The sequence below is a fragment of the Cryptomeria japonica genome, chromosome 5 (assembly GCF_030272615.1).
Source record: "Cryptomeria japonica chromosome 5, Sugi_1.0, whole genome shotgun sequence".
NCBI lineage: Eukaryota > Viridiplantae > Streptophyta > Pinopsida > Cupressales > Cupressaceae > Cryptomeria > Cryptomeria japonica.
In genome coordinates, this window is record NC_081409.1 from 176,781,077 (window position 1) to 176,853,165 (window position 72,089).

Genomic DNA, 72,089 nt, shown 5'->3' on the forward strand with positions numbered 1-72,089 from the left:
GTTGTGAAAGCAAGTAGACAAGACGATAGCGCAAGAATACTAGAAGCGTGATTGATTCGACCAGCTCGATTCGAAAATGTAATTCATTGGGATCTTTGATTGAAGAAATTCATCCAATTTATAAAGAAATTGGAGAGACGACAAGATTATCATGAAATTGATATTAGAGGCAATTGATTTCAAAAATGGCAAAATTGAGTTGAAGAAAGAAGGTTATGACACCTTCTATGTCATGAATTATGACATATTGCCAATGCAAAGGTTAGAGGACTAAAAGCTTTATGACATCTTGCTATGCCAAAAGTATGACACATGAGAAATTCATGCTTCCACCGAAGCACAAAAATAGGGAGAGACTAGAGAGGAATTGATTAGGTGGAGATTGAATTTGACAAATTAGAAAATAGGTGGAAATTAGGAATTAGGAAAATTAGAAAATTAGGAAATTAGAAAATTAGAAATGATGTGGAAATTAGGAAATTAGAAATTGATGAAATTAGAAAATTAGGTGAATTAATTAATCATCAAAGCAATATAAACATTAGCCTAGTTCAATCACGAAAACTCAATTGCAATGATAACAATCCTAATTACATTCAATAAAGACATGAAAACAAGACATCAATTCAAACACAAACCATTGCAAACTTGAATGTCTCCTTCATGTGGCTCCATTGTCCTTCTTTCTCCTTCAAATAGCTTTGTTTGTGGATCTCACCTACTAGTGCATAAGCATGATGTGAAAGCAAGTAGACAAGACGATAGCGCAAGAATACTAGAAGCGTGATTGATTCGACCAGCTCGATTCGAAAATGTAATTCATTGGGATCTTTGATTGAAGAAATTCATCCAATTTATAAACAAATTGGAGAGAGGACAAGATTAGCATGAAATTGATATTAGAGGCAATTGATTTCAAAAATGGCAAAATTGAGTTGAAGAAAGAAGGTTATGACACCTTCTATGTCATGAATTATGACATATTGCCAATGCAAAGGTTAAAGGACTAAAAGTTTTATGACATCTTGCTATGCCAACAGTATGACGCATGAGAAATTCATGCTTCCACCGAAGCACAAAAATAGGGAGAGACTAGAGAGGAATTGATTAGGTGGAAATTGAATTTGACATATTAGAAAATCGGTGGAAATTAGGAATTAGGAAAATTAGAAAATTAGAAATGATGTGGAAATTAGGAAATTAGAAATTGATGAAATTAGAAAATTAGGTGAATTAATTAATAATTTTTCATTCATTAATTAAATCACAAAAAGAGGGGGAATTAATTAGCCAATTAAATAAATATTTAATTGTGACAAGAATACTTAGGATAAATTAATAAATTATTTAACCTAGAGGGAAAATGACAAACAAGATTAAATGAATAAATCATAAAACCTTAGAAGATTAGGTCTTGACAAAAGATAATTGATGTAGATTCAATTTAATCATGATTCTAACTTGATAAATGATTTGATTGATAAACAATTGAAATTGGTTGACAAATTGACCAATATTGATAAAGAGACCAAATTGATATGCGCCAATTGACATGATTGAAGAGGACAAGGATCGATGACAAATCAATCGCAAAATTAACGAGATTGACAAGGACGAGGATTGATGACAAATCGATCTCAAAACGACAAGATTGATAAGAGGACAAAACCCTAATTCAAAAGCAATAAAAATGAGGAATGCAGAAGAAGGACTCGATGCTCGCAAATGATAAAGACCAAGTACACAACATAGAAGAAATGTTAATGCGATGCAAAAACCTAAAATAAGGCAATGCGCCAATGTTAAAGTATGACTCCGCAAGCGTTGACCATTTTTAGGTGTCTACATTTTGCCCCTCTTTGAGACAATGCGATTTTAAGCGTTGTTTCAAAGAACAATAACGAAAATGCCCTAGACAATAATAATGACATATGCATGCCCCCTCGAGGAATTGGCTGGAAAAATCCAGAAAAGAGGCCAAGTGATCGATAAGAATGACAGAAGACGATAGGTTCGAATAGACTGCCAAGACTGACGGAAGAAATGTTAGTAAGAAGAAATTAGAAAAAGGACAGTTTAGAGATGAAGGAAAACTTGCTTTCACAAATACACATAAGTAGGTGAGAACCTTTATTTAATGTAGCAAAGTGGATGCAGAGCATCATGGCATTGAAGGCCAGAGCTAGAACGCAACCCCTTTTGCAAAAGATAGACACATCGCACACAAGGAATGAGTGAATCATCCTAGGGTGCATACATCAAGGGTCAAGGTATGTGCGGCGTTCACAAAGCGAACGTACTTATCACAGACACCCAATGATATAGTTGCCCCAGTTTGTGACAAACATTCCACAAACAACAAACACAACAAAAAAGGAAAGGGACCATGAACCATCCCAGTCACTCTAAATCACTCAGTGACATCATCGAGCAACATAGAAACATGATCGAAGCCAAAGATAAATCAATAAAAAGATAAGATGCACAAATTCAACCAAGTCAAACAAACAGTCTGATCGTCATTGTCAAAAGTGGAAAACAAGAATGATCATGCTATCTGGTTCCAGGGAATGCGGTACCCCGTCTAAGATAGGACACAGTCTGGTTTCGAGTATACCACACCCTGTATAAGACCCATGATAATATTGACAAGGACCAATGGTAATGTTGATGCTATTTTGATTGATGTGACAACTATGATCAGGTTGAATGCTTGCTTGGTCGAACAATTTATCTATTAATGCGTGATTTCATTAAACCACAATGTTTGATTGATTGTCGTTGGATGTATGCTCAGCGATCTGTCTATGCACAAAGGGGACCATTTATTGACAAAATGCAAAATGCCAAAGAAATTGTTTTTGGATTTTGATGTTTTGAAAAAAAAATTGTTCGTTTTTTCAGGACATTATTTGATTTTTTATTTTTTTTTCAGAACATTATTTGATTTTTTTGGATTTTTTCAGGACATTATTTGATTTTATTTTATTTTTGACGTTATTTGATTTTTAGGGATTTTGCCTCCAGTGTCTAGCAAGGCAAGGAATATGATAGGTGAATAAATAGGCTTTCTAAAATGATGGTGGATAGAGGGAAGACAAAGGCCTTTTATCATGGAGACAATGCAGATGCAATTTTCAAGGGCTATGGCGTGATGGGACAAGAGACTGGATATGACAATGTAAAGCAGTGACATGGCATGAGGGACATGTCAAGAGGTTTTTGAAACCATGTTTAAATTTTGCGTCCTTATGTCAAATCAAGATCAAGGAATGAAAAAGAGTGTATGGATAGTGATAAGATATGGATAGGATAAGCAAGACCAAGAATGGATAAGGGACATGGACTGAAGGTCGAGATAGGATACGGGATAGTGGCAGAAAGTTGCAATAAGACAGGAAATATTGATGAAAAGTTATAATAAGCAAATGGATAAATGACCAAAAGCTATGATGGACTAAAAGTTGCAAACAAGATGCGTGATGCTCATGAAGATCCTCAGCCTTGTCAAACACTATATGCAAAGGGACAATTATTATGCAAATGACCCTAATATGATATGATAATGACCTAAGCTTAATGAAGAGACCTAGGGTATGCAAATGTGACCTAATGTTATGAGAACAAGGATTCAAATCCAAATGTATGACAATGTCAACCTAAGGCAAAACCTAAGGTTGAATTATGAAATGGTATTGCTATAATGCAAGAGGACACATGCAAATGGATGACCCTTATTGATATGCAAAGGAGTATGACCTAAGTGAAACCTAACCTTGGTAGTTGACAATGAATTTGCAAAATGTAAACCTAGGATGAACCTAAATCTAAGTGACATGAATGTTGCGACAAGATTTTGAAAAATGTTTGACAACCATGTTTGAAGGTGTTTTGAACTTTGTTGAATGAAATACTCTTGTGTTTAACCTTGTTTTGAATCCATTTATCTTGTTTTTGAAATGAGACACAACTCAACTTTTGACAAGCAAACAAGACAAGATATTTTAACTTAGACTCAAGACAATCATGCTCATTCACACATTTCTTATGGTAGGTAAGGACAGTAGGTACTTGAGAGGTAGACTCGTTATGAGATTCAAGGAGAATACATAGATGCTTGACCCCACGGGCTCCCCTCCACGGCACTCACTTCTTAGGGCAGCCAAGCATCAGTCCCCATGGAAATCTCCCCATGGCGAACTTAGTATCTCTTCCAAGTATCCGAACTCCTCCTTCTCAAGCAACTAGAAGGATTTTTGGCCTCTAAATACAAGGTGTTTAATAAGGATTTTTGTTAAGCGTTACTCCTTGGTGTCACGCAAGCGTGATTGAGACATAAGTCCACCAAGATACCAAACAAATGTAGTCGCGCAAGCACGATTTAGACCGTGAGGCCCTACTTAGATGTTGATATGAGAAAGAGTCCAAGGGTCATCACTTCCCAAGTAACTACAATTCCCACGTAACCCTTCCTTCAAAGCTTTCGCCCATCAGGTATTTATTTATAGTGAGTTAGAATGCCAAGATACTCTGGCTATGCTCACTTTGGGTCGTTCCCTTCTCACGATTGTCACTTGCTTGCAAAAGAAAGCAAATGGTCAGGAAGGTAGGCCCTCTAAAGGTAACAAACAATTCGAGCCATGAGAATGGTATCGAAGATCTGGATTTCTGATCACCCTAAGAAGGATGAGAGCATACTCTCCTACTCCAATGTCAAACTCGAAAATCAAAGCAAACACACGTTCATTCCATCCTACTTAGCAATAATACTAGGTGCCTAATTATGAATCACAAACACAAAGTTTGGTTGGAATATAAGGCAACCTACAAAATCACTAAGTTAGGAGTTTGATTTGCTTGGTCTTTGACTAGCGAACCTGCATAAAATTTGTTAGTAGTTTCATTCTTCTTTTTTTTTTGTCTTCATCACACGTCACGCCAAGGTGTTTCACAGAGAATCAGTACCAAAGAAAACCAGAATACAAGAATAGAATGCAAAACACAAAGTAATTTGCAAGCAAAAACACTGGTTTTACCCTTGTTTCTGGCCTTACACAGGCGCAGAATGTCTCACACAGGCACAAAATGTAGTAACACAGGCGCAGATCCATTTGACACAGGCGCAAAATGTTTGACACAGGTGCAGATTGCTCCTACACAAGCGCAGAAGTGCCCAGAAAGGCCTGCATTACCCTGTTTCTTGGGTTTTTCACCTGCAAATCATCTCAAAAGCACTCAAAAGCATGGTTAGGGGGTTAGTTCATGTCGGGTTCACCAATTAATGTAGATAGGAATCTGGAAATCATCAAAGCAATATAAAGATTAGCCTAGTTCAATCACGAAAACTCAATTGCAATGATAACAATCCTAATTACACTCAATAAAGACATGAAAACAAGACATCAATTCAAACACAAACCATTGCAAACTTGAATGTCTCCTTCATGTGGCTCCATTGTCCTTCTTTCTCCTTCAAATAGCTTTGTTTGTGGATCTCACCTACTAGTGCATAAGCATGATGTGAAAGCAAGTAGACAAGACGATAGCGCAAGAATACTAGAAGCGTGATTGATTCGACCAGCTCGATTCAAAAATGTAATTCATTGGGATCTTTGATTGAAGAAAATCATCCAATTTATAAACAAATTGGAGAGAGGACAAGATTAGCATGAAATTGATATTAGAGGCACTTGATTTCAAAAATGGCAAAATTGAGTTGAAGAAAGAAGGTTATGACACCTTCTATGTCATGAATTATGACATATTGCCAATGCAAAGGTTAGAGGACTAAAAGCTTTATGACATCTTGCTATGCCAACAATATGACGCATGCGAAATTCATGCTTCCATCGAAACACAAAAATAGGGAGAGACTAGAGAGGAATTGATCAGGTGGAAATTGAATTTGACAAATTAGAAAATAGGTGGAAATTAGGAATTAGGAAAATTAGAAAATTAGGAAATTAGAAATGATGTGGAAATTAGGAAATTAGAAAATTAGGTGAATTAATTAATAATTTTTCATTCATTAATTAATTCACAAAAAGAGGGGGAGTTAATTAGCCAATTAAATAAATATTTAATTGTGACAAGAATACTTAGGATAAATAAATAAATTATTTAACCTAGAGGGAAAATGACAAACAAGATTAAATGAATAAATCATAAAACCTTAGAAGATTAGGTCTTGACAAAAGATAATTGATGTAGATTCAATTTAATCATGATTCTGACTTGATAAATGATTTGATTGATAAACAATTGAAATTGGTTGACAAATTGACCAATATTGATAAAGAGACCAAATTGATATGCGCCAATTGACATGATTGAAGAGGACAAGGATCGATGACAAATCGATCGCAAAATTGACGAGATTGACAAGGACAAGGATCGATGACAAATCGATCTCAAAACGACAAGATTGATAAGAGGACAAAACCCTAATTCAAAAGCGATAAAAATGAGGAATGCAAAAGAAGGACTCGATGCTCGCAAATGATAAAGACCAAGTATGCAACATAGAAGAAATTTTAATGCGACACAAAAACCTAAAATAAGGCAATGCGCCAATGTTAAAGTATGACTCCGCAAGCGTTGACCATTTTTAGGTGTCTACACTGCCTTTACTCTTTGACACTGCAAACATTTAGCCACATACTTGACAATGTCATTCTTCATCCCTTGCCAAAAGTATAACTTCTTTAGATCTGCATAAAGTTTGCTAACTCCTGGGTGCCCTGAATAAGGGGCATTGTGAGCCTCCGACAAGACTACTTCCCTTAAGTTCCCTGAATTAGGAATATAGATTCTATTATTGTATCTGAGCAACCCATCTTCATCTAATATATACCCTTCAATCTTAGGATTGGTTGGATCATATTCTAAAGTCAATTTGACTTGCTCATACCATGGGTCATGTCCTTGTTCATCCATTACTTTCCTTTTGAAAGAAGTTTTGAATGTTGCTATATTCATCAAGTGTCTCCTCCTACTTAAGGCATCTGCCACTCTATTTTCCTTCCCCTTAATATATTCAATTTCAAAATCATATTCACTTAGAAACTCTAACCACCTTCTTTGCCTGGCATTTAAGTGGGGTTGGGTAAAGATGTACTTTAGTCCTTGATTATCTGATTTTAACTCAAAGGGATTCCCTAGTAAGAAGTGTCTCCATTTTTATAGGGCATGCACAATCGCTGCCAACTCTAAGTCGTGGGGTGCATAATTGACTTCATGAGTCTTTATGTTTCTGGATTCGTAAGCTACCACCCCATCATCTTGGACAAGTACTCCTCCTAAACCTTCAATAGAAGCATCAATTACGACTGTGAAGTGTCCATTCAGATCTGGTACCTTTAGAATGGGTGCTGAAGTTAGTTTCCCCTTCAAAATTTGGAATGCCTTATCACTTTATTTTGTCCACACAAACCTTTTACCCTTCCTTTGTAATGAGGTGATGGGGTTTGCTATCTTAGAGAATCCTTCCACAACCTCCTATAGTAACTTGCTAGCCCCATAAATCTTCTTACCTCTAAAACGTTTTTAGGGATCAGCCATTCTACTATTGCCTTTATCTTATCTGGATCAACTGCTATTCCTTCCTTTGATATTATATGCCCAAGGTAGTGAATATTTTCCTCGAAGAAGGCACATTTTGACAACTTCCCATATAACTTATGTTTTCTCAACCTTTGCAAAACAGTTTGTAGGTGTACTAAATATTCCTCCTCATTCCTAGAGTAAATCAATATGTCATCCAGAAATACCAAAACAAATTTATCCAAGTAGTCGTGGAGTACATTGTTCACTAGGTTCATAAATGCAGCTGGGGCATTGGTTACACCAAAAGGAACTACTATGAATTCATAATGCCCATATGTAGTCCTAAAAGCTGTCTTCGGAATGTCTTCCTCCGTAATTCTGAGTTGATGGTACCCTAACCGGAGGTCTATCTTTGAGAAAACTGCTGCTCCTTTCATTTGGTCAAAAAGATCCTCTATTCGAGGTAAGGGATACCTATTCTTTATGGTGACTTTGTTCAACATCCTATAGTTGATGCATAACCTTAAGGTTCCATCCTTCTTCTTAACAAACAAAACTGGCGCTCCCCATGGTGATAAACTTGGCCTTATTAATCCCTTAGCTAACAGCTCCTCTAATTGCATTTTGAGCTCTTGTAATTCAATTGTGTTCATTCCGTAAGGTGCCCTTGATACTAGTTCAGCTCCTGGTAGTACTTCGATAGAAAAGTCAAACTTCCTTTTAGGGGGTAAGCCGGGTAATTCTTCTTGAAAAATATCCTTGAATTCTTTTAAGAAGGGGGTATTTTCAAAGGTTGGTGTATTTTCCTCTTTTCCTTCATCAATTTCAACCATATAGATTGAGCTTTCTCTTCTCCTTTCCTTCTTTAATTGCATGGCTGAGATGGTTTCTATATTAATGGGTTTAAACTTTCCTTGGATTTTGACCTTTTTCCCCCCATCATCCAAACATTCAACAATTTTGTTATAGTAATCTACATTAGCTTGATGGTCTGTTAACCAACTCATTCCAATAATTCTGTCATATAATCCTAGGGGTGCCACATAGAGATCTACCCTGGTTTCAAACTCAGGAAATTGTACCCTTGCCCTCGACAAACACTTAGTTGCTTCCCTAGTTGCCTTATCCCCATATTGAACCGTCCATGATGACTCCATTTGATTAAATTTTAATGCATATTTGTTTACTAATTCGGGTGAGATGAAACATTTAGATGATCCAGTGTTAATTAGAATTGAAATTGGTTGTTCAAATAGTGTACCTGTAGTTTCCACGGGAACATTCTGGTATCTTCCTCTTCGGTTCCTAACTGTTGCATGAATCCTTTGTTGGGGCCCTTGTTGGGTTTGATTTGCTCTAATCTGTCCTTGCATCCTGGGGCACTCTCTAGCAAAATGGTTTCCCCCACACATGAAGCATCCACCTGGAGGACCCCTCCTACCTTGATTCCTAGGGGGATCATTCCTTGTTTCATTGGCCCTAGGTGGGTAAGTTACCCTGTTCTGCTGGTCATTCATGTTATAGTTGCCTCCATTATTATTGCCCCTGTTATTATTATTATTATTTCCATTCCTCTGATATTGATTAGGAGGTGGCCTTCTTTCGAAAGAATTATTCCTTTGACCTTTGTTGAAATTAGTGTTCCCATTGAATTCCTACTTCCTTTTAAATGAGTGGTTCCCATTATAGTTCCGCCTTGCTAGTGTTTGAATCTTCCTCTCTTGCCTTAGGGACTTTTCAAGTACTTCATTCATGTTTTTGGGTCCATGCATGTCAACCTCTGCCCCTATGTTGGTATTTAGCCCCAAAATGAACTTCCTTGCTTGGCCTTCTTCATCTTTCTGGTACATAGGTACATATTTAAGCAACTTGGCGAACTTATCCCAATATTGTTGAACGGATAGGGGCCCTTGACGTAGATTATGGAATTCTGTCACCTTCTCATCAAAGAACAATTGAGGGAGCCACCTCTCTCGGAAGTGGTGAATAAATTGATCCCATGTGACCGTATCCCTGCTATACCAATTTTGTTCCTTGGTGTTGGTCCACCAACTAGCTGCCTCCCTTGTGAGTTGATAGGAACCCCATAAAGCCTTCGTTGTTTCGCTAAAATCTCTTAGTTCAAAATACTTTTCCATTTCATTTAACCAATTCTCAGCTCCTTCACCAATTTGCCTCCCATCGAACTTAGGCGGGGTGATTTTCTTTAAGGCCTTGGAGAGTTCCAATATGTTACTTTCTTTTCTATTACCCATCATATTCCCTTGATTGATACCAGGGTTTCCATTTTTGGTACCACTTCTATTTTCAAAGTCATTCTACCTTTCCCTAAGGTCCTGCATTGATTGTTCCAAGAAGTTGATTTTATCTCTTTGTTCAGTTAGAAGGTCGATTATAGCTTTGACCCCATCTTCGTTATTTCATGGGTTGTGTCGATCCTCTTCATGGTCTTCCTCATGGTTTTCTTCATGGTTTTCCTCATGGTTTTCTTCCCTTTGACTCCTAGTACATCTTCAATTACCCCTTCCTCTTCCTCTTCCTCTTCCTCTAACCATTCTAGGTTTTTACCTGGAAGTTAAATTATGTAGTTAGTTCTTGATTTAGGATTTTAAAATTTAATTTCTACCATTGCAAAACATTCCCTTAGTTGTATAAATTGAAGTGAGCACAAGGCCTAGATTTGAACCTTTGCTCTGATACCACATGTAATATCCCACAATAATTAACTCAACAAAATTGACCATTCTTTTTTTTTTGTTTAATTTAATCATTGTGTTTGATTCAATCGCATACTCTGGGCATCCATCCATTTGGATTAGGCATTCATCCATCCGAGATGAGCATCTAACCATATGGGTTAGGTATTTGTCCATACGGGACATAAGATTTCACCTATCTAATACAGGATAGGCATCTACCCATACGGGGTAGGCATCTATCCAATCGGGATAGGAGGTGCTCTGGCCAGAGACTTAGACTCATCGGGACCATTCGAGTCCTGAGCCACTCACTACGTACTACACTCTTCTAACATAAGTGCACCGAGGTCGACGTCCTTAGGAGTAATTAATAACATAATACAAGCTTGAATTCCGCCTCGGAATTTGGCTTAAAGCCTTGGGAAGTCAAGCGAATCCATACGGGATTCCTTCTAAGTATGCATTGAATTAATTTTTCCAAATTAATTATCTTATCTTTCAAAATAGGATTCTTACTCAACCTTTCTTTACCAAGCCTAGACCCCACCCACGAACGCCTGAGTACGAGGGACAACTCTGTCCCAAGACTGCCTACATACCCGCTTCGACATGGTATCAAGGCGTAAAGTATGTAGTTCTATTTTCTACTCTATGGTTTGATGAAAACTGATTAGTGGGTACACAACCCTTTCTAGGGTCAATGTCCCAGACAGTTTCTCTGCGGTTGCTACCCACGGTGGTAACACTTAAATAAAGGCTTAAGATAGCCTATTGTTTGTGGCCTAACAACTACATCCTAACACCTATCATGAGCGTCACCCTTGACCAAATTGTTAATCGACAACAATTCTTCGAGATTAAGTCAATTTTATAAAAGCATTTCACTCATTATCCCTATAGGGGTTTACTATAGTTTAACTCAGCGAATGAAAGATCATTTTAGAATTATCTTATTAAATTATCGATCCAAGGGGGATTACCCGCCCCTTGGATTTTAACTTCCAAGTGTCCCTTATTACTCCCCGACGATTTATAGGGATGATGCCATGGGTGTCATTGATGTAGCTTTATTAGGCATTAAGTGCAGTAGTTCAACACGACGACATTACCCGTAAGCATGACCCAAAGGCACTGTATATACCGGACGCTACTTGGTTTTGGTTTTCCAACTTCCTTTATTTAATTTTTTTCTAACGTATGATAAACATCATGTTTGGAAAATAATTATGAATTGAATGCGTATATTTAGACTTTGCAAAGCTCAATTAATTGAAATAACTACTTGATGAATGACATGGAATAAAAACCATAACTAGAATTATTTATTATTCAAAACTTGAATATAACTTGCATAATAATGACAGTTAGGTAACTTGCATACTAACAATTAAACGTATAATTTGCATGAAGATAGGAACACCAATAATTGAAATCAATGTAAAGACATTTGCATGAAGCAAAGGTAGGGTAAGTTACATGCGAGAATATTGCTCATAAAACCACTAATCCCAACATAGAATTTAGCTTCAAGTCATTTAATTGCCAAGTGGATCTTAAGAGGATCTAAGTATCATTTAATATAAATTTGTTAAAACTAGTTATAAATCTAAAATTTACCTAAGTTTAAAAATTTTATTAACTAAAATTTATATATATATAAAAGAAGGAATTTAAATAAACTAACATTTTAAACATATATCGAAAAAAAAGAATTAACATTGCCTTTGAATTAGGTTTGATTGGTATTGACAAAGGTCAATGGTAGTGGGACCCCACGGGTCCCCTCCACTACCCTGCGGCCATTGCCGCAGCAGTGATCGTGGGCTAGTGGGGGGTGCCGTTACGGTACCACTCCCCTGTGGAGTATTAACTCCGTTCTTCCATCTGTCACTTCGCATAAGTTATTAATACCATATATATATATATATATATATATATATATATATAAAAGAAGGAATTTAAATAAACTAACATTTTAAACATATATCGAAAAAAAAAAATTAACATTGCCTTCAAATTAGGTTTGATTGGTATTGACAAAGGTCAATGGTAGTGGGACCCCACGGTTCCCCTCCACTACCCTGCGGCCATTGCCACAGCAGTGACCGCAGGCTAGTGGGGGGTGCCGTTACGGTACCACTCCCCTGCAGAGTATTAACTCCGTTCTTCCATCTGTCACTTCGCATAAATTATTAATACCTTATATATATATATATATATATATATATATATATATATATATATATATATATATATATATATATATATATAGTTCATTCCAAAATATTAATTTGTATAAAAAGAGAATACATAAACAGGTATGTATACATAAGAAAATATTAATGTAAGAGAGAATATCATATTAAACCTAGGGACGAAATATAACAGAGAAATAAAAATAACCAGAGAAGTAATTTGCTCCAGTGATGCACAGATTATCAAGAAGTAGGTAGGTGTTTAAACTGAGAAATACAAGCTAACACTCTATTTCTCAATCAATGTCGAGAGAGGGGGATAGAGAGTTATTTACAGGTAGATTATTTATTTTCAGATTTCACAGGGAGAGAGTTTGTTCAACTGATATTCACAGAGATTCAACTGATATTCACAGAGAAATTTTATTCAACTCATTTAACTAATTGTATATGGTGAAAATGGATAACAATAACAATATTGAAAGGCTAAATGAATTCAACCACAAAATCCTAGCCTAACAACAACAAAGATCCACCATAACATATGAAGATTACCTAAGACAATGCAAATCAAATGAAATCACAAAGATTATACCATCACATGTCCAATAGGGTTTTGATCTCCATTCTTCCTATCTCCATTGATCTTGCTTGATATATTTGCTCTCAGATTTTATGTGCACAAGAGCTCAACAAAGAACGGAATGTGGTTGCTAGTAGGATCGTAGTGTAGTCAAAATGATCATTAGGGCATTAAGTCATTAGGATCATTAGCTCATTAGGGTTCGATAATGAAGGAAGCATCTCCTTAAATAGAAGACACTATATGAAATGGAGGGATAAGATTGAGAGGTGTAAAAGGAGGTCGGCTATGATTAGAGGGTAGGTAGAAGAAATAGTAAAATAATGAAAGAGGTAGGTAGTGTAGGAATTAAGAGATGCATGACATGTGTCATGTGTAGAAAAAGCTAATGAATTAATTAAATAAATAAAGATTTATTTAATTAATAGAAGAAGTGGGATAATTAAATAAATAAGATATTTATTTAATTTAGGAAAAGGATAATTTAAATAAATAAATGTATTTATTTAAATGAGAAATAAGGCTAGAAGAGGATAAATGAATTAATTAAATAAATAAAGATTTATTTAATTAATAGAAGAATTAGGCTTAGATAATTAAATAAATAAAATATTTATTTAATTAGACATGACAATTTTATGTGTCTACACTAATGTTTACAGAGATTCAGCTAATATTCACAAAGAAATTTTATTCAACTCATTTCACAGAGAGATTTATTTAACTAAAAATCACAGAGAGATTTTAAAATTAATCACACAGAGATTTAAAAATAATCACAGAGAGACTAAAGAATGAGATTCAGATTTCCATTCGAAGAACCAGAGAAATGAATTAGAGGGAGGAATAAAGATTCAAATCACACAGGAAAGAATTTTAGTTTCAGGAAAAGAGATTTTAAGCACATAAAGGAATATGATTTTCTTTTGCTAAAATCTTTGGAAAAGAACAAAAGCAAGATCATGTGCATATTTTCTTGAGGGAAATAAAATAAATAAATAACTATCTTTTACATGCACTATAGGAAAGCATCCTCATTATTATTTATCCCCAAATAAAAGATTTAAAATCTAATAAAAGAATTTCTTTATATAAAGGAAGATCTATAACTATTTTTTTTTATAATATGAATTCCTCATAAGTGAATGTGAAATAACAGGGAGAGAACCTTGTTTATTGAGCTTGATGTTGAATCCACTGGTTATCCTTTTGATCCTTCCTTGCAACTTGAGAGAAATCCTTTGACAACAACTTAAAATTCCTGCAACGAAAAATGAGACTACCAAAGAAAAGATCTACTTCTAAAACTTGGGAAATTTCCTTCAAAACATAATCAACTCCCTTCTTTGAAACTTGCATATAATTTTATAAGAAAATTCCCTCTATTCCACTATCTAGAAAATTTAATTAAAAAGGAGATTCTTTCCCAATTTTGGACTTCATGCAAATTGACTAGACTTAGTGGGGGAGTTACATGCAAGGTGGTGGAGAATCCTCTAGAAGCTTCTCATTCTTCCTACAACATGTGCCATAATTGGATGTGAAAAATAAACAAATAAAAATAATGTATATTTTCCATGTGTGTGGGTGTGTGTGTATTATTATTTTATCCTTTTATAATATTCATTCAATCATTTAAATAGCTTATCCAAAAATATAATAGAATTGTATTTAAATCAAAAGGTGATAAAGGAGGGTTGTGACATGATTGATAATGGGTGTTTGACTAATGACAAAGGTAATTTCATCAAGCTTAAAAAGTGGAATGGTGGATTAGTTAAGTTTGATGGTAAAGAGTCTACTCAAATTTGTGGAAAAGGAACAATATCAATCGATGGAAAGAACAAGACAGAATGTTATCTATGTTAAAAGATTGAAAAATAATCTTCCTAGTGTTAGTTAGATGTGCAGTAAAGGATGTAAATTCATATTTCATGAGAGAGGTTGTGAAATTAGAAAAGTTCATTCGGGGAGACTAATTGCACAAGGAACAAGGACGAATGGAAATATTTATCATCTAAAGGAGGCCAAAGGAAGCAACTATTTGTCATCTAGTGCATGTTGGTTATGAAACAAAAGGATGGGCCACATCAACTTTGACAACATGGTGAGGATCATCTCTATGCATGCAGTAATAGATATGCCAAAGATCATCAAACCCACAAATACTTTATGCAAGGGAAGTCAAATGAGAAAGCAAACAAAGACAAGGTTCAAGAACAAGGAAAATTATACCACAAAAACTTTGGAGTTGATATACACTCACCTATGCGAACTAACCAGGACAAAAGAAATCAATGGTGAAAGGTACTTTATGTTGCTTATTGATGATTATTCTAGAATGACATAGGTTACATTTTTTAGAGAAAAATCAGAAGCCCTAGATAAGTTTAGAGATTTTAAATCTATGGTTTAGAATGAGATAGATGCAAATATCAAATGTCTAAGATCTGATAAAGAAGGTGAATTTACTTCAAATGAGTTTGAAATTTTTTGTGAAGATCGTGGCATTAGGAGACATTTGTTTGCTCCTAGGACCACTCAGTAGAATGGGGTAGTTGAAAGGGAAAAAAGGATAGTTCAAGAGATGGCTAGAACAATGTTAAAAGATATTATTTTGTTTGATGTATATTTGAAAGAGGCGGTATAAACTTCTAGCTATATTCTTAATAGGGTGCAAGTGAGAGTCAATAACTCTAGGACCCCTTATGAACTGTGGCATGGGAGACCTGCAACAGTCAAGTATTTTAGAGTTTTTGGAGGCAAATTTTATATCTAAAGAGATGAAGACCATGGAAAGTTTGATTCAATAAGTGATGAACGAATCTTTGTTGGCTACTTAACAAGAAGCAAGGCCTGCAAATGTTACAACAAGAGAATCAAGAAGATGGTATTATGTGCATAATAATACAAGTGCTATAAATATTTCAAAGAATCTTGTGATGCATTCAAGGGCTAAACATATCTCTATCTAGTATCATTTCCTAAGAGAGAAGGTTGTAGAGAAAGAATTCAGATTGTAGTTTGTTCCTACAATGGATCAAATTGTAGACATTGGACCATAAAGATGCTCTCAAAGGATACATTTAAAGGCATCTTAGGAAGAAGCTAGGGTCATTGCCCCTCCTTCTAACTAAGTTCATAAGATGGTGCATCTATTCAAGGAGAGAAACTCAAGATATATGCTTTGCTCCTGGATTGATGTGGTCTACTCCTTAGAGGAAGTAGGTTGCAGTTGGTTGCTACTCTTAGGGGGGGAGTAGGAATTTGTTGGACATTGCTGACAATGAGAACATGTGACATGAGTGGGAGAGATTGATTGTTGATGAAAGGACAATGTAGAATCAAGTGAAGACCCTTTTTCCCTTCGTCCTTTATGTCAAAAGGATAGAGAAAAGCATAGAGAAGAGAATTTTTTGAAAGGGGGAGAGCAAGTGCAAGAAGTACAAATGATCAGTGTTGAGTGAATGTTGTCATCAATAACAATGGGGGAAATTATTGGCAGTTAGGTAGTTGTTGTCATTGATGTCAACCCTTAGTGTTGAGAAGGACATTAGATATTTTTGTTAGTAATGATACATGTATATGTTACTTGCATGGTGGAGATTGTTACAATTTGTGGTCATTGAATGTATTAGTTTAGTTGATTGATGATTGCAGATGTTTTGTGTTGTGGATCTCCACCTTCTTGGTGTTGATGTCCTATGTTGTATGCAAATACTTATGGCAGTGATGGTGTTGATGTTCATGATTGGATAGAAAATATGGTATCATGATGATATCGTATTAAGATGAGGATTATAAATATTAATATGAGGATTAGAAGCATGATGTTGGAGAGATGTTTTCTAGATGATCTTGTGCATACTACAAGTTGTTTAAGTATCTCTTGTGTTTCTCCTAAGTGAGTAGATGTTGTTTCAAGGTATCCCAGTCTCTAAAAATTCATGAAGTCTATGAATGTAGAAAAGAATGTTGAAGATAGTCTAGAAGAATGCTCCACATTCCTTCGCATTTGAAGATATGGTCTTGCAGTTTTGAATTTAATGTGTATCATTTGTGGATGTTGTACTAGTATATTTTCAAGTTCATGTTGTTGTAGCTGATGTTTCTAGTTAAGAAAGTATGTTGGCAATTTGATGACTAGTTAGGTATGGTTCGTAGAATGCTCTGCATTGATGTTTCTATTGTTGCAGCTTGGAGGACATATTCATAATGTTTGCGCGGTGAATTTATTTTTTACCTGATTAAGTGCACCACAAGTTTGTTTAAGATGTTATGTTTCATGGCTATGTTGGTTATGCCTCCGATTATGAAGAATTATATATTTGTTATGGTTGCGGCAACTTGTTTTAGTTTTCTGGAACTGAAAAAGTGTTTGGAAGTGTTGTTGGAAGGATAAGGGTTGTCTCCATATGGTCCACATGATGTTGGTTGATCTCTTTGGTGTCACATTGTGTCTAGAGTCAAATTTTCAAGACAATTTATAGTTATTTGGCCAATAGGGCTTGTTATCTTGCTTGCACTTTGCTCCTAGGGGTTTGCACCAATGTTAGAGATTTTTTGGGGTTGTGGGATCTACATTGAAATAATTCATTTGGAATATTTGTTTTGGGCTAACTGGTCTTGTGCTACATGTTTTACCTACACATTACCCTGTTGTTGACTTTGGAGGATGTGCACTAGTGTGTGTGATGGTTGGGACTATATTGGATGATGTGTTATGATTTTTTAGCTCCTCTCCATCTCTTAGATTGGACTACTTCCATCGCAATTATGTTTTGGTGGCTGACTTGTTTGGATCACTCCTTGTCCCTTGTTATGGCTAACCTAATTAATGTTTTGTGATGATGTGGATAGTTTATATAGAAGATAAATTAGCATGGATGAGTGTGGATTGTGAAAGATGCAAAATTGAGGTAATAGATGTGTGTGGTGAAAGTATTGGAGCTGAATTGTCAAAAGGTTGCTTGAGGTAGTGAGTCAAGAGAAACTACATTCAAGCAATGCTATTGGATGTTGTGATGTTGAAGGCATGTGATTTTTAATTCAAATCATCTTTGTATCTTTCCTTGAGGTAGTGAGTTTTAGCCTGCAAGTCCTTTGTATCTTGCCTTGAGGTAGTGAACCTTAGCCTACAAGTCCTTTTGGGAGTAATGAGCCCTAAAACAAATATTGTAACATATGTTTCACATAGTGTGAGTTAACTCTCACTGTGTTTTATTTCCTTCTTGGTTTTTTCACATAAATCTAGTGTTATATTGTGCATGTGTGTTGGTTGTTTTATCTTTCATTGTTGTTGATCACTTTAAGATGTTTTGGAATTAAAATTGTGCTGTAAAGTTTTAAGATTCGATCATGACTGATTCACCCCCCCTCTTATTCTTGAGGTGTGTTAAATAGAAACTCTCCATGAAAGGAAGAAATATTGAAGAATATTCTTCTCACATCAAAATTTGAGGGGTCTTATGTGAAAAAATAATCAATCTTATAGTTATAGAAAATAATACATAAAAAAAAATATAACATAATAAGATGATTTACATGGGGTAAATAATTTTAGGAGAAAAAACCACATTTCAAATCAAAACTACTTGTATTAATTAGTAGTTATGAGTTTATAATGCAGATATTAGACCAATCCTTTATAGAAATATCACCAACAGTTAGATTCTAGAGAAATTTTGATAGTATACCAATAGCTACAAATAAAAGAATAACCCACAATTGACTTCAATATATTAATCCAATAATATGGGAGATCCAACAAAATAAACCATAAGAGGTAAACGAAAAACCAAAGGGCCAATACCATGACCCAAATATGGCACCCAAATCTGAGACCTAAATTGCAATGCCTCCTCTATGGTGAGTCAACATGCTAATAATAGTAGATTCTCTTAGATCGTCATAATACTTAATAAATCTATCATAAGTCACTTACCAAGTTGATTGTTTCATTTTGACTTGATAATCTCCCTCAAAAAACACTCTATGATGCATCATAAATTTGTTAAAGATTCCTAGGCAACAATATAACTCTCCTATGATTGCTTTACACCATTGTCTTTTATCAAAGATGCTCTTATACACCCTTGATGAAAATATATTCTCTTAAAAACTATTACTTGCATCATAATTAAGTATATACATAAAATAATGGTCATCATAAGTGAGACACCCTTTTCCTTGTGGGTTCACAAATAATAAATAAAAATCAACTTAATAATTAGTTTTAAATGTTAGAACTAGAAGGTGTGGGACACACCCATCTTGACATTCTACAAGTGAATAACACGCTAAACTTCTAACAAAAACATCCAAAAAATGTAATATAGGCATTACTAGTCAATATGGACAATAGATTGTGACAAGTCATAGTGTGGGATGTGTCAATGAAGGATAATCTAAGGGTGGGTGGGATTTGTCAAGCAATACAAACCCAAACATAATAAAGATAAATCAATAATAAGCAAAAAATAAAACAACAGATCCAAACCCTAATCGAAAATCTCATATAAGATTAATGCAATTAGAAAATTATATTTGATAACTCTAAAAAAGAAGGATAAACCCTAAGGCCAAACCTAGGAGGTGTAAGATAATTCAAGTTGACCAACACTGGAGAGGGAAAAAGACCTCTACATAAAATTATATGGGCTTAGTAAATAAATGCAATCAATTAGTAACAAATTAAATTAGGCAAAATGAGTTGGGACTAATATTAGAAATTGGTGAAACTTAAATGTATACATAAATTAAATTAGATGTGATATTTAGCTTGAAATTTGATAATGGTGAAGTATTGTGATATATGTCAGATGATTTATTGATATTCTAGAATTTTAGGACTGATTCGTATGGAGATCTCAAATTTTGTAAAATGGCTTTTTTGTTTTAAATCAACTAAATGAATGCAGACCCAATCTCTGCAAGTGTGGATCTAAACTTGAGTGCAGATCTAAACCAAAAAAATATAGATCTAAATTGGCTATGGACTATTAGAATTTGTTCACCTTGATCTTGTAACATTTGAGTCTTGCAAATTAACTATTGGTGTTTATAAACACCTTTAACATATTTGTTAAATTGTAAGAGTCGTGTTCTTATCAAGTAGACATTGATTCAACAACGATGAACCAAGATTGTGGATAGCAAGCAATCATGCGATAAACCTACAACGATGTGGTGCTCTAATAGTGCTTCTCAGATGCTCTTATAAAATGCTCCATAATAAATCCTTTGGATAACCCTAACATGCTCCTAGATGATTTTAGTGAAAGAATGAATTTATCTTTAAATAAAACAACATCACATAAATCAACACAAATGTGCACTGGGTTGGCTTATAATTGCTAGTTTGTGATTGAAATGTTAAAATTTAATTTTTGAGTTTTAAAAGTTTAAGGCTTTGATCCACAAGTATAGAGGTGAACTTGATCAAGTCTACACTCGTGGATATAATCTAGGGGGGTCAAATGGTAGGTCTACGAATCAAAGATCAAATCTCTTAAGATCGATGATAAGGTGATTGAGATGTTGTGAACCTAATGAGCTAACTTCACACAATATTGTCACTTGTGAGCTAATTATTTCATTTACGATACTCTAATCAAAATAGTGCAAAACATAAGGAAAAACATCATGGATATGTAGTTTCCACCATTGTAATAATAAATTATAAATCTAATTAACTGTTTCTTCAATGCATCTATGTAAAAGATATCAAAATATATTAATTTTGAGACACTCCTATATCTTTACTTAAACTTATAATAACTAACTGTAGTCACATAAATCTGTCCACTTAATTAAATGAATACTTAGTATTTATTTGATTATTTAACCATCAATTAATAATTAATTAAATTAATATTTAATTAATTCATCTTAACCCTCTTCTCCTATTAATTAAATAAATTATTTCATTTATTTCATTTAATTCACTTAACCAAATTCATACCATTAATTAAATAAATAAATCATATTTGTTTAATTAAATCTTCTCTCACATTTAAATAAATTAATATTTATTTAAATCCCCCAAAATCCCACCTCTCACATTTAAATAAATTAATATTTATTTAAATCCCCCAAAATCCCACCTCTCACATTTAAATAAATAAATCATTTATTTAAATCACCTTTATCCTTCACCCACTTGTATTTTCCTACAAAAGCAAGTTGCACAATTATTTTAAATAAATAATTTATTTAAATCACCTTTATCCTCCACCCACTTGTATTTTCCTACAAAAGCAAGTTGCACAACTATTTTAAATAAATTATTTATTTAAAATCCTATTTATCCTCACCCACTTGAAACCTTTAATGGTTTCCCTTAAAGTATTCAAACTTGATGGCTTTAAAGTCTTCAAACTTGATGGCTTCCTTCTATAGTCTTCTTAAGACTTTAATGGTTTTCCTTAAAGTCTTCAAGCCTTTAATGGTTCCCCTCAAAGTCTTCAAGCATTTTAATGCTTTATCTTCCTTTTTCTCATTTAAATAAATTAATATTTATTTGAATATTTATCCAAATACAACTTGCACACATTTATTGAAATAAATGAATTTTTATTTTAATAAAATCCTATTTTCCCTCACCCACCAAATCCACTTGCAAAATCTAATCCCCTTCTAGATTCTTCTAACCTCTTCCTAATTAACTTAATCCATCCCCTAATTATTGTCACATTCCTAAGCAAAATGGAGTCACTTCTCAAAGCCTAAAAGTCTTTGATAACCTTTGAAAGCTTTCAACCTTCAACCACTAAATGTCTCAAAGTCTTGGATAACCTTTGAAAGCTTCCAACCTTCAACCACTAAATGGCTCAAAGTCTTTGATAACTATTGAAGGCTTTCAACCTTCAACCACTTAATCCCCAAAGTCTCCAATAACCATTAATGGTTACCTCAAACCCTCCCACATGGTTAAAACATTTGTTTTGACTCAACCTCTACCCAACCCAAGGGTCTCATCAAGCCTTTAATGCTTTGACCATGATTATCTCTTAATCATTTGCACAAAGGTTTATCCTTGCATTAACTCCTAATCTAGTGGGTAATCCTAATTTAGGCTTGACCCTTACCTTCTAGATAACCATGAGGTCTCCTCAGGCATTTAATGCCTCCAACCTCTTCTCTCAACCCAATCTTATGTTGACACTTGTCACCATTTCATTGGTGCAAATTGTGCACATGGATCCCCAACTTTCAAGCTTGACCCTTGATTAAACCTTTCAATCCTGGCCATCCATTGCTCCATTTTTCCTATAAATAGAGCCCATTCCTTCATAATCCAGATCCTGAAAACTTGTAAGCATTTAGACTATAGCCATTTTAGAGAGCATTTTAGCATAAACAATCTAATCTTTTGTCTTTTGGTTAAAATATATCATTTTAGCATTAAAAATAGCTTTTCATTTCATGTTTGGAGCTATTCTACAAATCTCAATCCTCCATAAGCATCCATAGTGCAAAAAGTTGCTGAGAGCTACACTATTTTGGAACTTGGAGAGGAGAGGAACAAGGGAGAAAGGAGCTAATATCATGTTAAGAGATAGTTGGAGATATCTCATTGTCTTACTTCTTTAGTTAGATTCATTAGCATGTTTTTAGTGTCTCCTTTGGAATGCCTTCATGTTTTAGTTTTTGATTGACTAACTCTAACGTCTTGTGTGTTTTGTGTTGTTTGATCATAAACTAACATTGTGTCATTTAGAAAGGCATCACTAACTATAACTCATAAAATCCTTAATTAAATTATCTATACATTTTTATATAATTATTATAATAAATAATCGTTAATAATTATATTAAAAAATTTATTCATTTTTTTTTTTAAATTTCCTTCAAACTAACTTAACATAATAAAATATTTACATCTTATATCTTATTATATTCATATCTTACACAAATAATTTCATTACATAAACCTATATTAAAATTGTAATATACATTAAATAAATCAATGTGAGATTGATAAATGTATATAAGATTTGTGAAAATTTTGAGCTCATGCATACAAATAAGTGGCTTTATCTCCCGTTACCTTTTTTTAAATAATAATAATAATAATAATAATATACCTATCTTTTTGCAGTGTACAGACCATTTGGAATCATGGGGATTTGGAATGTAGGAGATGAGCAACGTGTGGCCACATGAATTAAATAGAGGGAATGGCACTGACTTTCACCATACCCTCATCGCCCGGCCAACACCTAAATCGTTCTCCATTCGTACAGAGTCGCCACTCTACCAAGGTAGCCAACTCTTCCACTTTCATCATATTTTCTTCAAATTCTAAGAAAACCAGCCAAAAAATTCGATCACAGAAGGTAAAGGATAAGAACCCAAATGCCCAATCTGGCGGTATGGGCTTTGCGGCTCTAGATGCATTCAGAACAGATAAAACACCTCCCAAAAACATAATTGCAAAAACCAAAAAAAATGACCCACAATCAGTGCGGAAGAATGAAGAGAAAAAAAACAGCATTGCACATCAAGAGGAAAGAAATGAAAACACCAGAAATCCATCCTCTGAGGATTCAGATTTGGGAAAAAATGAAGATGTTTTGCATTTGAATACAAGGGCAACTGCAAAACCCTCTTTGAGAGGCGAGGATATTATTTTGGCATTGCAGAAGGTGTCTGCTCAGAAAGCAAATGAAGAAAGCCGGAGAAAGGTAAAGAAGAAAAATGCAAGTAGAGTGGATAGTACAAGAAGAAGGTCTTCAAAAATGATACCCAGGGTCGTGGGGAATGTGAGGCCTATTACTGTAAAGCCTGAATGGGGTGCTCGGATTGAGAGCCTTGAAAACCATTTGAAGGAATTGAAGGAAAGGGCAGAGCTAGCATGAAATTAACATGAATAGAGGCTTTTGCCATCCTTGAATCACTTTCAATTCTTTTGGGTATGTATATATGTGATTATGTCTTCATCCCTTTTAAAGGATTAATAAGATGAATGGATGCTATTCTTATTATTTGTTTTGAAGTGAAGCCACGTTTCTTTTCACTAAAAGAGGATTAAACCTATTTTTTTACAGTGGGTTTTGCTAAGAGCCAAATAGATAGATAGATATACAGGTTTTACATAATGTCTACCAAATCAAAGCAGTCAGTTGGGAACCCAGAAATGGAAAGAGGGGATTGGGGAGGTTAAGTCTGAATTGAAGTCCCAGTTTTTTTTTTTTGAAAAGTTGAACCTCCTACTGATACCTATTTTATCAATATTTGCCTCTTCGAAGACAGCAGACACAGAACCCCCCAATAGACTGTACAAGTAGCAAGTCCCTACCGCACCTGAAGGCTTAGGCACAACATAGATATATTCTCTCTTCCCAATTATCCTCTTCAGGTTCGTCAATCTACCTTTCTCGCACCTAAGTTGTAATGAGCTAATCTTCAACCGGACTAGTGAGTGTCTTCATTTTCCACCTGATTTTTGTGCCCATGTAAGCATTTTGATCATGTTCATATAATATTGCCACTTCCTCCTAAGTTGCTTTTTCCTCATTTTTAGTTTGAATTTTTCTTTTATGGTGTTTTATCTCCGTTCTTGCAGCTTATTGACCTAACTATTCATCCATCGCTTATTTTGGTTCTTCCAAGTTTTCTTTATTTTGTTCATGTCTTCTTACATTACTACCCTGGGTCACCTGTCAGATTTCATGATCTTTGTTCTCTGGAGATAGTCTAGAAGGTGAACTGTAGCTGGAATTGGGGAAGTACCCATTTTCTATAGTGGAATCTCGTATAAGATTGAAGTCTTAATCTTGAATCTGCTGATGATTATATGCTTCTGAATTCTTCTGGTTGTCTACATTTTAGATCTGGTGTGCTGCTTGTCCAAACATCCCATCCATAAAGCACCACTGGCATGACAAGTAACCAAAACAAGACCCTGGTGGTCGATTCCATATTCTTGGGTCGCTGCATGTGTTTTGAAGAGTATATGGAGCTTTCCAACATCCTTGAATTCTCTTCATCCTATATGATTCCTAACTAAGCTTATTGCTAAAAGACTAGTCCTACGCATAGGTATCTGTATTCTGTGACGATCTCCAAGGGGACTCCACACAATTGTGAAGATTTTATGGTACTACGTTCTGTTCTTTTTGGGTGAAAAGACCAAGATCTTGGTTTTGGTGATGTTTAATTGTATCCCTATTTCTTTGCAAAAGAGATGTATTGCTTTCAAATGGTCTCTTAAGATTTGGGAGGATATTGTAAAAGATATGAGATCACCACTATATAAAAGGACTTTTATCACATAGCTAGCCACGTGCAACCCCAAACCCTTAGCCTGTCTATGTGTTGCTCCAATTTGTCAATATAAATGCCAAATAGAGTCAGGGATAGGTGGAATCTATATTATACCTATGTCACTTCCAAAACATTTATATATAAAATTGAATCTTATTGCTGTCAAATGGTTCGGCAGATGTCACATTTCGGCTTTTCCAATAGGTAGCCTCTAGGTTGATTTGCAAGCTTAAGTTTATTCGTGAACCTGGTCAGAATGTCAAAATTTCAAGGTACAAAATTGAACAATATATAAAGTAAATGTAAAGAAATCCCTCCAAAAGGAGTTTCTCATATGTCAAAGTAGCATTTAGCTTGAATATGATCTATAGAACAGCCTGTTTTATTATTGGCTTGCATTTATTAATTTTCTTTCTTGGGGAAAGATTCTTAGTGTTGCAAATGCAGTAAAAGAACACTTAAGTTGTTTACTACTGTGAGATACATCTATAATGGTTATTGGGGTGGAAGAACTAGTTTTTGTGTTATAGCCCCCTCCATACAACCACTCTGCAAGAATGATCTATAGGAAGAGATACTTTCTTTGTTAGCTTGCACTTTTACTGTGGGTCGTTATATAACTGGATCCCTGTTGGATTACTGCAAGAGAAAATTCACAATAGACATGGATGATATGTAATAATAAGAATTTTTTTACTGCTAATCAAACACCTGTGAGTGAGGAAGAAGAGAATTTTTATTTTGCAAATTCCAATATCCATAATGCAATCAAATTTACGTCTTTTTGTCATATCAATCAGCCATTTAGATAATGAGTTAAGTCACAGAAAGCTAATGTTTGGTTATGCAAGGGAGATGAGTGTAGGTGTGGCAGGGTTTCCCGACTTTGGATTTGTGAATTTGGCAGTTTACATCCTTCGACAAATACATGGATGCATGTGTACATATATCTTACCAAAGTATGATTAGAAAATTGTCTGCAATTCACCTTCCTCAATAAGATGCCGGTGAGAATCTACAAATTTTGGTAAGGGAAGGTCTCTTATACACATTGCATGCATATTTTTCAAAAAAATTGATTTACTTGTTATTTTGATAATGAACATCATCTATGATTTTCTGTCCATGTGAAAAAAATTGCATGATCAGGAAGTTTAGAGAGCATATTGTGTTTTTATTTTTATATTATATAACACACTTGGGTCTTCATTCATTCATTTATGTTCAAATATGTAAGCATTTCCTCCAATTTAGCAAGTGTGGGTTTAGCTTTAGCCAAACTATTTGACAAATTTATGGCACTTTGCCAAACTTTATTTCAAACCAATAATTTAATTGTCTTTGGCAATGAGTTTCTGCTGCAATTTAGTTTTTTTTTCTCTGAAAACGCATCTATATGGCAGGGATTTATCAATTAATATGTTTACTGCTGCAGAGATGCTGTGTAGTTGACAAAGAAACTTTTCAGACTGTGTGTGATCTTGAGTGATATTGCCTTGAGGACTCTTGCATGGGTTCTCAATTGCAAGAACTAACATTAAGGCAGGGAGATTAAGAGCCTATGGGCTGGATAGCTTTAGTTTTGCTCTCTATTTCAGCACTACTTGATATGGTGATAATACAATCTTTTTCATAAGCTCACCCATGATATTAGGCATTTACAGATAACATCAAGGCAATCAGCAGGCAGATATTCCCTTCACACACCAAAAAAATGGACAACTAATAACCCATTGACTATCATCAAGCAACAATATGTGCATCTCTGGCCATAAGAGAATAAAACAAACATTAATGCATGGTGGTAAAGGGGGTCTACATTTTACGGAAAATGAGCAGGATCTAAACTTCAAATTTTGTGGTTCATTGATAATGTCAGTCCAGTTGTTGACTGTATTAGCAAAACTTAAGAGTAATCACGGTCCACAACCAGCAGGAAGCTGACAAGTTCAAGTTCGGCACGTTTCCTGAAGGTATGTTTATTCACTAATCACATATGGGAGTGATGACATGTTTCTAAGAATACAACAATGTTTCTCATTTAGCAGTTATGTGCCCACACTTCAGTTAATGATATATATTTTTGTGAATTTTTCAGGTGAACTATTGAGTACATGTAGCAGCAAGATAATCTTTGGCATAAAATAGATCATTTGTACCAGAGAAGTTAAGCATTGAAAGGTTTTAACTTTTTATTTGCCCACTTGATCATTTTAACTTCAAGTTCATATCACTTATGCTTTTAGTCTGGATTTGAAGTGGGTTGCTATACAGTGTAATCGATATTTCAATACACCAAAAAAATTATTTACCATTATTTAGCCGTTTTACAAACATCCTGTCTGATCTGAAATGGATCTGTTGAAATAATTCAATTCAATTGTAATTCGATTGGATGGTTTGCCTGACATATTAAGACATACGAACAAGACTAACACTATATACACCCAACACTCTTCCAAAGCCAAAAGCTTAGTACAAGAAAAAGTTTAATGGCAGAGGCATAAAAACCAATGCAAGTTATGGGAAGAGGTTCGGTTTGACTTTGTAAGTCAACTGTAATTAAGGGACATTTGACCCAGGCCATTAAGTGTCTTGCATTTGATACTGTTAAACACATCGGACTTCTGAGAAGTGGGGTGAATCAGTATTCAAGTATACAATTCAGCATAAAATTGAACCCTCATTTAAAACAGATCAGCAACAATGAAACAAAATATTACAATGGCACAAGTAGATACCAGATTTACGTGGAAAACTCAACGAGAGAAAAACCATGGTGAGCAAGTTGCTTGGAACTACTGTCCAAATCCAGCCTCACAAATTAAAACAAGATCATATTAGGTTTAATGGGCTACAATCCAAAGGAAGCTGCAACTCCCTCAAACACGGTTTTATGGCTACAACAAAAGGAAGTTCACTACACCTTGAGAATTACAATGTTTACAGAAGGAGGCTACAACCTTTGAATAACATGAATAGTTGATAAACTTTCTTCACAATACTTCTACTGAACAATATCAGCTATCTTTGGCCCATTGCCTCCAACACACTTCTTGGCTCATTCAAATGTAGTTACCTTCAGCTCACTATTTTCAATACATATAAGCTAAGTTGCCAGGCTCGCCTATTTGAGGCCCCTAACATGAACCGAGTTCGCATGGGTCCTGGTTCGGCCAGGGTTCACCCTAGGGGCCCTGAGTTCCTCATGGGTTCGTGGTCACGAACCCAAGCCGAACTCGGGTGCACCCAAGCCGAACCCAAGCGACCAACTTGGTTAAGTCACATCAAAGTGACTTTTAAACATTAAAAAAAAAAATTGCATTTTTAAATATTTCTTTAAATTTTTGCATATATATACGGACGAACCCAACACACTCACTTTATTAACAATGATTTGATTTTCCATTTATATCCTTTGCAAGCATCAACAAATTTTCTTCAGTTGGCCAAGATGAAATGTGCAAGTATGAAGTGTGTACTATCCAAAAGGTCGCCCCAAAAACATTCGCAAAGAAAGGAAAACAATTGTGGTCCAAACCAAGAGATAAACATGACTCAATTCATCTTAGCACACATTCCTTTGCTAGTTTAAACAACAAAATAATGGTACATTCTTAACAACCTGTGTGACACCTTTCTTGCCTTGGCCATAATCTAATATTGTCAAACTCCTTGTAAAGATAAGGTGCGGAGAGAGAACAAATGGTACAAATTCCTGTTGGCAAAATGGTGAGCGCTCCCCTCGGGATTCGTGACAAGGGATAACCGCCTACCGTGAGATCCATATCTCTATAGTTTGTATCGGGTGTTGACAGATCAGTGTTTTGACGCAACGACAAATTGGGCCAACTGGTGGCATGATTGGCATAACTGACGTGGATGAGGTGATGCAGTTAAAGATTGATGACTGAACTGGTAGAGGATAGAAGACTATTTGTGATGAAGAGATTGAGATTTTGTGATTAGATGACTTGATCAATTATTTGTGTTGTCATTGATGGCAATTGATGTTAAATAATGTTAATTGATGTTTCATGATGTTTGGTTTGTCATCTAAGTGATTTAGTCTACCGGAGACAAGGTTTATCGGCAATATACAGAAGACTGTGAAATAGGATGTTAACTGGTATATGCAGAGATGTTTTACTTGAAGCAGATGATTGGTGATGATTTGTGATTTGTGGTTCGAAATATAAGTTTTTATCATGGTAATGAGTATCTGACCGGAACTGCATCTTGTGATGACTATCAGAAGGCATGTTTCTAATTTCTGATGAAGTTTTGCCAGGGTTTTAGAACCGGTGAAGAAATCATAAAACCGATAATGATTTTTGGTATGGCGGCGATCGACATCAAGTCTACATGTTGATGATAATGTGGCACAAACCGCGTGAAATGTTTGAAAGATGTTTTGGCACATTTGGAGAGCGAATTTCTTGGGAATGTGCAAAGTGCTTAGCAGAATGAGCCAAGGGTTTGACTTTGTACCAGATCGACTTGTTGTGACGACTTATGATCATTCAACGGTTGATATTGATTTGTAATTGATTGTAATGATCCATATGATGATTTGTAATGAGTTGTAAAGATTTGTGATGATCTATGATGCAATTTAGGGTTTAGTGGCCGACTTAGTGGAAAGCATTATTTATGTTGGCTTAGTTGATGTTCATTGTGTCGGTGGTCTTAGAGAAGAGTGTGAAGCCGTACCAGAGAAGAGTGAGATCTACCTGAGAGTTGCAGATAGTGGAGTATAACTGGATCTGATTTAGCAAGTTGAGAAATGCAAGTAACAGATCACTTTTTCATTGTTGTTTCCTAATAGTTGCAGTAAATTAAATCCCTTAATCGGGTAAGTCTTGACAGGCCTTAATCTTGTAAATCCCCTAACATTAAATCCCTTAACCGAGTAAGTCTTGATAGGCCTTAATCTTGTAAATCCCCTAACAGGGTAGCTCTCAAAAAAAGTGGTAAATCCCCTCATGAGGTTGATCCTAACAAGTCGTTAAGCTCCTAACTGGGTTGCACATCCAAATCCCTTAACCGGGTGACTCCTAAAAGGGGTTGCTCCTAACATGGCGTATTGTAAGCTCCTAACAGGGCGTACTTCAAAAGAGTACAAATCTGTGTGAGTACTAACTCCCACCGTGGTTTTTCCCTATTTGGGTTTCCACATCAAAAATATGGTGTTCATGTGTGGAATGATTTTCTTGTGATGTTATTGATTATCTTTAGTTTATTCATTATTTTTTAATACACCGATTATAGCAGTTTATCAGAGATTTATCAGTGATTACCGGTACTGTTTAATGAATTGGCATATGTGGTAAATGAAGTTAGATTTGTTGTAAGTTTGATTTGGGTTTAAATTTTCAAGTTGGTATTAATACTGATTCACCCCCCCTCTTAGTATTAATCGGATCCTCATAGAATTAACACCAACAAGTGGTATCAGAGCGTTGGGTCACGGGTTTGAATCCCCTCGGGTAACGTTGAGGGGGAGATTGTTGGCAAAATGATCAGCGCTCCCCTTGAGATTTGTGACAAGGGACTAATTGCCTCCCGTGCGATCCATATCTCTATTGTTTGTATCGAGCATTGACAGATTGGTCTTTTGACGCAATGACAAACTGGGCCAACAATTCCTAAACTTCCTTTCCGGACTTTCATCTTGTCAATCAAGGCTCATTTGATATTCAACCATGAACTCTAGAACAACATATTAATCAAAGTGCATTTGACATCCAACCATGACATCTAACCATAAACTTTAGAAGCTAAGATACATCATAGTACTGCAACTCTGTAGCTCAACATACAAATATAGGTTGACATCAATGACAACGCATTATCACCACAACTGTAATAGTTACATGGCCCAAAATTCCACATACAAGCTATATGTTTACCCATAATAGAACATCTCACTTAAAAATATGTTACATGTTCACCCTGACTTGACACAATAACAATTCAATTTACATGGCATTTATAAAAGTGACAAAAATATAAATGAAATTCAATTACTTGAACTTTTAATATAGGAAAACACTACAAAATAAACTAAAAAACTATTAGCTTTAACATTAGAAAAAAATAAATTTATTAATTTTGTATGAAACTTAATTAATAAAATTTAAATTAGACATAATACCTTTTTAAAATGTTAATCATGAAAATTGCATAGGATTAAATAAATTGTTTTATTCACCTAAGAGAGATTGTGTAAATGAAAATAGTAGGATGTTCTATCATGGAATATGCATACTATTTTAGAAGTAATGTCATGTTTTATAATTAAATCTTTATTAAGATATAATTAAAAATACAACCCTCATGAGTTAACATTAAATTTGTATAAAAATAAATTTTAAAATATTTTAAAATTTAAAATATATTAATATTTAATGTTTTGGGAAGTCTACTTAGAAAAAAGATGAGCATGAATAAAAGAATACCATAAATATTTTTTGAACAATTTAAGAATAACATGACAAATATGGCAAATCTTGATTACATGGAAGTTTTCTTTGAGGGTTATGCTACCATACCTCAGCATGCCATAGAGGAAACTACATATTTACAAATGGTCAATCACATTAAATGAAATATATCATTAAGATAACAAGAAAAGTAAAAACCATAATATTAGAAATAACGAGACTTCAATGTATAGTTGTTGGCTTTCCAAGTGATCTCACAATATTGTGTCTCACTTTTTGACGTAGATGCATTGAAGGTGTAAGCAATCTTTTATTGGGGAACAATATTGTTTAATTTTTCAATAAGGGTTAAAAATGGTAGGGGTTGATTTTTTTAGTAAAATGATGTTTGTGCACATGAACTTGAAAATTTACCCCATGAAGCAAAATTGAAATATAAAGTGAAAGGTAAAAGAATCATCTCAATATCATATATTAAAGTTTTGTTTTGGAAAATTTCTATAATACAACTTTAAATGCAATTTTGATGGGTTTAGAAGTCTCATATGGGTTTAGATTTTGGACAAATTTGGACCAATAAATTTTAACTTTGTAGATTTCATCATGAGCTTTCCAATAACATATAATGATTGAATATCCAACAATCAAATTGAAAATTATGATTCCTAGAAATTGTACTGTTGAAATTAAAATTTTCAATTTCTAATAAAATATTTTGGACTATTAGACTTGTGGCACTCAAAATGGAGGTTACACTTTCCAAAACATTATAGGGCAATTATACATTCCAAGTGAACAGTGAAAGTTTAGCATTGTAGATTGTGGCTTTGGTTTGCAGATTTATGCAACTGTAGTTTATATTATTAAAGTATTGTAATTCATTTTCATGAAAGTAATAGAAATTGGTTGTTTTCTCATATATATATATATATATATATATATATATATATATATATATATATATATATATCTGTGTGTGTGTGTTAGATAAACTTAACTGTTATGTCCAAACTTTTGGGTACGAACAAAATAATTTCTTTTTTAAATAACAACCTAATGAAAGTAAGTTTATTAAAATAACGTAGTATCAAGTCTTGTCTTCACTACGTTTGAATTCTTCTTCAACTAAAGTTAATTTAAACAACTATATTAAGTGAGCGGAATAATCTAAAATTACATGTGGAAAATTAACTCCCCAAGAATTTATTATTATCTCACCAATTAATAAATAATAAATTCATTTAAGCAAAAGTCTCTAATTAAATTGACAAGAGATATTATCAATCTCAATTTATCTTTTACTCGTTGTAGGAATTAATTAAATTAACTCTAGCACTTAGATTTTTAAAACACTTATATTTCAATTTAACAATAATTATAATGTGTATTAAATTTGACTAAAGGGCTAAATAAATCCATAATAAAATTTGTCTTATAAAGTTTATTCTCGACAAGCCTAAATTTAGGTGGACTAAAGTTAATCCCCCTATGACAAAAATGACACAAAAGAGATCGTTATAATTTCCTAAAATATAAAGCTTCAAAAGAATTAAAATTTAAAACATCATATTTAAATGTTTATATAAACATATAAAATACGAACGTAAAATAATAATTCTAAAGTTAGAGTTATACGTTCATATATATAAACATATATATCTAATATATATATACTTCAAGGCGGGTTAGGGTTTTATGTTTTTGTGCAGGGAGGAGGCCGGATTTGCAATGCGGAAGAGGGTCACACGAGGATATATATATACACACACTTCAAGGCGAGTTAGGGTTTTATGTTTTTGTGCAGGGAGGAGGCTAGATTTGCATGAGAATCCTCGTAAGAGTAGCGAGGGAGGGGAAGGCAATACACAAGGGGGCGACGTAAGAGGCCGCGGCCGCCGCAACAGCGTCCTCGGCGCCACTCCGGGTCGCGGCCCACAGAGACGTCGCAGCGTACCTGCGAGACGCAGCCCACAGCGGCGACCACGGTCGCCTCTGCGAGGTGTGGCCCGCAGCGACTCGCAAAGAGCTTGTGCTGCCCGGGGGGGAGCCCGTGGGAGCCTCGGCTTCGGGTCCCCTTGGGGTAGGGTTTGGCACCCAAGGAGAATTATATATATATATTTTTATTTTATTTTATTTTATTGTAATAATATATATATATATATGGTTGGTTAACATGCATGTATAAATATATTATCTGATATATATATATATATATATATATATATATATATATATATATATATATATATATATATATATATATATATATATATATATATATAAAGTTAGGGGTAGATTTACTTTCAAATTTAACTAAATAGGAATCTATTTTCTTGCTTTCTAAAATTATGCAAAAACTAACTATGTATTGACAACATGGAAATAGAGGCAAAAATTACTTTTGTCTACTTTAAACAAACTGTTTATAAATTTATTTTTTTAAATATCTTAAAGCAGGTTTTCAAAACTAATAGATTTAAATAAAGCATTTCTTTTTCTATTGACAGTCCAGATGCTAACTTTAGAGATAGACTGCTAATTTTAGATTTATTTTCTGCAATAAATAAAAGGGAAAATGACAGAATTTAATAAACTATAATCAGCAACTACATTAATCTAGAATCATTTAAATTAACCTTAGAGGTAGGCATGTTAAATCTATTAAACCATGATTTGTATTTGGAAATAAATAATTAGGACTAAATGCTTAATATTCTCTTACTAACATGCAAGTTTATTACTTTACCCATTTCTATTATTTTACTATGCATAAGGAGACAAAATGAACTTTTATTTTTTAAATAACATGTATACAACCAATATTATTTCAAGAACAATACATAACTTAAAATCCAACATAAACATTTCATTTTGTGACAAAATAATATTTTTCTTTCAAAGAATACTTAGAATACAGGATAGTCAACATTACATAGGAGTGAGATACCCATCTAGTCTCTCATTTCTATTAAATGAGGACTTTAACAAAATGAATACATTCCTTTTTCAAATAAATACAACATATAACTTTCTTTTTACATTGCTGCAACTAAAATATACTATCCCATTCCCAAATCTTTTTCTACAAATCAAGTAAAACCAACAACTTTCAAACTTGTCTTTTTCTTTTCTTTCCAAGCAATCCCGCAAATAAATCATAAGGCTTTGACCATGGAGTGCTCACCTTCCAGCCTAGGCTTACTAGAAGCCACCCCCGAGCTTGAAGAACCAAGCCCCAGACAGGTTACACACATGCAAACACAACAAGCAAGGAAAAAACACACAATAACACTTTCCTAACCAAGGCTACACTTCATCACAAAATGTGATGTTTTTACATGGGTGGTAGTGGACCAAATACCTTGAGGAGACTGCAAGAATGGTAGATCACAAAGCCACCTCATGGCAAACAAAGATATATCATAAGTTCATTAACCTCACATCCTTATGCCCCCCCAAGGCATTCATGTCATACTATCTCTCCTTATGACCCCCAAATGCATAAATCAGACCATGCAGCAAGGGTCACATATACACCCCTTGAGATCACTCTCATAATGGGAGCCTCTCACTCGAGAGCTATCAAACTACTACCACCCGCAAGACCATCCTACTCTCCCAAGAGTAGAAGGGCCTTGGTTACTCCCAAATCACAGGAAATGCATAAAAGAATAAAAGATAGGTCACATAATAATTTTCACAAAAGAAAACACAAGAAAACAACTTTTATATACAAACAATCTTTCCAACATAAACATGCAATGTAAAAAGAAACAAAAGGAGAAGATGAACCAACCTTCAATCTGCCCAAAGGTTTGCTAGAACTAGTTTGAGGATGAGCAGCCCAATTCCACAAATCCTTTCTTCTACACTTAGCCAAAATTCTATCCCAAAACTATTCTTTTCAAAATTGCATGGTCTCCAAAAATGGAGAGTGGGTGATTACCCACAAAGTCTCTCATTCTTGCCTAAAAAGACCTCAGTGAGAGTTCTCACAGGTTTCTAAAACTAAAAAAAGGAAAAAGTAAGAGAAAGTGGGAAAAAGGATCTCACATCAAAAAAGGAAGGTTATCTAACCTAGATGACACCTTCTAAATTGAATTTTCGCTCACCTTAGGAAACCCACTTTTTGAGGTGACTAAATAATCACATGGGAGTAGTCACATGCCTAAAAATACTCCTAACCCATAGGTATACCTTATAGACTCTAGGAAACACCTTTAAACTACCCCTAGGAGTCTATTTGACCCCTTAGAAACCCATCTGAAGTTAACTTTCGGGTCAAACCTGAGTTGACCATTCCAAAGACTCTCTACCCAAGGAAAATTTAGAACCACATTCAAATGTTTGAAAAGGCTATGGTTGAAACAACTCCCTCCAAGAGACAAGTTCAAAAATCAAGACATAAATCAACACGTGTCAAGTGACACAATAAAATACATTACAAAATTGCACATGAAATTTGTCTCTTGCTGGATTTACACAAATTAATAATTCAATTTAACACACATGCAGCATTTACTTTTACAAATAAAATACGATACATATGGGGTGTTGTCTCTCCAAATAGACAACCCCTAGTTTTACAAACATACATAGGTCTAGGTTTGGTTCTCCATAGTATTTCCATGGTCACATGGATAATTTTCCTACGCAACTCAATTACACATCAGTACTTCCAAATAACCTCATAAAATATTAAACACATGAATAAGAATACACATCAAACACTCTGCCTACAATTGACATTAAACAAATCAATATCTCATATATCCAAATAAATCCACATAAGTAATTATCTTAATCCTTATAATTTGATCCAAACATAAGACATGCATTCTATTTCTAGCATCATAGTAAAGTCCTGCAAATCCAATAATGACATACATCATCCCAAATTTATCCTATTCTAGAATCATATAGAGTTCCATATCTATAATGCATAGAAATAAAGCATCAATATATATCAATGTTATCCAAGTCATGGAATCATATAAGTTCTAAATCCATAATGCATAAAAATAAAGCATCCATAATAGTCTCAACATGAAAAATCACTGAAATGCTAGGATGAGTCGAGGTAGGGCTTCACACCCTCCCCCTCTAGGCATGAACTTCCTCTTGGAGTTCATCAAAAAGATGGGGGTACTATGATCTCATATGTGCTACGTCCTCCCATGAAGTCGTAACCTCATCATAGCAATCCCACTCGACCCTAACCTAGTCCAGCTCTCGACCTCGAAGGACCAGCATCCGGCGTGCCAAAATGCGAATGGGCTCCAAAGCTAGCTATCTATCTGACTCCACCTACAAGGCATCACAATCCAAAATATGAGACTCATCATAGATATACTTCCTCAAAACTGATACATAAAACACATCGTGGATGCGTGATAGGCTAGGTGGCAATGCTAAACGATAGGCAACTGGTCCTATCCTTTCAATGATCTTGAATGGTTGTACAAAGCGAGGTGCAAGCTTAGAACCCTTTCCGTAACGGATTGGACTTTTATGCAGTCACACTCTCAAGAAGACTCTGTCTCCAACCAAGTAGCTACGATCTATCATCTTCGCATCTGCATACTTCTTCTTTCTATCATGTGCCTCTCTAAGATGCTGCCTAATCAAATCCACCTGTTGCTCCATATCCCGAACTATCTCAGGACCAATAGCAACTCTGTCCTCTATGCGGTCCCAACTCAACGGTGTCCTACAAGGCCTGTCCTATAATGTCTAATAGGGTGGCATTCCCAACGAAGTGTGATGCCCATTGTTATAGGCAAACTCCACTAAGGGAAGGTACTCTTCCCATCTGGTCTGATGATCCATGATGTACATGTGAAGCATATCCTCTAACACCTGGTTAACCCTCTCTGTCTGACCATCCATTTCCAAATGATAGGTTGTATTGAAATTGAGCTTGGTGCCCATAGCTACCTGTAATGCCTTCCAAAAGGAAGAAGTGAAGAGGGAATCCCTGTCAGAAATAATCTTGCGTGGAACGTCATGAAGCCTGACAATGTCTCGCAAGAACACCTGTGCTACTGCTGGTGTTGTGAAGGTAGTCCGAACTGGTGAAAAGTGGGCCACTTTGGTCAACTTGTCAACTGTCACCAAGATGGCATCATGGCAACGAGATGACATAGGGAGACCAATGATGAAATCCATGGATATAGTATCCCACTTCCACTCTGGTATAGCATGAGACTAGAGCAACCCACCTGGATGGCGGTGCTCCGCCTTGACTCTCTAACACTCGAGGCATCGGGCTACTAACTCAGCAATGAGCTGCCGCATTCCTGGCCAATGATATAACTGTCGCAAGTCTGTATACATCTTCTTAACTCCGGGATGTGCTGCATAAGGATCTCTATGAGCCTCGGTGACAATGAACTCTCGCAATCCCCCGGAAGAAGGTACATAGATGCGCCCTCTATGGTGTAATAGTCCATCGAACTCTAAGGAATAATCCACATATTTCCCTTCTAGAGTTTCCTGAGATCGTATCACCTGACAAACCTCTAAATACCATCCATCCTCTGGCAACTACTGCAATATATGATCTCTCAAATCCATGCCCATAGATATGGTGTATAACTCGTGACATCTCCTACTCAAAGCATCTGCAACTACGTTTTCTTTCCCTTTGATGTAGTGAACATCAAAATCATACTTGCACAAGAACTCCATCCATCTCCTCTGACGTGCATTAAGGTTCAGCTGAGTGAATATGTATTGAAGGCTCTGATGGTTTGAATGAAGCTCAAAATGATGACCCAAAAGGAAGTGCCTCCACCTTACAAGTGCATGCACTACTGTTGCAAGCTCAAGGTCATGAGTAGGATAGTTAAGCTCATGAGTCTTAAGTTTCCTAGACTCAAAAGCTATAGCCCTACCATCCTTCATAAGGATTGCTCCTAAACCTTCTAGGGAATCATCTATGCAAACCATGAAGTCTGCTGAAGGATCTGGCACTACAAGGATAGGTGCACTAGTAAGTGCCTTTTTAAGTTCCTGAAAGGCCCTCTCGCACTTCTCTGTCCACTCAAATTTCTTCCCTTTACATTGAAAAGAAGTAATAGGATGTGCGACTCTAGAGAATCCCTCAACAAAGTGTTGGTAATAACCTGCTAAGCCCATGAAGCTCTTGACCTCTGTCACACTCGTTGGCACTGGCCAATCCATAATAGCTCTGATCTTTGATGGGTCAACTGAGATCCCATCACCAGAAATAACGTGCCCAAGGTACTTGACCTTAGAACGAAAGAAAGCACACTTCGACAAACTGCCATACAACTGATTGTCCCTCAAACACTGCAAAACCTGTCTCAGGTGCTCTTCATGCTCCTCATTCCAAGAATATATCAATATGTCATTGAGGAACACAATCACAAAACGATCAAGAAATGTGCGGAATACCCCATTCATGAGGCTCATGAAAATAGTTGGAGGATTCGTAAGACCGAATGGAACCACGGTGAACTCATAGTGGCCATATCTAGTATGAAATGCGGTCTTGTGGATATCGCTTTCCACTATTCTCAACTGATGGTATTCTGACTTCAGATCAATTTTGAAAAATACTTTGGCCCCCTGAAGTTGGTCAAATAAATTATCGATCCTGGGCAAGGGATATCGGTTCTTGATGGTTACTTTGTTCAACTAACGATAATCCATGCATAACCGAAGAGACTCGTCCTTCTTCTTCACGAAGATGACTGGCGCACCCCAAGGGGATATGCTAGGACGAATGTGACCCTTCTCTAGGAGTTCCTCATGCTGCATCTTGAGCTCATTAAGCTCATTTGTGGTCATCCTATAAGGTGCTCTTGAAACTGGCTCAGCTCTTGGTACAAGGTCTATATGAAAGTCAATCTCTCTACGGGGTGGCATTCCAGGTAGCTCTGAAGGAAACATGTCTGAATATCCCTTAAGGATAGGATGGTCATCAATCGATGTTTCCTTTTCATCCTCTTCCCCTCTATCACTGATGGTGATGGCAAATAACTGACATCCCTTTCGCATGCTTCGCTTAAGCTGCATTGCAGAAATCATACGAAGAGACACGGGTTTCTGAATCCCGGTGATTACTATGGGCGAACCATGATCATCCTCACACTCGATCTCTTTCAAGCGGCAATCCATCTTGGCTCTGTGGGCATAAAGCCAATCCATACCAAGTACGATGCCATATGATCCAAGTGGTGTAACTCTAAGGTCTACTAAGGTGGTGGTATTGCCAATCTGAAGCTGACATGCCCTAGCCTCTGATTCCACTGACATTCTAGCCCCTGAAGCTAACTCCACTTCCCAACTAACACCTTGTCTAGTTGCCACTAGCCCGTAATGCTCCACAACCAATGGAGATATAAAGGAGTCAGTAGCTCCTGAATCAAATAATATAGATAGACTGCTACCTCTGATCTTACCTGCAGCCTCAATGACTGTGGTCTGGTGCTCTACCTGGCGGTTGTCAATTACTGTGAAGACCCTATGGGACCTGCTCATATCTCCAACTATAGGCTCTGATGTTGTCATCCTCTTATTTCCTTCCATCTGACCCTGAGGACACTCTCTCGCCATGTGCCCCATGGCTCCACATGTGAAACAAGCACCACATGCCTGAAACTGGACACCCTGAGGCCTAGAGAAAGGTTGTCCCCCTGTCCTGCTAGAACCATTGTACCCACCCCTGGAGGACTGTTGAGTCCTCGCTGGAGGTGTGTAAGGAACCTGGGATTGTTGATCTCGCCTCTGACCCTGAGGCTGCCACTACTTGCGCTTTGCGCCCTGCTGACTCTGTGGAGGCCTCTGCCTCTGGTTCTACTGTGATTGCTGCGGAGGAAAGGTTTTGGAGAACATCGATGTGTATCAGTTATTACCCTTCCAATGGAGTTTCTGAAACCCGTATGTCTGGGGTATAGTGTTTCAGTTTTGAAACCGATCCCTTGTGCCCTATGGCATAACCTGAATCTCCTCTGCTATCAAGGCCTTCTCCACGGCAACCTGAAGGCTCCCTGGAGCGGACATCCTCACTGGTCCTGCTATGCCGGCATTCAGCCCTCTGATAAAACAGTTGACGAGAAGCTTCTCATCTTTCAGGTAGTCCACGTATGGCAAGAGCTCAAAGAACTTACTCTCGTACTGGGTCACTAACAGACCCTTCTATTGGAGCTCATGGAACTCATCTATCCTACGTTGTCTGTAATGCTCTGAGAAGTACCTCTCCTTGAACCTCTCTGTAAAAATATCCTATGTGAGGGTATCTGCAACTAAACCACACTTGTATTCCTCCTGTCTCCACCATGTGGAGGTCATCCCTCTCAGTAGGTGGACTGTTACATGTGCCTTTAGATTGCTCTCGTAGGAGCGCAATGCAAAGCACCTATCTAGGCTCAAAATTCAAGCCTCAGCTTCTACCCCATCGGTAGATCCCCCAAAAGATGGTGGTTGGAGGCGCATAACCTCTCTAATTAGATCCCCTGGATCCCGATGTGATCTCTCATGATACACTGGCTCTACTACTGGAGGTGGTCCTGGTATGTGAACGGACTCGGGCTCGTGCCCAGCCTGACTCTCTGCAAGATTAGGAGGTGGACTCCTACTCCGTTCCCTATCTGTCAATCTATGGCTCCCTGAGTTTTGGTTTTCAACATGATGATCCCCTGCTGGAAGCCTATCCTGGACTATACCAATCGGTTCTGGAGTGCTAATAAGATGTCTCGGTTTGGGTCAACCGGTTGTTCGGGAGGAGCCTCTGGGTTCCTTTCCAGAACCGATTCCTCCCTATCGACTTCTTCGCGTGCCATGCGTACACGCGTATGATCTCTACCACGTTTGCGAGCTTGTCGCGTAGTTGGAGGCATCCTTATGAGAAAATAAAATAAAATAGAATAAATAAATAATTTTTTGGAGAAATATTTAATTAATTAATTAAAAATAAATATCATAAAAATTAATATAATATAATTAATTAAATAGTTAAAGCAAAATATAATGGAAAAAGGTTCCTAGTGTTGGAAACCTTGCTCTGATACCAAAATGCCACGCACAAACTTTTGGGCACGAACAGAATAATTTTTTTTTTAAATAACAACCTAATGAAGCTAGGTTTATTAAAATAACGTAGTATCAAGTCTTGTCTTAACTACGTTTGAATTCTTCAACTAAAATTAATTTAAACAACTATATTAAGTGAGCGGAATAATCTAAAATTACATGTAGAAAATTAACTCCCCAAGAATTTATTATTATCTTACCAATTAATAAATAATAAATTCATTTAAGCAAAAGTCTCTAATTAAATTGACAAGAGATATTATCAGTCTCAATTTATCTTTTAATCTTTGTAGGAATTAATTAAATTAACTCTAGCACTTGGATTTTTAAAACACCTATATTTCAATTTAACAATAATTATAATGTGTATTAAATTTGACTAAAAGGCTAAATAAATCCATAATAAAATTTGCCCTATAAAGTTTATTCTCGACAAGCCTAAATTTAAGTGGACTAAAGTTAATCCGCTATGGCCAAAAATCACACAAAAGAAATCCTTATAAATTCTTAAAATATAAAGCTTCAAAAGAATTAAAATTTAAAACATCATATTTAAATGTTTATATAAACATATAAAATACGAACGCAAAATAATAATTCTAAAGTTAGAGTTATATATATATATATATATAAAAGGATATAGGGTTCCTTAAAACTTAACCCTAATAATAATATAACCATGACAACCTAATTTTTTTTTCTTTTTTTATAAACTTAATCCATCATTCTAAATTTTATTTTATTTTTACAATTTCAAGGCTATCCTAATCCGAACCGGGTTAGGGTTTTATATTTTTGTGCAGGGAGGAGGCCGGATTTGCAATGCAGAGGAGGGTCGCATGAGAATCCGCGTGCGAGTAGTGGCAGAGGGGAAGGCAATACACAGGGGGGTGGCGTGAGAGGGCGCGGCCGCCACAGTAGCATCATCAGCGCCACTGCGGGTCGCGGCCCACAGAGACGCCGCAGCGTACCTGTGAGACGCGGCCCGCAGTGGCACGGTCGCCTCTACGAGGCGCGGCCCGCCGTAGCACCTCTATGGACCACGACCCACAGCGGCGCCTGCGACATCTCTGTGGGACGCGGCTCGCAGAGAGCCTGCGCCGCCCGGGGGAAGCCCGTGGGAGCCTCGGCTCCGAGTCCCCTTGGGGTAGGGTTTGGCACTCAAGAAGAATTTTATAATTTTTTTTTTTTTTTTGTAATAATAAATATATATATATAGTTAACATGCATGTATAAATATATTATCTGATATATATATATGATAAAGTTAGGGGTAGATTTAGTTTCAAATTTAACTAAATAGGAATCTATTTTCTTGCTTTCTAAAATTATGCAAAAACTAACCATGTATTGACAGCATGGAAATAGAGGCAAAATTTACTTTTGTCTACTTTAAACAAATTGTTTATAAATTTATTTTTTTAAATCTCTTAAAGCAACTTTTCAAAACTAACAGATTTAAATAAAGCATTTCTTTTACTATTGACAGTCCAGATGCTAACTTTAGAGATAGACTGTTGATTTTAGATTTATTTTCTGTGATAAATAAAAGGGAAAATGACAGAATTTAATAAACTATAATCAACAACTACATTAATCTAGAATTATTTAAATTAACCTTAGAGGTAGGCATGTTAAATCTATTAAACCATGATTTGTATTTGGAAATAAATAATTAGAGCTAAATGCTTAATATTCTCTTACTAACATGCAAGTTTATTACTTTACTCATTTCCATTATTTTACTATGCATAAAGAGATAAAATGAACTTTTATTTTCAAAATAACATGTATACAACCAATATTATTTCAAGAACAATACATAACTTAAAATCCAACATAAACATTTCATTTTATGACAAAATAATTATTTTCTTTCAAAGAATACTTAAAATACAGGATAGTCAACATTACATAGGGGTGAGATACCCATCTAGTCTCTCATTTCTATTAAATGAGGACTTTAACAAAATGAATACATTTCTTTTTCAAATAAATACAACATATAGCTTTCTTTTTACATTGCTGCAACTTAAATATACTATCCCATTTCCAATTTTTTTTTCTACAAATCAAGTAAAACCATCAACTTTCAAACTTGTCTTTTTCTTTTCTTTCCAAGCAATCCTGCAAATAAATCATAAGGCTTTGACCATGGAGCGCTCACTTCCTAGCCTAGGCTTACTAGAAGCCACCCCCGAGCTTAGAGAACCAAGCCCTAGACAGATTACACACATGCAAACACAACAAGCAAGGAAAAAACACATAATAACACTTTCCCAACCAAGGCTACACTTCATCACAAAATGTGATGTTTTTACATGGGTGGTAGTGGACCAAATACCTTGAGGAGACTGCAAGTATGGTAGATCACAAAGCCACCTCATGGCAAACAAAGATATATCATAAGTTCATTGACCCAACATCCTTATGCCCCCCCAAGGCATTCATGCCATACTATCTCTCCTTATGACCCTATGACCCCCAAATGCATAAACCAGACCATGCAGGAAGGGTCACATATACACCCCTTGAGATCACTCTCATAATGAGAGCCTCTCACTCGAGGGCTGTCAAACTCCTACCACCCGCAAGACCATCCTACTCTCCCAAGAGTAGAAGGCCTTGGTTACTCCCAAATCACAGGAAATGCATAAAAGAATAAAAGATAGGTCGCATAATAATTTTCACAAAAAAAAACACAAGAAAACAACTTTTACCTACAAACAATCTTTCCAACATAAACATGTAACGTAAAAAGAAACAAAAGGAGAAGATGAACCAACCTTCAATTTGCCCAAAGGTTTGCTAGAACTAGTTTGAGGATGAGCAACCCAATTCCACAAATCCTTTCTTCTACACTTAGCCAAAATTCTATCCCAAAACTATTCTTTTCAAAATTGCATGATCTCCAAAAATGGAGAGTGGGTGATTACCCACAAAGTCTCTCATTCTTGCCTAAAAAGACCTCAGTGAGAGTTCTCACAGGTTTCTAAAACTGAAAAAAGGAAAAAGTAAGAGAAAGTGGGAAAAAGGATCTCACATCAAAAAAGGAAGGTTATCTAACTTAGATGACACCTTCTAAATTGAATTTTCGCTCACCTTAGGAAACCCACTTTTTGAGGTGACTAAATAATCACATGGGAGTAGTCACGTGCCTAAAAATACTCCTAACCCATAGGTATACCTTATAGACTCTAGGAAACACCTTTAAACTACCCCTAGGAGTCTATTTGACCCCTTAGAAACCCATCTGAAGTTAACTTTCGGGTCAAACCTGAGTTGACCATTCCAAAGACTCTCTACCCAAGGAAAATTTAGAACCACATTCAAATGTTTGAAAAGGCTATGGTTGAAACAACTCCCTCCAAGAGACAAGTTCAAAAATCAAGACATAAATCAACACGTGTCAAGTGACACAATAAAATACATTACAAAATTGCACATGAAATTTGTCTCTTGCTGGATTTACACAAATTAATAATTCAATTTAACACACATGCAGCATTTACTTTTACAAATAAAATACGATACATATGGGGTGTTGTCTCTCCAAATAGACAACCCCTAGTTTTACAAACATACATAGGTCTAGGTTTGGTTCTCCATAGTATTTTCATGGTCACATGGATAATTTTCCTGCGCAACTCAGTTACACATCAGTACTTCCAAATAACCTCATAAAATATTAAACACATGAATAAAAATACACATCAAACACTCTGCATACAATTGACATTAAACAAATCAATATCTCATATATCCAAATAAATCCACATAAGTAATTATCATAATCCTCATAATTTGATCCAAACATAAGACATGCATTCTATTTCTATCATCATAGTAAAGTCCAGCAAATCCAATAATGACATACATCATCCCAAATTTATCCTATTCTAGAATCATATAAAGTTCTATATCTATAATGCATAGAAATGAAGCATCAATATATATCAATGTTATCCAAGTCATGAAATCATATAAATTCTAAATCCATAATGCATAAAAATAAAGCATCCATAATAGTCTCAACATGAAAAATCACTGAAATGCTAGGATGAGTCGGGGTAGGGCCTCACATTAACATGATTGGTCACACTAGCATGACATGCCCTCCAATACCACGTGAAATACTTTTGACCCAAAGCTATGAGCCAATAAGGTCACAAACAGGAGACCTCATCCCCAATCAACAAGCTAAGGGTTAAACCCACAAACACATTGGATCAGCAAAGGCACAAATCTGCAATCACAATGACCCGTCAAAGGTTTGAACCTTGGTAGTCACAACAACATCACCACCATTTAACCAACACCCATTTCAAACATGTATCGGGTGGACAAGTGCCAATTGATAAATATCAAATATGAAATTGAAATTGGTTTCAAAATACACAACTCACACTAGGTCAATCTTGTGAGTTGTAAGACAATTAAACACAACATATCACTTTTGTAGAGCTTAGGTTCAACTTGAGGGATTCAAATTCAATTTATGTAAGATTATAAAATTGTTTTATTATTGAAAATGTGTGCACCTCAAAAACGATCAATTTCTGGACATTTGCTAACAAATTCTATACAATCGTATAGGCCTAGAATTTGACAGGCTAAACGATCGTTTTCACTTTTGAACCGTATTTGACGGCTTAAAAAATTAGTAGAACATATGTATTGACATGCTATTTTTTTCTAAAACTGTATAGATGACACTTCAAATTATAAATAAACCATAAAAAAATATAATAATTAATATATATCATAGACTTTATAATTTATAATATTGATATATATTAGTTTAGAATGTATTATAAAAATATAAATTTATATTGATATATATTAGTTTAGAATGTATTATAAAAATATAAATTTATTTAGAATATTTTGAAATGGAAGGATGTACTTGTTTTCTAATTTTATAATATTTTAATATGATTTTTTAGAATAGTTCTATTTTTTCAAAAACTTGTTATAATTAAAATGATAGAATATTTTTTATATAGATAAATTTAGAAAGTCATTTCAATTTTTTAAATATATTTAATAAGATTGTTATAGAAACTTGTCATAATATATATAATTTTAAAATTTTAATATTTATTATTACTAAATTAGTAATTAGTAATTTATTATCATTTAATGTTAATATATAATATATATTAGTGTATTAATTTAGAAACTTATTTAGTAAATTTAAGATTTTTGCATATATTACTAATTTATCATTGACAATTATTTGTTTGTGCATTGCATTTTAGTGTGGCTTCAATCTTCTACTTATATATTTTTTGACAGTTAATATTTATGTTAAAAAGTCAAATGAAAGACATTGAAATGACTAAACCATCATCGAAAATTCATATGACAGATCGGGGTGACCGTCAAATTCCAGACCTGCATTGTATATTCCTGTCCATATATATTTAACTTCTATAAATAGAGTTCCCTATATTGCGTGTTGAGACACGATACGAGAAGTAAGGACCAGACACCGACTGATTCCTTTTTTATAGAAATTGCACCTTGGATTATGCATGTGTGTTTAGACAGGATCCCGGGACACGCGATTTGGCATTTAGAAAAAGGGAGGTGGAGGTGCCCCCCCACCCTTAAATTACTTTTCCATTTTCTTCGGAATCTGATATTTGATATCTACGTCCTGCAAGATGACTGAACAAACGTGACATTTGAAGGGAGCTAAAACAAACTGGCTGCAATGGCCGATACTCCGTTTCATCAGAGGTAAATAATCTATATACGATTCATCGCGGAAAATTTTTATAAGCAAGGCATGCTTGAATTGAAATCGAGATGAAAAGATCCCTCTTAAGATTTTTTTCATTTTCGAGATCATTTCTTCTTATAGAAACACAGATCTTAGACTGATTTTTTCTCCATTTCAGTACATGATCCTAGCATCATAAGACTAAAAGATTGTCCATTTCAGTACATGATCCTAGCATCATAAGACTAAAAGATTGTCCATTTCAGTACATGATCCTGCTTTGCAATCTCTAATGAACCCATTTAACTTCACCAAATGTCAAAAAAAACCCATTATTACTAAAGATTGTCCATTTCAGTACATGATCCTGCTTTGCAATCTCTAATGAACCCATTTAACTTCACCAAATGTGAAAAAAATCCATTATTGATTTACCAATTGCAAAGAATTAAATGAAAGAAATCTTAATCAAACAATATAGGCAATAGGCCAGAAATGCTACGAACTAGATTTAGAAGCATGTCTTGTGCTTGGACCATACAGGATTTGCATAGCTTTGTCTAGGAAATGGTTTAAATTTTGATTTCTCATTGCATCTTTCGACATCTGTGCTCTTCTAACTTCTGGGACCACGTATCATTTTGCACACAGGATTGTCTATCTCATAAAGAAAAACCAGCTGAAAAAGAAACCGACAAAGAAGGATCTTTATAAACAATGTAAAAATTATCTTACCTTTCAAGCAACCGAAATTGCTAGATAGATATAATTCTAACCTTGCAGTGAAAAAGATATTAGTTTCTTTTTATATGGGGTTGAGTCTACTGATGGACTATGTTAATATAGGACAACCTGATACTTTATGTAGGAGACACCTAACTGTGCTACAAATGAGACATACATACCCATACATACCCTACCCTGCAAGGTTTAAACTCGAAAACCTTAATTATAAAGAATCCACTGAATCCAAATGTCACCTGGTGCATCTATCTAAAACCAAATAAATCAGCTGAAAAAAGAAAATTAGCCTATCTACGTGACAACAAGAGCAAATAGAATTAAAAAATCTAGATTAATACCATATCTTTATAAACATTAACGATTATCTCAGATTTCAAGTGACTAACGTAACTGAAATTAAGAGTCCATAGAAACACAACTTTCCAGTTGGCATTTCCATTTACAACTTCCCTTACTGCCTGAGATCTCAGCTGTGCCTGTGGACCAGTGATACAGCCTGTAAACATATGCAGTCTTCCTGCATTAATAACAAAATTTTGCTGAATACAATTAAGCAGCTTTATCATCGTATCTTTTAATATGGATCCGAGAATACTAATACAGCCACCAGCACAGATGTCAATGATAGCAAAAGTTCCAGATTGATAATGATTGAAACTGCTCCACCCATGGTTGGTACGTATGGTGGTACAAAACCCACATTTGTCCCGGGTGTAGTAGTAGTAGCGTTGGTCAATGATAAACCTCCACTGCAAGAATCAAGAAATCATTCAGCAACAATATTAAGTCCAAACCAAGAAATCATTAAGCAACAATGTTAAGAACACCCAAACTTTTTAGGTGCTCACCTTAATGAATATTGGCAGGTGCCATAGCCTGTGATCACAAAATCCAGAGACGGGTGTCAGATGTCGAAAGATGCAATGAGAAATCAAAATTTAAACCATTTCCTAGACAAAGCTATGCAAATCCTGTATGGTCCAAGCACAAGACATGCTTCTAAATCTAGTTCATAGCATTTCTGGCCTATTGCCTATTTTTAAAGTGTGAAATGTACATCGAATATTTTCGTGCATAATCAGCAGATTCAGCACCATTCAATCATTATTAAGTAAAGCAATTTTGGCTAATACAATAATGACTTTAGAGACTGTCCTTTCCTGTAGAGGTTTTCTTAATCATGGTTGGACAGGATAAGAATGATTGGTTTGGCTCAGATTAGAATTGAGTACTAATTGAGATTTCGCCCTCATGAAACTAAAGCACATGCGAAAAGTGGCATGGGCATGCCTAACAGAGATCCTAGTTTTGACTTGTCGTCTCACCATATCTTATTAAGCTGGACTGGATCAAATGTTGAAAAACCAGCTTGATCCAATATTTACTTGAACTTGAAGAGATATGAGTAAATAAGGCTCTGATGAAACAAAAGTTTCCTCCATGATGAGGTGCTCTATTCATTTTCCACAAAACTTTTAGGGCTTGCCTTATGGAGCTCAACTTCCACCTAATTGTACCTAATGTGAGTATGACCTCCATCATATGGTTATCTGTATTTGTGTTGAAAACTGTGGGTGCACCTCTTGAGATGAGCAAATTATGAAAGGAACAAACCAAATAGCCAAAGGGTCTTGAGAGAAGCAAATTATGAAAGGAACAAACCAAATAGCCAAAGGGTGGTCCTAGGTTGAAATCCTACTTCTCCATGCTTTCTAGCCTGTTATCAAAATTTTGTTTGTTTCAAATGAGAACTAGGAGGGAAAGTGCTGGAAATAACAATTCAGTCTCAAGTTGAAAGGCATCCTAAAAGGAAAATCATTCAAAACAGATTTGTTCAGATGTCCTGTGTTATCACACAAGAGAAGCAACAGCCTCGACAAACACAAATTGCTTAATAATTTTTCATAAAACTATTCCAAACAGTTAATCGTCTCTTAATTCTCTTAAATGAATTTAGGCCCTGTATCGATTTCAAGATCGACATCAGCATAGAGAAACACCATTTGTCTAACCATATTTCACAAATCTAGATTATCATTTTATCATCTCCTAAATTTCTTAAGAAAAAATGATGTCAAGAACTCAAGTGTAACCTACTTGGATCTGTCGAGGTGGTCACTCCAGACCCACCAAAATCACAGGTTCCTTGAGCCATCCCATTCTTCTGATAGTAACTGTTAAACGCGAAGGAGGCATGGGAGGCTAAAGTATCAGGTTGAAAGCAACTGCCCCCTTGCTGGACTGGTGTACAGTCAGCACCCCCAACCCCACAGGCATAATCCAGGGCAACCTGCAAGTTCTGATCAGGAACACTGCTCAATGCTACACACCAACTTTGCCCTGGTATGGCACTTGCAAGGGGCTTGGCCTTGGTTCTGGTGCTGTTCCCTTTTGAAGCTGGGGAAGGGGCAATGCTACTACTCGTCTTGTTCGGGCTAGAAACAGGTGCTAAAGTCCTAGTAGAGCTCTCTCTTTCCTTCTCCAAAAGCCTCCTCAAGCTTGGCATCTCCCCATGACCACCATGTTTTGAGACTTCAGACAGAGCTCCTGTGAAAAGAAACCCACATTAACTTAACCTACACATAACTATTAAAACCCTCCAACAGCTCAAGAAATTGCACATACTGAACATAGCTAAGTGCACCAGGCATACCCATAATGTGCTTTCATTCCACGCTAATGCTTTCTTCACAGATTAACATACCCATAATGTCTTTTCATTCCACACTAATGCTTTCTTCACAGATTAACATACCCATAATGCCTTTTCACTTCAAATCAATGTTTCTTCCACAGAAATACACAACCCACTTTTTGTAATCACATCAAACAGTAGTTTCCCCAAAAAGAAATGCAAATGCATATAATGTCTTCGGACACTAATCAATGCTTTTAACTTTTTCATAGAGAAACATCCAAGACTTTTCTTTCACAGAATGGCATGAAAACCTAATAATGCTTTATCAACCAGACTTACCTGAACATGTCTGAGCACAAAAGAGGCAGCAGAAAACAGTGGTGAGGGAGAGGCAGAGGATGGACATATCTTGGAGGATGTGCCTTCTCTCCATTGAAGCCAAAGTGATCTTCTTACACTTGGAATGTTGTCTAAACTTACTAATAAGAAAATCTTCTTATTCTCCTCTTGAGAGCTAACACATGACATTACTCAGCATGATTGCACATGATAACCACATGAAATACCCAGATGCAGAAATAAACAAAGTATATAGATCACAGTGGTTGGCAGCTTCACTCTACTGTATTTAGCATGTTACAAGAGTGAGTTGTTAGGAGGACTGTGAAAACTTTCTTAAATACTTAAAATAGAATAGAAAATACCTGGGATATGGCACCATGCTCACAGGGCCGAACAACCTACTACAGCATTGTCGGTGGTTGTTATCTTTGGATTATGCACCATATTAAATTTTTAAAGGCTGTCAAACGGCTATATCAGAATGGCTTCACTGTAATCTATGGAAAATGTCAGATGACAACAGGAAGATAATAGTTTATACTTGAATTGTAATGCATTCATTTACTGAACTGTAAATGAGAGCGTGGGGCATAAGTGAAAGTAACTGCGGGTATTAACTAAAAAATAATTGATGATATTTATCAATAGCAATAATAATTGTAATCATAATTTAAAAAGTTGACCCTTTGTAAATTCAATATACTGTCTTTATTAAATACATTTAATACTATTTCCTTTTGATGTGATTTAATTTAATTTAGTTGTTGTCTCATTTGAAATTGGTGGAAATTTGGCATAAAGGGAGCTCCAAGTGTATTGTTTGCCAGAATTATAGATTTTTGTGCATATTTGATACCTATGATATGGAATAAGAATGTGCTATAGAGACAAAAATATGGATATACGAGTCACCTTTCTCTCTCAAAGTAGTCACACGCCTAACAAAGTGAACTGGTGGGGCCCTCATAGATATGGTTGGCACATTTTGTGCTAAAGCTTTAAAAGCTGGGTAACTTTTCTTAATGTTAGTTATTTTATTGGATAAAGAGAGAGATTACAAACATGTCTAACTTTTTTTTTAATGTTAAAAGGGTTGTAAGAGATTACAAATATGTCTAACTTTTCTTAATGTTAAAAAAGGGTTGTAATTTAGTTAGTTGATTACAATTGGTATGTGTGTTATTATGTTTTATTAGGTTTAAATAAGAATTGGTGTTAGAGTAATGTTAAAATTATATGGATTTGATATGAAAAATTAAAAAAATTATAATTGAAATTAATAAAAAATATTTTAAAGTTGACATGTTAATGGGTCTATTAGGGTTAATCCAATGTCAAAGGCAAATAGGAGTGTGAAATGGAGAAAGCCGAAGGTGGGTGGATAAAAGTGAATTTTGATGGTGCATCAAGAGGAAATATTAGCCCATAAGAAGCTTGTTATGTGGCAAGAAACTAAACTTGCGGAAGGAACGAATAATGAGGTGGAAGCTCAAGACTCTCAAATAATCGTTAATCCATTGAGAGAAATTGGAGTGTAGAGGCTCAAAAAATATTTTTAAAATATAAGGAATATTCTTGCAACATTCACAAAGTTTAAAATTTCCTATATAGTGAGAGAAGGAAATGCAGTCACTGACATGCTTTCCAAGTTGGCAATGACCTTTAATGAGGAGAGCGAGAAAGAGGTTTGGGAAGATCTCCATGGGGTGGAGTTGGAGTTTTTAGGCCTCCCTGATCGTTGTCATTTATTGAATACTCATTTCAAGGGGTGGCATTAAAAGTGATTTGAAAGGTGGCATGATGATTTGATAAGGGTGGCTTGCTATTAATGCCACCACAGGCTTTAGCCAAAAGGCAGCGAGGTTGGTGGTGGCGGGTGAGGAATGTCGACAACATGGAGGCCGACTTCACCCTCATCACAATGAAACAACAGTTAACATTTCTGGGTAGGGTGACAGAGAAGCATTTAAAGAGTTTGTTCAAGTATGATGATCCAATCATTTTGCAAATTGTGCAAGTCATGTTGGGAGAAGAATTAATGCAAACAGAGCATCACTATCGGATGAATATTTAATTCATCTTGATTGTGATGGCGTGGGGGCTTGAATTGGGGAAGGAGGAGGTGTCATTGGAGATGAAGGGGTGTGTAGATGAAGAATGGCTCTATGGCATGGAGTCTGTCTTGGCGAAGGGTCATTATGGCTCAGGCCTCCTAATGGATGGAGACACTATGAATTCAGAGGAGGATAAGCCACTAGTTCTCCTTCCCTTCATTCGATGGAGCCTCAATTCCAACAAGGAGGAGTGCAAAGCGGTGGTGTTGATTAGGTGGGATAAACTGAAGGCTTTTGTAGAGGAAGGAAAAAGAACGAGGAGGAAAGAGTGGAAAACAACATCAAGGAGAAATCAAACTAGGACCTCATGGACTACTGGGTGAATGGCCTAATTGTGCATGGTGTGAAGGAAACTTTAATCTCATGTGAAAATGCTTGAAATTTTGTGAAATTTTTGTATATTCCATGGACGGTTTTAATGTTTGTATGTATTAGGTGGGGGTTAGCTTCTCAGGTTTCAAATACAATAAATTATATGATGGACTATAAATTTTGTACGGAAATGGAGGTGGGGTAGTTTTAGGGCAAAATTTTGGGTGGTTTTGTTCAGCAATGGGGTGTTAAAGGGTTTGTATTTTGTTCAGATGGCAAGGTAGGGTTTCCATATGCTAATCTCAAACTTATCGATGTAAAACCTTTTTGTTTATATTAATAAAAATAAATCTTTATTACCAACCAAAAAAAAGTTAAAACTGTTAAGTAAATAAAATATATAAAAATTGAAAGGAAGTTAAGGTGTGGGAAATGCTTCCTAACACTAATCTAGAGGGTGAGATAATGCAAATTTTCTTACAAAACATAACATGACTAATACTCTCCAAGACTACTAGAGAAATACTCTATAAAACATATATGTATGTATATATATACATATATATACATATATATATATATACATATATATACATACATACATACATATATATATATATATATACACACACACACATATATACACACACACACACATACACATGTATGTGTGTGTATACATGCATACATACATACATACATACATACATACATATATATATATACACATATATGTATATATATACATACATACATGTATATATATATATATATATATATATATATATATATATATATATATATACATGTATGTATGTATATATATATATACATGTATGTATGTATATATATATATACATGTATGTATATATATATATGTATGTATGTATGTATGTATGTATATGTATATGTATATGTATATGTGTGTGTCTGTATATGTATACATATGTATGTGTATACACACACACACACACACATATATATATGTGTGTGTGTGTGTATGTATGTATACATACATATACATACATACATACATACATACATGTATATATATCTCTATATATATGTATGTATATATGTATATCTCTATATGTATGTATGTATATGTGTGTGTGTGTGTATGTATATATATACACATACATAGATATATATACACACACATATGTGTGTGTGTATGTACACACACACACATGTGTGTGTGTGTGTATACATACATAGATATATACTAGTAGTTCTAGTGGTGCAACATGAAAGACATTAAATAACATAAATTATAATTGCATAATATTGTATTGATTTGTTAAATTTAAAATATTATTAATATATTATAGTATTCTATATGTAATATTATATTATATGTAATATTATATTATAATTCATTAGAAATAATATATAATAATACATATAATGATTATAATATTATAATATATTATTGTCATATTGATAATAATAATTTATTGCTATGTATTTAAACTTATATATTTAATAAGTTTATATTAAATTTAAGATTAGTTTTAGAGTTGGGGTTAGCAGTGTGATTAAGGTTAGGGTGAGGATTAGAGATAGAATTAGGATTAGGGGTACGATTAGGATTAGATTTAGGGTCTAGATTATTGTAAATGTTAGTAATAGGAATAGGGTTAGGGTTAGGGTTAGGGTTAGAGCTAGAGATTGAATTAGGATTAGAGTTGGATTATATTTAGGATTCTGGTTAAGATTTTAGTATTAGTGGTAGGCTAAGGGTTAGAGGTAGGATTAGAGTTAGGGTTATGGTTATAGTTTATGTTAGGGATATTGGGTTAAGGCTTAGGGACCAAGGTTAGAGATAAAATTATGATTAAGGATGGGGTTAGAATTAGGATTAGTGTTAGAGTTAGGGTTAGGAATAGAGTAGGGTTAAAATTATGATTATGATTAGAGTTAAAGATAGAATTAGGATTAACATTAGTATAGCGTTAGGGTTAGGGTAGAGCTAGAGTTATAGTTAGGATTAGCATTATGGATAGAGATATAATAACCATGCTCTAACCCTAATCTTAAATTTAATTAAACCTCAAGATTTTAACCCTTGCTAAACCCTAGCCCAAATTTAAAACTAACCCTAATCAAACACTCGTCCTAACACAAACTCTATAATTTCCCCCAATTGAGCCCTAACCTAATTGAACCCTAACCATAACCCTGAAACTAATTGAACCCTAACCCTAACCCTAATTTAGTCCTAATAAAAAACTAACCATAACTAAACCCTTTCCCTAACTCTTATCGAACCCTAACCTTAACTAAACCCTTGCCCTAGTCTACTTAGACCCTAAATGTAATCTTAATTTAACTTTAATTCTAACACTAGCTCTAATTGAATCCTAACCCTAATTAGACCCTAACCATAGTTGAATTGCAATTAAAGATTAATCTTTAATTTATTTGAAAGCTAAACTTCATTGTAACCTAGAAATGTAATTTAACCCTAATTAATTTTATTTCTAAACATAACCCTAATTATACCTATAACCCAAACCCTAATTATACCCTAATCTTAAATTTAATTAAAACCCAGTATTTAACCCCTTACTAAACCCTAACCCAGATAGAAAACTAGTCTTAAACCTAACCCTAATACTAACACTAACTATAATTTTCCCTAATTGAACCCTAACCTAACCTTAACCATAACCCTTATTAAACTTGAAACCTAAATTTAAATGAACCATAACCCTAACCCTAACTATAACCATGTTTGAATAGTAATCATAATTTAATCCTAACTTAAAAGATTTCTCTTATAACTCTAATTGAACCCTAACCTTAATCGAACCCTACTCCTAATTAAATCCTTAATAATAAATAAAATGAATGTATAATATTGATTAAACCCTAACTTTAACCAAATTGATTGTATAATTAAAATGAATGTATAATAGTGTTTGGATTTTTTATGTTAGATCATTCAACCTTAATAATAATATATGTAAATATTTGTCCATGCTTCTATCTTATTTGAATATTAGAGAATATATTTTAAATTATTGAAGAATGGAATGTCAACAATGCTAGTTCAAATTGTGTAATGTCTCTATTTCTTCAGGGTTCTCTCATAATGCAGTTGGTGTTGTCTTTCTGGGTTTTCTGATGCACTAGTGAGTTTAGATGGACTAATGGAGATGAACGACACCTTCTGGAGTGATTTTAGACAACTTGCCCAAGACTTTCTATTTTTAGCAATGGCCATTTTTAACACTTACTATTTATAGTAATTTTTAGTGTATCCCTGATTGGGTTAGTTTGGTGTTTGGACACATTACTAGTTTTAGTAGTTGTTATTTTTATTAAGTGTCTATTTTTAGCAGTGAGGTGGCCTCTATTTTCCCAGTAGTGAAATATGTCATTCTTGGATGTTGGGTGAAGTTTAATTGTGTTGAAAGAAATATATTTTGATTTTTAGTTACTAAGTCTATTATATTGTCACTTTACGACTTAAGTGAATTGTACCCCTTGGCCTACTTGCACAATGTTTTTTTAAAAGGGGGCCCTTTTATGTCCTTATGTGAGGCTTATTTATGAAGAAATGTTTTATCCCACATGGATGGGTAAAGAGAGTGGAGCCTCTAGAGAATGTTATAAAAGAAAACTAGTGAAGTTCATTTAGCATGCTTGGTTTGTTATTTTCTCTTGGAGAATGTGGGAGCTTCTTTCTTTCCGTTTCGTGCCCTAGGATGAAAACCCTTGGGTTTTTTGGATTGGACGAAAACCCAATTCCATCTAATGGTGGATTCATTTCAAAATTCACATTGTGCTTTAGTTTGGTTGGTTCATTATTAGTATATGTATATAGCCCAAGAGGTTCAATTTGAAGCATTGAAAGAGTGGTGGTTGTGAACACATCTATTGTTGGATCATATTACTTACTTTGTTGGATCGTATTTCTTTCTTACCAGGTTGCAACACTTCTTTGTTGGGTCATTTTTCTCCTTTGATGGGCATGTTCCCTTGGTTGGTTGTTTATCTGATTTGGAGACTATATCACCTTGCTTGGGGCTAATCTTACTATAGGCTAATCCTCGTTTGTTGTGTTTAGTTACTCTTACATTGGTTGGGTTGGAGATTGAGACTACAAAGGGTTACGTGGTGTCTTGGAGCTGTTATTAGCAATTAATGGCAGTCCTTGAAGTCTTGTATTAATAGCAATATTATTAGCATCTATTGAAGCTACATCAACTCATGCATAATCAGCTCATCAGTAATAGATGTTGTAAGCATTGAGGCAAGGTGTTGTTATTTCTGAAACTAGTTATGGTCTGAGATTTTAATAAAGAAAGAGCTTATTTTACCCTGGCAAAAGTAACATTAATTTTTGTTATGCTTCATCTTGATGTAATATGCTATATGTCTTCTCTTTATTAATAAATCAAGTGATATCTATCATTTGCAATATCGAGCCACTTTACATTGAAGCAAGCAATAGTTTGACCGAATGTCTTAATAATAAAATTTGTGGGAAGATTAAAAATTCGAACATAATATGTGTGGTTATTAAAGTGGTGTCTGAGTGCAAATCATCCTACCAACCTATGGAGTTTAGTTGAAGTGTGCATCAGATTTTGTGAAATTCACAAAGTTTAACTCTAAAAAAACAAAATGAAGCCAAGAGCAGATCAGAAAAGTGATCTTTTCTCTAAAGAATTCAATGATACGTTTGATGGTGATTAGCCAAGGGATTTGCATAAAGAAAAGGAAGTGGGAAGTTGGCTCTATACAATTGGATTAGATATGGATTCTTTAAGACTTTTAGATGATGTTCTCTCTAAGTTGGAGGAATTAGACTCATATTCGTCCAAGGTAGACCAATCCGATTTGAGGATTTTAAATTGGGCATTGAAGCCATCAATACTTGCTTTGGTCCAACACAAGTTCTTGGAACATCCTTGTGAAGAAGTGAGACTTGCGGTTGCTTCTTATCATAGTGAGATCATAAGAATAATAGTCCTTGTAGCACCCTATAATGATGGTGTACTAAGAAAGGTTCTACAACTAATTGTGGAGAGTCTTCATGGGTTACATGATATCAAAGCCCCTACTTTTGGTAAGAGGGCTAAGATCTTAGAAATTATGGAAAGAGCTAGATCATTTGTCATTATGTTGGATCTCAATTGTGATAAATTGATTCTTCAAATGTTTTAAGGTTTTTTAACCCAAGTCAAAAAGCAACATTCAGATAGTGTTAAAGCAAGTATGCAAACTATTTTGTCTTTAATTATGGATGAAGATGATGATATCTGCAGGAAGTTGCAATCAAATTTGTTAGCCATTTGGAGAAAGGAGTTGATTGTCTCACCTAGTACTCATGAGTTCTCTAAAAGGTTGATTGAGCAGAAAATTGAAAGGTTCAAGAAACGGTTGGCTGAAAATGAACTAATCTCAATGGGTTTACAAGTTACATGATCTCCTAAAAAGAGTAAGAACCAAATGAGGACAAAGCAGATTTGTTTCTCATGTCAAGAGGCTTCGACACCTAATCATAATTATGGATTTAATAAGGAGAAAGATTTATTGCCAAGTAGTGATGGGGACAAAGATAGAAATGTGAATGGTGCCTTGACTAATGAGGAGCAAGCTACAACAACTTTGTATACATCTGAAATTGGGCCTGTTGAAAGCAAAAAGATAATGGCTTCCAATCAGCTAAGGATGATATTATAGAGGCAGAATCAATTACCATAGGTGAGGGGTATACAAAACTCTTAATTGGTGACCTGTAGATTATTATTAAAACTAGTGAAGAGAATAAATCCTTTGATGAATCCATATATGACCATAGTGATGTTTTTCTATTACTACATGGATAGTGTATGACATCATCAAGAGATACAATTAAGTGTGTTGGTGAAAATGTTCATACAGTTGAGAACGAATCAAAAAATTCAATGTGTGACAACCTTTTTTCTTTATTTGAACAAAACCCTTTAGCATTGAAAGATTTGAAGGATAGATTATTGGTCACAGAGGAGAAGATTGTGCAAGTATTAAGAAGGGCAAATGATTCTCACAAATACATTGAAGATATTATTTGGAAAACTCAAACTAAGGAGAGACAAAAAGGAGTTGCAAGTGGAGTCACTAGTTCTCAATTACACTCAGTCAAAGAATCATTTGAAAAGATGCAATCAGATTATTTGCAACTATTACTGGATAGGGCTCTTGCTATCAAGTTTGCAAGAGACAAGGAAAAAGAGGCTGATGATCTTTGCTACCAACTGAGTATGACTCATTTCTCTCTATACAAAGTAGAAAATCAAATATCTACTACAACTATAACCATGGAACAAGAATTTGGTACAAGATAGATGAAGATCAAAACAATAGTAGAAGGGATTGATGAGTTCCTTAAGAGGGAAATGGGGTACCATGATTCCAAAGAGATCCATTATGTTGATGAAAGGATTGAAGTGCTTCACAAGGAAGTACCTTGTAGCTTTGTGACATCAGTTGAAGAAGATTTATTTGAGGCACCACCACCTCTAATCAATCAGGAAGGACATTTGACAAGTCAAAGTTTGGTAATGTTTGATGCGTCCAAAGAAAGAATAGAGAAGCATGGAACTTTGGTTTGGGACAGCAGTAGATTACCTTCCCATTCTCATGAGTTTTCAGCCTTTACACATGGAATAACTGATGAAGAAGAGTCTACAAGTGTTGGTACTCAAAATGCAAGCGTTGGTCATAACATTTTCAGTGAAGAGGTGCTTGTAAAGGTTGAAGTCATGACACAAATTTATGACAATAATTGTGATTTTTACAACAACAGTAGTATCTCTTCACACCAATGCGAGGTAGCAGATCTTTCACATGAGGATGATGGTACTATTCAGTCTTCCCATGTGGGCACTCAAGTTGTGGGTGATCAACGTGACGTATATATTGTTAATCCAAGTCCCAAAGGTTTTGATTTGGTTCAACAAACCACAGAAGATTTCGAAGGCAAGGACAAACAGAATGAGAGCAACCCCAATTTTCTGATCACAGACAACAGTGATATATCTCTTCTTACTCAAGATATTGCAACCTATAATTATGAAGAAATTAATGATATAAATTCTACCATTGGTAGTATACAAGGTGAAAGCATGGGACATGATAAATTTGATGATGCATCTTATCATAGGACTAGTTTTTTGCGCTTTGGAACAAGCAATATAGGTCAATGCCAAAAGTTGAACGAAGGATGGCAAGAAAGAGAAAGGCAAACTAAGTTGGTGACTCAACAAGCCTAGATTCATCGTCAACAAATTCATGATTCTCACTACTTCATGGATGATGGTAAGCAAATGTTTTCTTGTCCTGAAATTTCACTTGATGTTGATCATTTCATTTGTGGAGGTGTTGATTTATTTGACGACTCTCGTAGTGAATTAACCACTCAAGAATTGTCTTTGATGGGTGATGATGGCATATATAATTAATTTTTAGAATTGTCATCGATTACATATAATATAGTAGTTGTTTATTTACTAGTTGGTGATTTAATATTTATAAATTCTTTAGTGGTTAGTGGCTTTACTACTTGGGTTTTCGTTGCACTTTAAGATTTGGCAAGGTCTACAACACCTATTGAGTTGTTTGGGAGCGTGTGGAGGCATGTCTACTTATTGGATTTTTCATATGAGATAGATACATTTCCTATACAAGGGTTTGGTGACACCTTTGAAATTATTCTTATTGTTGGCTTGAGTTACAACACCAACAATTGGTGGCCTAATGAGTTGATCTATGTGCATATGGGAATTGCTTTTTGTATCTTTTTGATGGTCTATTACTATGCCTATAGCCAGAGGGATAGATTGGTTTGGGACCTGGGTATTGACAAGATTGGTGCATTGTCCCTTATGAATCACGATGAGTTACTTCACAACTCAAGGTATAGTGATGTTTATATCAGAGCAGCGTAGCGGATTGGTGGAGAAACATTTTTTAGGTTGACTTGGAACCCTAGGATCATTCTTGATTTTAGTTTGGATCAATCATTTGATTATGGATTGCATTGGCATTGATTGAGGACAAGAAATCTTTGGGAAGGGCAGACTATAATGTCCCCATTTCTTCAAGGTTCTCTCGTAGTGTAGTTGGTGTTAGCTTTATGGGTATTTTGATGCACCAGTGAGTTCAGATGGAATAATGGAGATGAACGACACCTTCTAGAGTGATTTCGAACAACTTGTCTGAGACTTTCTACTTTTAGCAGTGGCCATTTTTAGCACTTACTATTTATAATAATTTTTAGTGCATCCCAGATTGGGCTAGTTTGGTGTTTGGACACACTTACTATTTTTAGTAGTTGTTATTTTTAGTAAGTGTCTATTTTTAGTAGTGAGGTGGCCTCTATTTTCCCAGCAATGAAATATGTCATTCTTAGATGTTGGGTAAAGTTTAATTGTGTTAAAAGAAATACATTTTAGTAGTGAGGTGGCCTCTATTTTCCCAGAAATGAAATATGCCATTCTTGGATGTTGGGTGAAATTTAATTGTGTTAAAGGAAATATATTTTGATTTTTAGTTACTTGAGTCTATTATATTGTCACTTTATGACAAGTGAATTGTACCTCTTAGCCTAGTTGCACAACATTGTTTTGAAAGGGGGCCCTTTTATGTCCTTATGTGAAGCTTATTTATGAAGGAATGTTTTATCGCACATGGATGGGTAAAGAGAGTGGAGCCTCTTGAGAATTTTATTAAATCAAAGTAGTGACTTGTTCATTTGACATGCTTGGTTTATTATTTTCTCTTAGAGAATTTCAGAGCTTCTAGCTTTTAGTTTCGTTCCCTAGGACGGAAACCCTCGGGTTCTTTGGATTGGACGAAAATCGAAATCCATTTAATGGTGGATTCATTTCAAAATTCACATTGTTTTTCAGTTTGGTTGGTTCATTATCAACATATGCATATAGCCAAGGAGGTTCGATTTGAAGCATTGAAGGAGTGGTGGTTGTGAACACATCTATTGTTGGGTCATATTAATTACTTTGTTGGATCGTATTTCTTTCTTAATGGGTTGTAACACTTCTTTGTTGGGTTGTTTTTATCCTTTGTTGGGTGTGTTACCTTGGCTAGTTGTTTTATCTGATTTGGAGACCATATCACCTTGCTTGGGGTTGATCTTACTTAGGTCGATCTTTGTTTGTTGTGTTTAGTTACTCTTACATCAACTGGGTTGGAGATCGAGACTACAGAGAGTTTCATGGTATCTTGGAGTTGTTACCAGCAGTTAACAACAATCCTTGAAGTCTTGTAATGATAGCAATATTCTTAGCATCTATTAAAGCTACATCAACTCATGCATAATCAACTCATCAACAATAAATGTTGTAAGCATTAAGGTCAAGTGTTTTTATTTCTGAAACTAGTTATGCAATGAGATTTTAATAAAGAAAGAGCTTATTTTATCCTGGCAAAAGTAACTTTAATTTTTGTTATGCTTTCTCTTGTTGCAATATGTTATATGTCTGCCCTTTATTAATAAATCAAGTAATATCTATCATTTGCAAGACTGAACCACTTTACATTGAAGCAAGCAATTGTTTGACAGAATGTCTTAATAGTAGAATTTGTGGCAAGATTAAAAATTGGGATAGAACAGGGGTGGTTATTAATAACTGTTGTAGTGTACAGATCCTAAGTTTGAAGTGAACTTTATATGGCTCTAAAAAAATACATTTATAATGTGATAGATTTTGTACATATACAACAAAGGTTATGTAAGAATTAATTATGCAACTAGTAATTGACTAACTTGTTTTAGGCAATACATGCCTTGAGAAGTGTGTGTGTGTGTGTGTGTGTGTGTGTGTGTGTGTGTGTGTGTGTGTGCACATGCATGCGCTAAAGTAAATTTAATTAATGTGTAAAAAATGATTTAATTTAAAGTTTTGTATAATTTGAGGTTTTTTATTTAAGTCCATAGGTAGACTAATTAATATGCAAGTGTTATTAACTATTACGTGGTAAATGTTTTGAGGTAAATTGAGAGCTAAAGAAGACCATATATTTATTTCTTCAACTTCTTTATCCTCTTTATCTAACTTCTACTTTTGACGATATTCTTTGTCCACCAACACAATTAACCATTACATCTAGCTAATTTCCAAGATGTAGTAAAACTCTTTTAGTGAATCATAACATCATAATATTTTTCATAAACTTTTGTTTGTACTTCTTCAGAAGGGAAACGAACAAATAAAGAGTAGTTTGCAATAAGATTTTCTTAGGATGGAAATACCGTCCAACTCTTTTTAGCATAATTATTTAATTCAATAATTTCACTATTGTTTGTATTTTTTTAACCAATAAAATCATTCTTGACAATAAAAACCTCTTCCCATGGAAAATAGGAATGTTCAACAAATAATTAATTCCATAAATTAGATTTTGAGTCATAAAATTCTCAAAAATACTTTGACTATTTGTGTGTCACTAGTACTACCTAAGAAAGACTAATGAAATCAAAAACTAAAGTGGTTGTGATTTGTGAAGGACAAGGAACTTATGTCCAAGTTGTAGTACTTGCATTAGATTTATTATATATGTAGAAATTGGAAGGACCATTTGTTACTGTAGACACCTAAAATTGTCCTAGCCTAATTAAATAAATATTTTACTTATTTAATTATTTTATCCCAAGCCTTCTATTAATTAAATAGATCTGTATTTAATTAATTAATTAATTAATCCTCTTCTAACCTTTCCCTATTTAAGTAAATATTCTTATTTATTTAAATTATTCTTTTCCCTGAATTAAACAAATATTTTATTTATTTAATTGGCCCCACTTCTTCTATTAATTAAATATATCTTTATTTATGTAATTAATTCATTAGTTTTTTCCCTCCATGACACTTGCCATTCATCTCTTAATTTGCCTTTAACTGCCCTCTTCATATTTTTTTATTTTCTATACCTACCCTTTAATCCTAGTTGATCATTTATCCTTTCACCTCTTAATCATATCCCTCTATTTCTAAAGTGTTCTCTATATAAGAGGATCTTTTCATCCTTGTCAACCCTAACTAACTAATGTGTCTATCAACTTTCATGTGATCAAGCAATCGAACATCTGCACAACCACAATCCATCTTTGTTAAGCTCTTGTGCACAATACAAAATATGAGAGCAAACATATCAAGCAAGATCAATTGAGATAAGCAACAATGAAAATCAAACCCTACTAAGCATGTGAATGGTATAATCTTTCATGTTTTGATGTTTTGCATGTTTTAGGTTCTTCATTTGTGTATGGTGGATTTCTTAATTGTAGAACTAGGGTTTTATGTGGTTGGATCTTTGTTGGTTTTACAATAGTTTGGCATTCCATTTTCACTGTATATAGTTACCTATTTTGAGCCACAAAATATATCATTGCAAACCACCTCTATGCACTTACAATACTTTAAAAAATTTAGTGAAGGAACCCTATAAAAATCTACATCACCTTCGATTATCCATGAATGTATCCCCTCAGACCCAAATGGAGGGAAGTGGAATAAGAAACACATGTCAAATGAGAATGATCTAGAAATATCATTTTGACAATCAAGTGAAGAAAGCATCTCCTTCCACCTCTTAGAGATCAACCTCATTCTTGAAAAAGGTTTGCTACACTCAACACCAATTATTCTGGCAGCTCTTTCCACACCTCTTTTGTTCTTTTTTTCCCCATGAAACCTGCAACATATCAACATATTCAACTCTTGAGAGAAACTTGCTTTTCAAAATATAATACAATATAGAATGATAGACATTCATTTTGAATCCTAAGAATTTTAGGAAGTTAGGAACCCAATTCATACATTAATTATAATATGATATAATCATTTACTAAATTATAATATAATATAATTATAATCTTTTAAAAAGTAAAATATATTATAATGGTTTATACTATTTATTATAAATTATTTTATTATAATTTTTATTTTTAATATTTTTTTATCAGTAATGCACAGTCATGGTTGCGGAAAGAATATATATTAATTTGAACAAAGATTCAACTTCCCAAAATAGGGGTGCAATAAGATGGTCCCCGACTAGGAACCATTATAGAAATGTCATATTTCTCAAAGTAAAAAGGTTATTGTAGCAACTTACAGTAACATAACCTATGCTAATATAAAGACAAACACAAGTGCATACACACAATTGTAGGCGCAAAGCTTGCAAAACACTTGTCTTCAAGCCGAAAACTAATTAAGTTGTCGGCATACCCCCTTTCTTGGATTACCTAAAATTCATTTGATGTTGAGGAAGTTGCTTCCTCCTCTTTACTTATGTCCATTTTGAATATTTTAGATGGCAACTTTGAATTTCTGCACCAACTTAGTTGCCCATCACCAAAAAAGTATCCAACGGTTTTGGAGAGAAATTTAAGGTACAATCTGTTAGCGAGGGTGTCTTTTGTGAAATTTGAGATTCCACAATGGACCCCTTATCATGGTGGATAATAGAAGGAGGAGGAGGGTGGTCTCCAGAGGGGGAAGAAGGAACAACCTTTGAATCCTCCATAAGAGGTTGAGCTTGATTTGAGTCTTTAGAGGCAGGAGGAGTGACATAGTGTTGAGGCTTAGCCCCAACCCACCAAGAAGATTTACTAGGAGATGTCAAATTCCCTACAACAATTTATTTTTGACATTGGGATGTGAGGTGCTCCGTTGAGAAGCACCTTTTGAATCTGAAGGCAATTTTCTCATAGTCCACTAGTTGCAACCAACCTCTACAACCCATCTTCAATAGCATTTCAATCAAAATCCCTTTGGACAAATCCATTTCAACACAAATCTAAGCATAGGTGGTATTCTAGAAATCAATAGTTTCCTTGGAGGTGCAATGATATTTCCCAAGGCTATTCCCAATGGCTCGAAGGTAGTCAGGTCCCTAAAATCGAAGTGATAGATACGTTAGCCACACCCAAAGATAAGTTGTGGTAAAGATTTATGCACGTGGATCAAAGACGAGGAACCATGGTTTCATACACAAAAAATTGCATTGGAAGATCCAAGGACCATTCAATCCTTCTAATAATCAAAATCCATAATAAAGAATCCTTGGGCACAAGGGTAAATCCAAATTTCACCCTCCACGTATTATATTCACTACTAAGAAATCCATGAATGTGGATCACTTCATTTTGGCCATACCTTTGTGAATCTACAAATTAAAGCATAATCTTGCCAAAAATCTTTCTGTTCCTTGGCCAAATCCTCCAAGAAAACCTCAAGAATTGAGGACGAAGGGCAGATAGGAAGAGAAGGCACAGTTTGGAGGAAGCCAACCCATCGATGGATCTATGAAAACCATTGCCCCCAGAACGCAACATTTCCTTGAAGTTCTCAGGGGATAAGACCGAATGATAAGAGGGAAATGTGGAATGCATAAACACACCAATGTGAGAAGAAGGGAAATCTAGTTTAGGTGCTTCACAACGCAACGTAGCTTTGTAATTGGAGGCACAAGGGAGATCAGGTATTCCATCATCCCCAACTCCGTGAGAGGGGATAGAAGAAGCCCTAAAGTGTAAACAACTCGTGTTAGGGCACACAAGATTTATTGTCACAAAACCCTTGTTGAATTCCCTCACAGGAACCACTAATGAACCCACACTAAGATTTGACCTATGAGAACATCCATTAGATGTTGTACTATTGCGATGAGAAGTCGAGTAGAGAGAAAACAGGCGTGTGAGAACAAATGGAGCAGACGAATCCATTTTCACCGTAATTATAATTTTTAATATTGTTTATGTCATTTTATTAGATTAAATTATTGTTAAAATGTTATATTATATTTCAATATAATATTTATATTATATATTATAATTAAATATTTATAATATTCTATGTATTATTGGGGTTCATCTTGTAATATGATGGTTAGGTGGTTGCATTGTTAATGGTGCAACCAAGGTTCAAATCCTTGCTTGGATCACACGACGCTCATATCGTTTATGGGCTATTAATGTGCATGTGTTGTTGGTGGAAAGAGAAGTAAGGTGGATGACTAGGAGGAAAACCTATTGTAGGAAGAAGACAAGATGGAGGACGTGGAGGAGAACCAGTTAGGCGTTAATGCCAAAGGTGGAGGTGTAGGAGGAGGATAAGGTGTTGGTGGCGGGGGAGAGAGAAGAGGAGAAATGGATGGCCAAGCATTAATGCAAGGGTGAAGGAGGATGGCCAAGTGTTAACATCGGGGATGAAGCCCCCTATTTATGGCCTCCCTTGGAGCTAGGGCTAGGCTAAAAATCCTTGTGCTTTCACTGATCACAAGAAAAATATTTTATGTATTATTATCAAAACTAGTATTATTAAATAATATTTTAAATATATATTTAGTGTTGCAAATGTGAAGTTGACTAATGTATCAGTATGGTTGTCATTGATGTCAATATACTGATTTTGTTTCACTGTTTGGTTTTGCTCCGGATGTTCTAACTTATTGCGGATATTTTCATGATGTGTTGGCATGTTGTTGGATATTGCTTTGAGATGCTACCCTCATGTTTTGGTGATCTAGAAGTTGTGCTCCGGAATTCTATGCATTGATGATGATGATTCTCTGGCAGAGTTTGCAGAGCTCCGCATTTTCAAATCTTCTTTTGTGTTTCTAGATTTATGCTTCTCATGCATGTATCTTTGTTGTTCTATTTCTATGCGAGTTGATATGCTCCGGAATTGTGTTTTTGGCCATGTTCTTTCCTAGTCCAGTTAACCCTAGATGCTCTATCTTTTGGTTTGGTGATTGTGGTGTTTGGATAATGTATTGTTGCATTGTGGTGTGGTCCACTTCTAATTCATTTCCTCCATGGGAATGCTTAGTGAAGACCTATTTTGAAATATGTTTTAATCTTTCTTTGGTCGACTTGGAAAATCTACTCTACAGATCAGTATATATATAGAATGGTTGTAATGAAATATCATAAGAAGGATTCATAGAAGGAAGTTGATTGTAAAAGGAAGAAATATCTTTGGTTATGTGAAGAACTGTTGATCAATATGGTTGTTTGTTGATTCTATTTGGCAATGGTGGCAATGAGCCTAAGGTTTCTTTTAGCATTGCAGTTGTTTGGTAGTCGTGCCTTTCTGGTGGACTCTTTCTTTCTTCCTTTGGGTAGTGAGCCCTCCTTTTTCTAGCGGTTTTAGCCAAGCAATGAGCTCACCTGCAGTGAGCATTTTGGTAGTGAGCCATCTTTGTAAAAATGACCTTAACTGGTGTCACCCTAACAGGTGTTTTCATATTGAGAATTAACATTCTCCATGGTTTTTTCCTTCTTGGGTTTTCCACATCATATCTAGTGTTTCATGTGTGTGATCTTTCAAGTTCTTATCTATTCATGGTTAAGTAATTTGTGTTTTAAGTTGTCAGATCTATTTTCTATGGGAAAAGTAATATATTTTTAATATACAACTAATTCACACCCCCCCCCCCCCTCCTCTCAGTTGTTCAAAATTTTCAACATTTAGCTGATAGGCTATATTATGTGGGGAAACCCCACCAAGATTTCCTTATATCTAACACTAAGAAATTCATCCTCACATTTTTACCATTGGTTTTTTGTTTCTTGTTGTGTTTTTCCTATTAGTGGAAAATTTCTCAATCGTTCATACTTGCTTTTCATTAGTTTTTGTTTGTCCTTTTTCACATGTCATCAATTTTTATTGTTCACATTTTCACTCTTTTTTAGGTGTCTTCACTAGTGGAGGTATATTAGTGTTTTGCTTGGCACATGGCCAGGGATCTCTAACACTAGACATGATATGAGAGGCAAAGTTTTATATCCCAATGATTCTTCATTTCTAGGAGGACAAGCATTTGAGACCCACAAAGCTTGACCACCGTACTCAGTATGCCACTCGCCACCTAGAACAAAAGAGAAGGTTACACACCATGCAGATCCCATGAGAGCCAAAATACTGTCTACAAATAGCAAAAGATTTCTCCTATTATCTTTAGAATCACATAATTGAAGAGAGATTAAAGAGCTCTCCCTCATGTCAAGTCTCAAAAGAGTGCAAAGCCATTTCCAAATATCTAGACAAGTATCATTGTTGCCAGATTTTTAGTCCTCTCCATGTCGTTCACACTTGCATTTAGTACCCAATGAAAATCAATAACTAATAAATCTTTCTTTGAATCCTGACTATAAAATAGGTAAGGGTACAACTAGATATCGTTAAAATATTTACCTTGGGAATATGCGTTCAAATTCACTTGTCAAACAAGATAAGGCTAGAAGATATTCAAATAATAAAAAAATATCTACACTTTGTCTTTAATCTTTTAAATATATTGTATATTTTTTTTCCTTTTTTATTTTTTTTATTTAATGATATTTTTCTATTTATTTAATTTTATATTTAATGAGTTCAACAATTTTATTATATATAAATATTTTTTATGCTTCAAAATGTTAATATAATGAAAATTTCATCGTATATCAAAGAGAAGAATATTATTGTTTTTAAAATAAATATTTTGATCTTTATATAATTAATATTAGCTATAATTATCCCCCATTAATGTGGCTAAGAAGGTTGATCTTCCCAAAAATCCATAAGATAGTGTGAGTTAGAGTGCTCCAGAAGTGGATTTTAATGGGACTTCGAGAGGCAAGCCTGGGCCTAGTGGGGCTGGATGCATTGCTCGTGATCAGAATGGGAATATCCTGGCATAGAGATTAGTCTACCTAGAGGAAGCCACTAATAATCTCGCAAAAGTCAAGGCTACAATACTAAGAAGGAATTGAAGGGAATTGAAGGCAAGTCATCTACATGTGGAAGGAGATTCATTAATCACCATCAATGGCATTACACATCATTCAACACTGATTGGAAACTAAATAGATGGCTAAAACCCATTCAAGAATTAATTAGCACATTTCTTAATTTTAAATTTGACTCATCTGTACTGGGAGGGAAATGGAGTTGCACATGAACTGGCCAAGTTGGCCATGGAAGGAGACCACAGGTGACAAGGTTGCCATTTGACAACACCAAGTGACAATTTTTTAATTGATCTACAATTATAGCAATAGGAGGAAGCCCCTCGTATGGATATCAAAGCCATTAAAGGTGATGACAAAATCTGCACGATATACAAGGATGGCACGTTACTTAATGTACCTAGAATGCTCGAGAATTATGGAATTACCAATGACAGCTCAAAGATGGATATTACATGTAGGGAAGTGGCACGTGGCAATCACCCACGGTGTCTTTGAATGGACACTTTCCTTGGTGAATTGGAATTAGCCTTCGGCAATATGGACAAGGAATTGAGGGTTCCATTCCCACAAGACATGTCTACCAATGTCGTTTTCGTACTTTTAAATTACCAAAAAGAAAAATAGTTATAATTATATTAAAAATATCTAATACATTGAAATATTAAATATAAATTTAATATTACATTAAAGATTAAATAAATAAATATTAAAGTTATAAATAGAATATTAAATTAACTTTAATATTATATATTAAGTGCATGTAAATATAAAAACTATATATAAATATTAAATTTTTAAATATATATAAAAATATCAAATATGCATTAAGGGTAGAATCAGGGATCATTAAAAAATTCAACTTGGGAATATGTGTCCGAAGTTGCTTAACAAACAAGATAAGATGAGAAGATATTCAAATAGTGATAATGTGTGTACATTTTGTAAAAAAATTCTATTTTGTGATTTGAATTACACTCTTTAATCTAATGTAAATATTAAATCATATATACCAAAAATTAAATAATATGTACCATCTTTTAATTGTAGTTAGGGTTTAAGTTTAAGGTTAGCTTAAGGTTTGTTAAAATTAAGGTTTCCATTCAAATATAAAGCTTGGGTTAAACTTAATATTAGGGCTTGATTTGAGTTAGAGCTAGTGTTGTTTAAATTTAAATTAATTATTTTAATAAAAATATAAAAAATAATACTTTTTTAATTTTAAATTATTATAACAATGCCTTAACAATTTTCTATCTAAAATAAGTAATAAATAATGTACAAATATTTCAAATTTGGAAAATATATAATGTTCTCATTTTTTCAATACAATTATTGTATGTTTATCTTTATAGTATTGGAATTGTCTTACTATTTTAGTTTTTTTATAAATAATGATTTAGATTATTATCTTCTTGATATAAACTTGACGAAATTTAGTATAAAAAAATAAATATAAATAATAGTTGTAACTATATTATACATATTTAATAATATTATAATATTAAAATAATAATAATTACAAATTTTAAAATATATTGATGGCACGCGTGCAGAGGATTGTGAGCTGCCAAGCTAGGGTTTCAAAGCCCTAGCTCGTGGGAGGTGTTGTTGCAGGTGCAGAGGAGGAGGGAAGTGCAGGGAGTCGGGGGAGAGCG

At 34.8% G+C, this 72,089-nt stretch overlaps 2 protein-coding genes across 4 annotated transcripts; one reads left to right on the plus strand and one right to left on the minus strand.

The window, feature by feature from the left end:
* The first annotated feature begins 23,131 nt into the window (after positions 1–23,131).
* Positions 23,132–25,627, plus strand: LOC131043444 (uncharacterized). Its single transcript, XM_057976642.2, has one exon. It carries the CDS (start codon positions 23,204–23,206, stop codon positions 23,882–23,884), a length of 681 nt encoding a protein of 226 aa, XP_057832625.2. The 5' UTR covers positions 23,132–23,203; the 3' UTR covers positions 23,885–25,627.
* Positions 25,628–48,581: 22,954 nt separating this feature from the next.
* LOC131043451 (major pollen allergen Ole e 10) lies at positions 48,582–51,829 on the minus strand. Of its 3 annotated transcripts, none has more exons than XM_057976648.2 (5): positions 51,612–51,829; positions 51,247–51,529; positions 50,367–50,816; positions 49,118–49,145; positions 48,582–49,018 (listed from the first exon to the last, which is right to left on the minus strand). In XM_057976648.2, the coding sequence occupies exons 2-5, from the start codon at positions 51,338–51,340 to the stop codon at positions 48,844–48,846; spliced, it is 747 nt and encodes a 248-aa protein (XP_057832631.2). In that variant the 5' UTR covers positions 51,341–51,529; positions 51,612–51,829; the 3' UTR covers positions 48,582–48,843. The 3 variants fall into 3 exon arrangements, with proteins under 3 accessions (XP_057832631.2, XP_057832632.2, XP_057832633.2); XM_057976649.2 differs by having other exon boundaries at positions 51,247–51,421; positions 51,612–51,769; XM_057976650.2 differs by lacking the exon at positions 51,247–51,529 and having other exon boundaries at positions 51,612–51,775.
* Between the last annotated feature and the right edge of the window lie 20,260 nt (positions 51,830–72,089).

Excerpts from the sequence above, each read along its gene's own strand:
- LOC131043444 (XM_057976642.2), top strand. The coding sequence starts at position 23,204 with ATGGCACTGACTTTCACCATACCCTCATCGCCCGGCCAACACCTAAAT.
- LOC131043451 (XM_057976648.2), bottom strand. The coding sequence starts at position 51,340 with ATGGAGAGAAGGCACATCCTCCAAGATATGTCCATCCTCTGCCTCTCC. Across the intron at positions 49,146-50,366 it reads GACCACCTCGACAGATCCAA|GCTATGGCACCTGCCAATAT; the intron begins GTAGGTTACACT and ends TTGTGATCACAG. Across the intron at positions 49,019-49,117 it reads ACCTGCCAATATTCATTAAG|TGGAGGTTTATCATTGACCA; the intron begins GTGAGCACCTAA and ends TGATTCTTGCAG.